Raw genomic sequence first — 72,089 nt, 5'->3', positions numbered from 1 at the left:
AACCCAATTTTCCTCAATCAAGGGGAAGTATTCCTTTTTTCAGGCCTTCTTCCTGGTCTCCTGGGTCAGACATTCCTGAGGCCAGCCTTTATAGTGAAGACTGAAGCAAGAAAGGCATTCTTAGTCTTATCTGCAACCTCTGTTGCAAGGGTGCCTGTTCCATTCAATGGTGGGCCTACATATTCCTCACTATATTCCTTTCGTTATTGATACATTTGAAGAGGCCCTTCCTTTTATTCTTGATGTCCTTAGCCAGATTGAATTCCAAATGGGCTAGTCACAAATGTGATTGCTTTTCACTGAAGTGGTGAAATCATTCACACTTGAGTTTCTTCCATTTTCAAGAGGGCTACTCAAGCAATAGGGTAAGAGAATGGTTAGCCATGGCAGTGCTGACCAGGGTCTGGTAAGTTTAAGAGTCAAACATTATTTATTTTCATGGTTATTACTGTCTTGGTTACCAGTAGAGACCAACACTCATTGGGGAAAAGATAAGGTTGCTGGAAATATTGTTATCACTTACAGGAATACTTCACAAATCCTGTTAGAAATTTCAGCATTTTTTGTGAGAAAAGAAAGTATTAAGCTGTACATCTAGTCTGAAGATTTCTCATTTTGGTATCCTGACAATGAGGTTTTGGTGAAGGTAGATAGAGGGGCACATCACTTGGGAGTCAAGAAAAGATGAATGTTTTATTTTGTCGTATTGGAATATGTGAGGGCTAGTTACGAGTCTGGTCAATTTAAAGGACCAGGTACGGATGAAATGGATCTGCTGTGGTAGTTATTTCCAACCTGAAGACATTGTCAAGATAATTACAAGTCTTGCATTCCCATTTTCTCACTACTTAGATTTTCAGCCCAAAATGTAAGTAGAGATGAGCAGAGGAGGTAAAAAATTTTTATTTGCAGAGTATATTTGCTTAGTTGTTTTTTTTTTTAATAAACAAACTGGACTGAATTTTTGAAAAAATTACCACTTGAAATTTACTGAAAAGCAGTACAAGCACATTTTGCACCTTCTCTCTTAAGAGTTCAACTGTCACAGTGATTTAATTCCTTGTACACAATTTTCTTTCACATACTTTTGATTTTATTATGTAATTAATGATTTCCAATAAATCAATATGCAATCCAAACTATAATAATTCCACAAACTTTCATTGAGCTTAAGAGTAAGGGTACAATAGTCACTTAGCTCTGAAATGAGAGGGAAAAATACAGAGATTTGTTTCTATAAATTTTGTCTACACCATTGATAATGAACATGTATTTCTTCCTCTATACAAATAATTTATGTCAAGAACTAAGTCAAAAGCACTATAATAATAACAAGACTTCATTAAAAAGATTTCTCTCTTTGTCTAATGTATGTACATACTCTATTTCTTTTATGATTATTTTGTGCTAATGCAAGATGCGTGGCATTTTTTGTTTTTAGTTAAGATACATCACAGAGGAGCTCAATTTGTACCAAAAATTATGAGCCATACTCTAATCACAGCCTTCAGTGTGATTCAATGGGGAATTTTGTTAATATCTGCTATACAAATTTGTCAGCTATAAAGAGGGTAAAAAAGAGTAATGATTTCTGTTGCTGCATTCTTTTAGTTTGCTTTCTTATTCCCTAGTGAAAACATCCAAAGTCTCTGTGTTCTCTTACTCACATTCCAAAGAAATTTATATTTCCATACTTTCCATATTTTTTGAAGATACACATGAAAGCTCTGTTAAAGTGGGAAAAGCTCCCTCTGTTCTGCTGCAGTGTATTTCTGAAGGATTTTCAGCACTAAGAATAGTTTTAATTTGCAGAAAGAGGGACAGGATGTGATTGCTTTCTGTTATGTATAATGAGCGTTTGTACACGAAGTAAAGCCATTGTCTCGTCTCACAAATTAAGTAGTACATCTGTGAATACCTTTGCACCGCCTTTGAAGCAATGCTTGCCTGAAGGCCTTGCCTTAATTCTTGGTATTAAACAAGAAAAAAGAGACTAGATCTAACTTTTCTTTCACAGATAAAAGCATTGACAATAGTGTATTCCAGTCTGGTATGAGTGAAATATCTCTTATCTTTATTTCAATCTGATTACCTTTCTTCATTTAATCATTAGTTTCTATTGACAAAGTACAAAACATGCTCAATAGGTGTGGTGAGACATAGTAGAATCAATGTATCTATTAAATTAAAGGGTAGAGCCTCTAAGTATTTAGACTAAAGATAAACTAGAAACCTATTAAATGCAAAGTCTTATTGATAAAGAATGGCAATTCCTCCTAGCAGGCATATCCTTTTAACAGATTTTAATTTAGTGTGGTGTCATTGCTTCATGGAGCAGTGTTTAACTTAGTTTAGCTTAGAATATTGGCTTCTCTTATAGCTGGCAAAGGATAACAAAGGATATTTATTAATAATATATTGACTTTAATATAAACTTTATTTCTTAGTCAAGCTTTGGTCAAATATGCTTCGTTATATGTGTAAGACACAATTGTAAGTGTGCTTGTAGTTAGTTATGATAGGATTTGAGCTAGAATGTTTTTTGGGAGGTGGATAACAAGGGTCTGAAGTAGATGGAAAATTTGAACTTAAGAGCCAAATCGTGATCTAAGGATGTATTTTACATTTGGGGGTCACATTTCCTTGTGAGACTGAAACATTCTGGTGGTTTTAAAGGTATGTAAAAGCACCAAATACTTTGAAATTATAAAAAAATGTAATTTAAAAATGTATGTTACAGTCCTTGAAACATTAAGGCTGTGGTTATATTTGGCATATCTAATTGATGCTGAGCTGAATACTGCTTAATGATATGCTGCTACAATGTCACTGTATCTATGCAACCAGTGTATAGGGAGTATCTTTTTTTCACTTGATTCTCTCACGTTATACCTTCAGTGATGCTTATGTACTACTTCCCCCCACAACTGGACAGAAGCAGATGTAAATATAAAAGCCAGGAGGACATAAGTATCTGTGATCTCTTATCAGTGAGCCTTCATCATTTTCAAGGTCAATGCTGTGATGGTGGTCATTTTAAAACAACTGCAGCTTGTGGAGTCACATTTGACATTTTGCTGACAATCAGTTCCATTTTTACAAGGCAACAACCAACCACTAAGCAGCTTTTGCAAAGGTTTTGGCAAGACCACCAGTAGATAAATGGGTACAGCTGCAATGTGAGGACAATGAGAAGAATGAGAAGGATGCTGACCAGCTGCTTCAATCTGTTTCTTGGATTGGTTTTTCTTGGTGTAGCAGTGTTTATGGGCTCACAAAACAAGAACTGAACAACATTTTGAAATTGATAATGGAATATTTTTTGAGGATTTTGCATTGTTTCCTTCATATTTTCCTGGTGCGCAAGAACACATTAGTGTGAAAACCCTAACCTCTTGTCTTGTGAAATCTCCCACCTTCCATTGCAATGGATTATAGATAAACTGTTGTAGGCAGATAAAAGTTGAACTATTATTTTTAATTTCACAGCTAAATTTCAGTGGGCATATAATTTTCCTTGTGCTGTATGCAATATTTTTGCATACTGCCTCAAAATAAAAAAAAATATTCCATGATCTGGTGTAAAAACTAGTAGTGTGATTTCTCTGTAAACCATAAATTTAATTATCCTTTCCACAAATTTTTTTCTTATTGAAAATGCTGTTTCTAGGGACTGTCATACATATATCACATGGAATATGGATATGCTATTGCTCGATTAATCATGAAAATTGTAAACTATGAGTGCTGTTAATCACAGTAGATTAGAATAATTATTTTCTTTGAAACCCAAACAAGATAACCCAAAAAGTTTTAGTAATTGAAGTAAGAGTAACCCTGATGGATTCACTGTTAATCATAGAGTGGGTTTTCATCACCCATCAGCGATCCAAAACCATCACACAGCCACAGGAGCTGATAGCACAGCTGATCCAGAAGGCCAGGGTTAAGATTGCGTGAGCTGGCTGGTTGTGACTTTCAGTGTATTCACCTCCTGGTCAAACTTTCTAAGGAGGGAAGGAAGTCTCCCAAGAGGTTGACTAAGGAGATGCTCGAGCACCTGCTCCAGAGCAATGCCAGTCTCCATCTGTCTCTGGACAGCTGCAGTGGACAGGTGTCAGTCCATGTCCCATCACACAAGCTGTTTAATGAGGAATTCCACTTCATAGCTCCTGAGGTAAGGAGTCGGACGCCACTCAAGGCGCTTACAGTGTTCACTGATGTGTCCGGGGCAACCCACAAGTCAGTGATGACTTGGAAAAATCCCCAGACTCGGGACTGGGAAGATACCTGAACTGGAATGTGTTTTAAAAATGCTTGTTTTCCTTTGTAGAGAAGAAAATCTATCTCCCACCTAACCTAACGATGAGCCCTGTCTGAGTTGTCATCCTGTTCACGCTGAGCAGTCTGACAGCTGTGTGGATTGTCCCTCAGCAAAACATCTGGGTGACCCTGGCACAGACGCTCCAACAGGAACATATATGCTTGTCTACTGCAGCAGCTAAAGACCCTATGTCTACCTGCCTGGTAGGGATTCCATTGATAGCTGGAGAGTTTACAGACAAGCTCGGTACACCTATGCCTAGCCCAAGTCCCAAATCACATCACACACAGCTACACATGATCTGTCAGCAGCGGGCTGTAATGATTAGGAATCCCATAGAAGAGTGGCTACCAAAGTTGCCCAGAGCTGCTCAGGAACCCCGAGAGTTAGAGCTGTTGGGCTCCTCCCCTGCACCACGCTGTGTACACTTTGTCTTTATCCCACTTTCCAACACCAAACCTTTTAACAACGTAATACAGCATCGAGAGGAATTCACTGCCAGAAGGTGGTGTAAGGTTTTCAGCCATGTTGCAACGGATAATTTGCATCATTCACATCCCAAAAACTTCCCCAAGGGTTTGTTTTTAATTCGTGGGGATCGGGCATGGGGAGGGATCCCTTCTTGGCTTTTAGGAGGGCCATGTACCATATGGCAGTTGTCCCTGTTGAAACCCAGCCAAACCATGATTGGCAAATAGACCCAAAAAAACAATTCAGTCACCAAAATTCAGAAGAAAAGCATTGACAATTTGGACCCAAATTGTGATGCAGAAATTTTCCATTGGGCCAAGTCAAAGCAAATCGCTGTATCCCTGTTCTACCCATGGGTTGCAGCAGCCAAAGCTCTTAGTGAATTGGGCCACCTAGAGTGCCAGGTGGTCAAACAGGCAAACTTGACATCCACGGCCATCAGCTCCCTCCTAGAAGACAAGGAAATTACCAGGCAGGCCACACTCCAAAATCATGCAGCCATAGATTTCCTCCTGCTGCTGCATGGACATGAGTGCCAGGAATTTAAAGGACTTTGCTGCTTGAACCTAACATCTGAAGCACCCAACATCCACGTGGCCCACCAAGAAGTGAAAAGCTTGATCAGACAAGTCAAGCAGGAATCCGAAGACTGGTTCAGCAGACTGGGGGCTCTCGGGGTCGTGGACTTCTATAATTAGGACAATTCTATTGTTTTTTGTTGGTTTTTTTCTAGTCCTGTTAGCGTTTGAAATTCTACATCGCATACTTTTAAAGGCTATCAATGGTTTAGTCTCCACTACCTCAGAAGGTAACCGCACAGAGTTTGTAGGCCTAAAGCAAATTAACAGGCCTGCAAATCATAAGTAGTGGACAAATTCATAATCTGTAGATGCTTTTCCTTTGATTTTTTTAACAGAAAAAGTGGAAGTGTTGTATTGCACTATGTTATAGCATGTGGTTTGTTATTCCCTTCTCCCATCACATGGTGTCTCCCTCATCCACCCCTCTGCCCTGTACCCCCTGGCGGTCTGTCTCTTGGTTACCCCTCCCCTCGCCCCTCCTCAATGGTATCCCATTGGCTGCAGTCCTCTTCCCCCTGCACCCATTCCCTCAGGTGTAAAAGTCCCCCTGCAAGAAGGGAATGTCCTCTTTTCTACCTTGGGGGTCACCAGGTGTCTGAGGTGTCCCCTCTCAAGTCAATAAACAGAGGACCCTCGTCTTCATGTGGAGAAGAGCTTTCCTCGTCTTCTACTTTCGTCCATGTAAGACCATGTGGGCTAGGGCCCATAGCTAGCCAGAGTGGACCTCCAACAGCCCGAGAGACTCGGATTTACAATGAGACAGTTTTTAAAGCAGTAAAAACAGCAATTTGAAAAGGAACTTTCCAAATTATCAGCTTCAACTACCTAATTTTATTATTTTAATATCAAATGTTAATCATACTTGAGAGCAATAGAACCATAGAGAAAACGATATTATCCCATTAAAAGAGGTATTATCCCATTAAAAAAAATTTCAAAATTTTTTTCAAAGCCTTTTTTTCAAAACTTTTTTTTTCTTGCAGGAAAGAGCTGGTTTCAGGTTTTTCATAGAAGGTGCTGCTGGGAGGCTCTGGGAGGTAGATCTCCACGACAAAGCAATTCACTGTCCAGTGATAAATATTAGTTGGTGCATGCTACACGGATGAGAGTTCCACCTTCTGGAATATTTTTCCTTCTAGAAGTCTTTATTAAAACATTTATCCTTGGTAGATAAGATCTTCAAGGCCATTGAAGTCTGTAGTGAGAGGTATTGGATGTTATTTTCCTTCCTGAGTGGGAAAAGAGCATGTCTTGGAGAGATTTTCTGGGTAATTTTAGGAAATCTGATAACCACTCTTTGGATTTTTCTATGATCCTGAACCTCACAGATATATGCACTCCATAGCTGTATCAGAAGCTTTCTTACCTTTAAGACTTATGTTCCTCTCTCAATGTCTTCCCTGAGAAATTTCATTCATTTCTGAGTTTGGCCTTGACTACTCATGTGTCTAAATAAGGGTGTGCAATACTGTGTGTGACTTATACATATAGCTCCTGGAATGTCTGAAACAGACTCAAGATGTTCACCTAGTTTGCATTTTGTGCCTATGAAACAGGGTTGGTTTTGGTACCTGATCTAGCGTCTCTCCATCTGGCTCCAAATGAGGGTGGATATAGCTAAGCATGTTGTGCATTGACACCTTCATCTAACCTTTAATAATTTATCATGCAAAAGCTTTTCTTGCCCCTGCCCTTGCCCTTCCCCTTCCTGCCTTTCCTCTCCCCTTCCTTCCTTTCCCCTCCCCTTTCTTCCTTTCCTGTCCAAGTTGCCTGACACCAATACAAGCAGATAGCATGCATATTTAGAAAGGTTAAAGGGAATCCTGCAAGATGCTTAGCTGCTCATTGATATTACTCAGCTGAATGGTCCCAGCTGGCACTCTACATGCATCACAAGGCATCAACACTGATCTTGGAATGAGCAGCAACCATTTCTTCCTTCCAGTGTCTGAGCTGCAAAAATGAGATATACTCAGAAACTGTGTCAAAGTAGATGGAATTTTCTGAGCTCTCTTTGGCCATCTGGGATAAAAAAATAGAATGCATTTCTTTGGTCTTGAAGATTGACAAGGATTTCTGGATTTCTGCATATTTGTTAAGATGATTTAATTTGAAAAGTTTCCTATAAATTAGTGTGGTTGAAACTACTCTGTCTACCTTTTAGGAGATCTGGAATATATGGAATGTTACATGTTTTGAAATGTACTTTATAAAAAAGTTAAGAGAAGTAAACTATCTGCAAAGATGGAAAAAGACCCCCTAGGTATGTATGAAAATACTGTGATGGCTATACAAACTGATACACTATCTTCTGTTCTTTACATTTAGCTATTAAATATACAAGGATCTGATTTTTCTTTGTCAATTCTAATTACTGTACGAGAGAGTGCTCTGCCTGCTAAGGAATGAAGGCTGTTGGTATGTCAGAATAGGAGAGGTAATGTGAAAAGGGAAATGGGGATGACAAATGGGAGGGTTCCCACTGGGCTAAAACTTATGTGACTGCTAACAGATTCCCACCCATCCACCATTGAAAACAACTCCACTATGACGCGCTCCCTACAAGCCTGTCTCAAAACAATTCCTATTCAGCTGCTGCTGTATAAGTAGGAATGCTCCAGTTCAGGATGCCTTCTGTCACAAAGAGCAGGAAAAAGAGATCTAGAGAAGGTTTGATGACTGGCATCTTCTCCTTGTTGGTGCACTATTGCAGGAGTAGCAAGTGATGAGAAAAAGTATTGTGACAGCTCTCTTTTTCCCATCAAATCCTCTCTGAAAGAACAAGCATGAAAAGTATAAAGCAGAAGTATGAAAATATGTATAAAAAATGGAAAGCAGAGCTGAACTGTTTAGGCAAGGTTGGGGTTCTTTTCTCTTTTTTTTTGTTCCCCTTCCCCCCTTTCTTATAATCATCAACTGCGTGGAAAGAGTGTGTAAAACACAGTATGTTGTCACATCAAATTAAACACACTCCATTAGTATACAGAAATACCTACCTTAACAAAATGTTATCCAGGCCAACTCATCACTGTGTAACAGGATTACAGTGTGGCTCAACACTGGAAACAGCATGGAGGTAATAGTCTATCCTGGTAGTGTGCTAAAGCAGTAGGGGATACTGAGTTAAGGACTGTCAAAAAATATTCACCGTATAGGTACTTGCTTTTCTTGTAAACAGAAGCTAAAAACATTTCAAACAAGAACACCTATTATTCTTCTTATTCACTACCTGGAGCAATTTGTCATGAACACTGAAAATATGAGATTTCGCTCAGAGATGTAGGAAAATCATTCTTGCAGATTGTCAGAACTTGACTGAACATGATTTAACAATATGCTCTGACTGAACTGATTTTGAACTAGAACCAAACAAGATAACTTTTGGAAGTCACTTCTAACTTATGAGGTTCTGTGATTCTACTAAGAAAAGTATCACATGAATGCTGTCTTGCATGAAGGCATAGCATTTGAGTTAGCCAAATCCTAAGGGGTAGGGAAACTCCTAGGGTAGTGTACTAGCTGTGTGATTTTTTTTCCTCCTCGGGCTTGACAGAACTATGCACAGGTATTAAAGGAATTTAAGTCATAGATTGAATTTGGCATGTCAGTGCATAGTTCCCTATTTTTCCCCTTCTATCTGCCTCCCACTTCCCCACCTGTAATCTTTCTGTCTTATCATATGCAATTTTTTTTTTTTTTAATGAAGCATTCCTCAATTTCATGAGAATTCTATAATATTCAAGAAAGAATATGGAAACTTGATTCTAACTACAGGAATTGCTTGGACTGCTGCAGGTAAGGGAATGAAATATTAAGGCTGACAATGTTAACACAAAGACAGCAATAGAACATTATTTTAGGCATTAAATTACATTTCAATTTACTTGTGTCACTTCACGACTGAATGCATTTTGAATTTGCAAGACTAAAATAAAAAGACACAGAAACAGGCAGGAGGCTCCACTCCCATCCTTTCAGTCTTGTTGTGGACACTCATCAGCATTTCATGTGGAGCCTCACAAATCATACAGTGTTCACAAAATTGAATTACCTCTCAAATTACCATTTTGCCTATTTTAATACTTTTCTCTCCCTTCAGAAGCTGTTCTCTAAAGCTATACCACTTGCCTAATCAGGTTTTCTATCGTCACAGCTGTCTTCAAAGTAAAATGCATTAGAGGTGTATCCCTTCATCTATTTACAGAAATTAACATAAAGGGTGCTTCAAGTATATTCTGAATGACAGACTTTTTGCCATGGCCAAGTGACAGACTGTTCCCTGGCCAATCAAAAATTGCTTTGCTGTCCATTACAATTGGTCAGTATGATGTAATTTGGCTTTCTTTAACAAGATGGAATCATCTTCTCATTCCCTTTGAGGATCATGAGTTTATCTCTTTGCAGAATCAAGACCTTCAGATGAAAGCAGCCCTAACAGACTTTCTGGATGTACTTCTTCTCAATGTAAGTCTAACTGTGAAAATTTAAATAAACTTCATAAATTTTATATAGGGCTCCTACTGGCCCAAAACACAAAGTTAGCATGTGCTAATTATGCAAACCCAGCATTCGCAGCAGTTACTGGTGGGACATTCCTAGCTAAGAACAAATCTACATTTGTGCTGTAACTTCTCTGCTGGGCTGAGTGACTGGTTACACAGAAAGATTTTAGGTAGCTGAGTGTAGCCTGTTTAAGTGATTACTTGTTTTCATGCAAATCCATAAATAATTTAGACTTTAGGGTGAGAGTCCTTTTAAAAACATAAATATATTCTAAATCCATTAAAAATGTAATAACTGTGGAGAGATGTGGAAAAACAATTGTTGGTCAGCCTTTTGCTGGTGCTATGATCTACTTATATATTTCTATAATTTTCATGTTTATGAATATAAGACTATTTATGAATAATAATGATGACAGTAACGGAAGTTAATTATGTCATTGCAGGTCGTGTTCATTTGAAGTGCTGCCTACAAGAGTGCAAGCTATGCAGTACTGCTGGCTTTTAGAGAACAAGATACTACTACACTAATAGTGTAGAATGTGCTGTTGGCTTACTATCTTTCTTCCATTTAAATGTAATTTATTAACACTTGTTTAACAGAGTAAGTAAAATTACATTGCTACTGCTGACCTGTAGGAACTCTAATTTCTGCTAAGCACTTCTGTCGCTAGCAATATATGGAGGACAACTTTTTGTCACAGCTGGTGGGTGAGCCCACCAGGGGAGAGACTATGTTGGACCTGTTTGCAAACAGAGATGGGCTGGTGGGAGATGTGGTGGTTGGAGGCTGCTTGGAGCAGGGTGATCAAGAAATTATAGAGTTCTTGACATTTGGTGAAATCAGGAGGACCATCAGTAAGAATTTTTACATTCTGGAGGGTAGACTTTGGCCTATTCAGGAGACATATTCAGAGAGTTCCTTGGGAAGTAGCCCTTAAAAATGAAGGAGTCCAGGAAAGGTGGATGTGCTTCAAAATAGAGATCTTGAGGGCACAAGAAAAGACTGTCCCTGTCTGCTGAAAGATGAGTCAATGAGGAAAATGAGCAGCTTGGATGGGCAATGAGGTTTTGAAGGAACTTAGGAATAAAAAGAGGATGTATTATCTTTGGAAGGAAGGTCAGATCTCTCAGGAAGTATTTAAGGGGGTTGCTAGGGCACACAGGAAAAAAATTAGGGAGGCCAAAGCTCAGTTTGAACTTAATTTGGCAACTTTCGTAAAGGATAATAGAAAATGTTTTTACAAATATTAACGGCAAAAGGAAGGGTAAGACCAACCTTTGTTCTCTACTAATTGTGGGAGAGAAATTAGTAACTGCAGGTGAGGAGAAGGCAGAAGTGCTTAATGCCTTCTTTGCCTCAGTCTTTAGTGGGAAGTCTACTTGTCCTCAGGACAGCTGTCCTCTTGGGTTGGTAGATGGTGTCAGGGAGCAGAATGGGTCTCCTGTTATCCAAGAGCAGGCAGTCAGAGACCTGCTGAGCCTCTTGGATGTTCATAAACCTATGGAAGCAGATAGGATCCATCGCAGGGTAATGAGGGAGCTGGTAGATGAGCTTCTGAAGCTCTCCATCATTTCCCAACAGTCCTAGCTCACTGGAGAGGTTCCAGATGACTAGAAGCTGGCCAATGTGATGCCCATTCATAAAAAAGGGTGGGAAGGAGGATCCTGTTAATTATAAGCCGGTTAGCCTGATCTCAGTCCCCAGTAAGGTCATGGAGCAGTTTATATTAAGTGTCATCACACAGAACTTACAGGATGGCCAGCGTGTCAGACCCAGCCAGCAGGGGTTTAGGAGGGGTAGGTCGTGTTAGACCAACCTGATCTCCTTTTATGACCAAGTGACCCACTGGGTAGATGCAGGAAAGGCTGTGGATGTTATCTGTTTGGACTTCAGCAAGGCCTTTGACACTCCCATACCACACTCTCGGAAAAGCTGGCAGCCCACAGCTTGGACAGGAGCACTCTGTGCTGGGTTCAGAACTGGCTGCATGGCCGGCCCAGAGAGTGGTAGTGAGCAGTGCTGCATCCAGCTGGGGCCAGTCACCAGCGGTGTCCCTCAGGGCTCTGTGCTGGGACCAGGCTCTGTTTAATATTTTTATTGATGACATGGATGAGGGGATTGAGTCTTTCATTAGTAAATTTGCGGATGACACTAAGGTGGGAACATGTGTTGATCTGTTGGAGGGTAGGATGGCTCTGCAGAGAGACCTGGAACGGTTGGATGGATGGGCAGAGTCCAATAGGATGAAGTTTAATAAGTCCAAGTGCCCAGTCCTGCATTTTGGCCACAATAACCCCTGAAATGCTATGGGTTTGGGATGGTGTGGCTGGACAGGGCCCAGGCAGAAAAGGACCTGGGGTTACTGGTTGACAGCTGGCTGAACATGAGCCAGCAGTGTGCCCTGGCGGCCAAGAAGGCCAAAGGCATCCTGGCCTGTATCAGGAATAGTGTGGCCAGCAGGAGCAGGGAGGTCACTCTCCCTCTGTTCTAGGCACTGATGAGGCCACACCTTGAGTGCTGTGTCCAGCTCTGACCCCCTCAGTTTGGGAAGGACGTTGAGACGCTGGAGTGCGTCCAGAGGAGGGCAACGAGGCTGGAGAGGGGCTTGGAACACAAGCCTTGTGAAGGACGACTGAGGGAGCTGGGGTTGTTTAGCCTGGAGAAAAGGAGACTCAGAGGCAACCTTGTCACTCTCTACAACTTCCTGAAAGGTGGTTGTAGTCAGGTGGGGGTTGGTCTCTTTCTCCAGGCAGCAACTGACAGAACCAGAGGACACAGCCTCAAGCTATGCCAAGGGAAATATAGGTTGGATATTAGGAAAAGGTCTTTTACAGAAAGAGTGATAAAATACTGGAATTGTCTGTCCGGGGAGGTGGTAGAGTCACCACCACTGGAAGTGTTTAAAAAAAGATTAGATATGGCACTTGGTGCCATGGTCTAGTTGAGGTGTTAGGGCATGGGTTGGACTTGATGATCTTGAAGGTCTCTTCCAACCTAGTCATTCTGTGATTCTGTGATTCTGTGGGTAGAAAGTTCAGGTTGGAGAGACGAATAAAGGACAACAGAGCACAAGCTCAAAAAAGCACCAAATAAATGATTTGAATAAATGTGGAACTTCACTTTATTTTTTCAGAAATATTGATCTATTGTCTGACAATAGGCTTGTAAGAAGAAACTTTTCGGCAATCTTCTATTGTTTTTGCCATCTCTGGATTTTGCATGGTTATAAGGTAGTCCTCCAATTCATATTCTATAGACTCTAATGTCTCTATTTCATAGCAACCCACCTTCGAAGTAACATCCCAACTATACCAACACACTTATATTCCTTTACCCTTCAAGTGGTCAGGTTAGCTTTGAGCACCTTTTCTTCCTCCTCAGTGCAAAAAATTGTCATACTCCTTATCCTCCCAAAAAGCGCTGAAGAGCTCCAAAATGGCTTGAAAAGAATATGATTTGGGGGTTTTTTGGTGGTCTTCCCCACTTCACAGGGGGATATCCAGCAATGGGAACAGTTAATGTTTGTATATCAAATAGGCTTAGGATGTGAGACCAGGGGTGAGTCTATGTGCACAATTTGTCCTTTAATTCATGCACATCTTATAATGTCCCATTTTGAATATAATGCCCATGTGAATATTTTTCCTAAATAATTTCATAGCATAACCTATCAAATTTTCTGCAGTATTAGTGGCTTTTTCTTGCTGATTTCTTTTGCAGTGTATCTACACTGAAGTGGAGTTTTAGGTAGAGAAGACACAACTGCATATTTTCAAAAACTTGTAAAGTTTCAGGTTTCTTCAAGCTAACTTATTTTTCATCACCATAAAAGATTACACCATGGGTATGGTTCTTCTTTTAAACTCAACATCCTCAGCAGTTATTGATGTGCAACTGTTTTGTATGTGTTGCAAGGACCAAATATCCAGTAATAAACCATATTTCATGTGAGCCAGAGAAGTCAACAAGTGTGTAAAGCATATACCTAATATCTATCCCCATGGGCCAGGAAATGCAGGTACGAAACTTGCCACTGTTGAAGTCAAACTGGGCATATGTTTTGCAAATGGCTATAAAAGAATGGACAGTGCTAAAACAGTTGTATTCATGGGTCATATCTTTTGAGTAAGGCATCCCAAATATTTAAAAAATAATTATGCTATTGGCAGAAAAAAAACCTTCTAGCATGTGCAGAAAAATCCACACACCTCTAGGGAATGTCAAGTATTGTTTAAAAGATAGAGCTACAAAATATCTGCAATCTTTTTTGAAATTACAGCATTTTAGATAAGATTCATATAAACCTTTATAATCCCTCAAAGCTAATTGGAGTAATTATAACTACTTTAGAAACTACCCCAATACATTATTAAAAGTAATTAGATAATGTTAATGATCTTTCAATAATTGGGAAAGTTTCATTTTCAATAGGGAGAAAAAAAGGTATATGCAAAAGAAACTAGTATTTATTGCTTTCTCCTTGGTGTCTTAAGTGACAATGAAAAATTCACAAAAAAGTAGTTTCCTGTCATCTTCAATTAGACTTGGAAAGTTTCATCTCATCCATCTCATCAAGTAGTCATTACTTGTTCATTTATCTGATAGCTGAATTTGTATTCTTTTTCTTAAAGCATCAACTGCATGGAAAAATGGGAACCATTTAAGATTTGAGAATCAATAAAAAGTATTGATAACTTGTGAGGTGCAAGAATGTACAAATAACACCTACTAACAGAGAGGGAACTATTTTAGTAAAGTGACTTTACCAGTGCTCCATACTGTTTTTATTAGTAACTCTAGCCATCTGTTTTTCTATTTATAACTAAACAATGAGAAGAAACAGTGAGATATTTTTGAAATCTTAACAGCCCAGAACACTGGTTTTCTGGTCTGAAGAGAGTGATCTGATGCTCCTAAGCCATGTTTCAGCCCCCAGCCTGTACTGCTGTCACTGGCATACGACTTGCTTCCTAAGGTACTTCCACTTGCCATTGAGATCAGGATTTACAAAGACAGACGTGTTCAACATCCAGTGAAAACTGGATATTTTTTCTTGAAATTTGCTTTATAAAGACTTTTATTGGATTCTTGTTCTCCACTGCTTCAGAATGTGGGTACACTTCTAACAGTCTGAAAATTTGCATGTCATAACACTCATATAACCAGTAGTTTTGTCCCTGGGATGACTGTAAAAGTACTACTTATAATGAGTTGAAAATAAATATAGCAAGGAGACAGTTTGCAAGTGATCTAAATTAGGACTTTGGTACAACAAGAAGAGTGCATTGAGATTCATGAACTCTTTAGAGAACCGTGTTGCTCCATCTGTACTCAGCTGGGAATGAAATCTGTGTAAGGCTGTTTTTATTGCTTTTAGCTCCTTTGGTGGTTTTTGCAACACTCTCATTCTTCATCTATATCAAGTTATATCAGCTGACATTCACTTAAGAATATTTCTGATCTAGAAAACTCTAACTGTCTTGAAGTGTAAGTATTTTTCAGTTTATCACAGTATTCTTCCTATTGTGCGCGTGCACCAATGCAATTTAGTTTCCAGTTTATTGGGTCAAAAGCCAATCTTGTTAATGTATATTACTTGCAGTTTGTGTGTAAACAGTAGTCAGAAATTTTCTTTTCACTTTTATATCAGTCAAAATTAAATGACTAGAGGGATTACACTTTTATACAACTTTTCTTGGTCACAGTAATTTTGCTTACAGATTATGTTTTCTCCTTCTTTCACATCTAATTTAAATCAATAGCTTCAAATTATAAACAAATAAATTCTGTGCAGAAATGGAATTAATGCTTTGAGATACCTGTTGGTATCTTATATGTACAAGATCAGTTACATTTTAAATGATGAAAGGTTTAAATAATATGAAGATTTGGGAAAGTAAATTGATGAAAAAAATAATTTAAAGATAAAAGTTTCCTTTTTCTAATAACATGCACAGTAGGGTGTAAGTTTAGGTCTGTGAATCTGGCATATTGTTACATGCATTCTGAGCTGGAAAAGCTTTTTGTTAAAAGAATGGGGATAACAGCTTTAAAATTTCAGCTTTGCTTCAGAGCTCCAGCCTTAGTAATACTGCAAGAATCCAAAGATCAAAAGAACCAATGTTGTGTGAATTGGACATTCAGCTGACATAAATCAGCTCTGATCTGTTTAAAACAATGAGACTACTGAGCTACATCAGCTGTGGATGTGGCCTGATGTTTTTAATGCCATAGAGCAAGTTACTCTGTGCAACATTCTAAACTGCATCCAGTGTATTTATTGACGGCATGCTTGTCTGCAGGGCCAGAGTTTTCCTGCTGGGCAGGCTGCTTTCTAAGCAGAGAAAGCAGGCTCCAAGCTAGGAACAGGCAGAGTAGTCTCCTGTCCCTGTAATAATCTGGAATCAACATGCTTTCCAGCTGACATGGGCAAACAGCAGCTATATTGCTCTGGTTTTTTTCTTCATCCTGTTCCCTGTTTGTGCCTGAGCAAGATCTGGCAAAACGGACAAGGGAAAGAGCACTGCCAGCTTGATATAAATTCACAGAAATTCACAAAGGCCATCATAATGTCCTAAGATCCATGAAGGAAAAATGTTGATGTCTTTATGGATCAGCTCGTTATCTTCCCTTGACCCATTCCCCCTTCCAATGACTGTACATACACACAGTATAAAATGGAAAGTGGGTCATGACAGTTTTTTGTAAGTAATATAAATGAAAGTAGACTTTTTCTGAGGTGATTTTGGAAATATCTAGGGAGACAAAGATAAACAGGTTTGGATTTCTGCGTATAGCTCTCTGGCCATCTACTGCTCACACTACTAGGGATGATGAAGATACATAAAAATACACTGTCAAGGTTCTCAAGAGCTGCCTCATCTGTCCTTTCCTGAAGCAAGATGAATATTGTCAGCTGGAGAGAGGAGACGTTATCTTTAATGTTTTTTCTAAAGAAATACAAATGTGAAGGCTGCTGTCTTCTAGGTGATATGAGAAAATAATTTGCAGCTCTTGCTGACAGAAGGTTTTTGTTAATGGCCAGCCTAAATTTCATTACGAAAATACCTTCATCACCATAGAGAACAAGCTTTTGCCCTTCCTATTAGTCTGCTCCTTTCCCACTGTCAATATTTTCTTCCTGAGGATGAAAAAATATTAATTCTTAGACTTTCATCACAAGACAAGGAAAACCTGATAAATTCCTTGGTGTTCATTACATTGGTGTATTTCGCTAAAGACATCTTTTCAGATAGGGCACGGAAATATGTATGGGAGATCCCTTCGTAAATTCAACAAGATTGTATGTAGACATTACTCATTTCCCTTTTTGCAAATAAGTCACTCTACTCAGGTATTTTGCTTGTGATTCACTGGCTCTCTAAAATCCTTTAAATAGCTGCCTAAAAGTTTGTTTTACTCATTGCAATTATCCCCACTGACTTAATTAAAAAAAAATCAGTTTTCCAGTTGGATAGGACATAATTGAATTCTGATCTTGTCTTAAAACTTACTTCCAGTCCTTTATATCTATCTACTCCAAATGTAGTAGGAGTAGTGAGAAATTTTTGGTACAGAAGGAAAACTTTAATATATGAAGCTGTAGAAAAGCAATACTAGCTTTCTTAGAAACAAATTGTTTCAGAGGGAAATTACTTGAGACTCTGAGAGTCTTTTGCATTTTTCGTATTTTAGATGAATAAAGCTGTCATCAGCCAAAAACCTATTCTTAGAAGGGGATCTAGAGCCTATTTCAACATAAAAAATATTTTGTTTCTTAAATCTTGCACAAGTAAGTATGGATTCTGAGAAATTACTGCTTTCTGTGTTACACCAACATTTTTACTCAATTATCAAGCTTTCATAGATTGACTCTGTATTGCTATAGGGGCATATACTCTATATTCACAGTACATTTTGTCTGTTTTGGGTTTCTTTTTTAGTTTGGTTTTGTGTTTGTAAATTTGCAACAATGACATGCATGGCTTGGTATACTTCTTGGATAGGTAACCATTAAGGTATAACTGTTGCATTTTTTTTTTTTTTTAATATAAAGCTTGAAAATAGAAATGGAAAAGAACTTTCTCCCAAGTAAGGTGATAGAGTGAAAATTAATCATTCTGCAAGGGAAATTTTAGAATCCTGAATTTAGATTTTTTAAAAACTCTTAATACATTTTTTGTTAATAACTTAAATCTCAGCAATACCTATAACTGAGGCTTTTTACAGGTTTTGCATCTATATGGACCATAGGTATCAGGATAGCACAGCCTGACAACAAGAACAATTTTATGGATTAGGCTTCATGTCTATGCAAAATCTCTTTAATTATGTAGAATTGCATTACATATGAAAAACTAATAAATTAATTTCATTACAAGCTTAAAGGAAGAGCAAAAAAATATGAAGTTTCTTTAGTTATGTAACTATTCATCTTCTTCCCCATTTGTTATATTAGTCATAGCTAAACCCAAACATCTGTCTTTTCTTCATTAAGCTTAAAGCTAAATTTGAAATAAAATGCTTTCACTACAGAAGGTCTATTTTCTTTATTCTGTTTACTAAAATTAAAGGGTGGGAGAATCAGATGCTATTAGTACTGCTAAAATGTTCTAAAAGCTTGCAGGGAATCAGATAGCAGTTCACAAATATGACATTTGTCATACTGCTGAAATAATGGAAGAGGAAGTTAAGAAGCTTTAACTTTATGAGTGCTTGTGGCAGTGCACAAAGAATAATTCCTATAAATAAGACATACAATGTTTCTCAACATGCAGCCTGATCTGCAACTATTATGTTAATAAACATAGCTAATCAGTTTATTGTACTCAGGATGAGACAAGCAGTGAATACTAATACAGAGATAACAAGAAAGGAATCTTATTTTTATCATTTTTATTATGTTAAGGCAAACCTGACAACATTTGTGGTTAATGAATACAGATTCAGAAAAAAAACTTGTAGAGGGACAGTTCTCACATTAAAAAAGTAATACATCATACAATTTTTTGAGAGAAATTTTATATTAAAAAAATAATGTGATGTTTTAATTAAGTAACGGTAAGATGTTAATGTCTCTTTTCACACTACGCCATTTCTACTGAAACTTGGCAATGTTTAATAAACAACAACTAGGGTTTGACTTTGTCAGAGGAAATTTAGAAGAGCTTTTTGCTGGGGTAATTTTACCTTACACTGAGCTCTTATTTCCTTGAACTGTCATGAAAATATGTCCTTAACCTTCTCTTCTACCTCTTCATTTTCTGTTTTTAGTTTATCTTTTCTTGAGAACTGTTATATCACTGGAATTTTGAAATGATCTTCTGTGGGCTGATGACTGGAGAAGTTGACCACGAATGTGTAAGGATATTGTTACTGAAAAAGCTTGTACTACTTTTCAATTTTTTTAAAATTTAAATCTTCAACATTCTTTCTTATGTCATTATCTGGGCTACTCCACATTCAGCTGAGGGGATAAAGTGTGCATAAACATCATCATCAAATTCTGACAAACACTGCCGTGTTCTCTCTCTTGTACACTGAAATGAGGAGAGCGGCAATACATTGAATTTCTGTACTGTTTGAACAGAGTCTTAATTTTTTATACCTTGGTTAGTAAAAACAACATACTTTCAAGAATAGTAAAGACAGAAGTATGCCTTTAATAATGAGATGTGATCTATTGAAAGCCTACAGGACCAATTTTAATCTGTTTATTTCAAATACATTTTATTAGGTTTTGTAGTCTTACAGAGCTATGTTAAAACAGAGAAAAGAGAAATGCAAAAGACCAATTAGGTCACCTAGACTGTCCCTTGAGGGACCAGTAAAGGAATGTTCCTTACAGTGTTAAATAATCATTTTAGCTAATTATTCAACGAGGAAGAATGGCCAATCAATCCACTCTCTCAATTAACAATGAATTCTATGAGTCTTTTTGAATAAAGAGGGAGGTTTTCTTTCTGAAGTAAATGTACTATTACCATTCAATGAAGAAAAAGAATAAACCTAAGGGCTTTAAAATAAAATCTTTAAATGAAGTTCTGACAAAAATGAGGCCTTTACCATTCTTTGAGGACTCCAGGACAGAACTGTATGAAGCACTGCAGTATGGATGAATCAAGTGTATTACAGTAAAGGGCTTTGAATCAATTAGGCAATTGAGAACTGGCATTTTCTTTCCACATATCTGATAGACTTTGTGACCTGCATCTAAGTTGACAAGAATCCTCAGTTCTGAGTAGTCTGATTTTTAGGCTCTCCAAGCTATCAATTGACACAACAAGTTTTTTTATTGCTCAGTTTGTACTTTTAATAAACACTTCCCAGAAGATCCAAGGACAGTGTGATTCAAGCAAGTACATTTTGTGCCAATCACAAAATCATTTTTTGTCCTAACAGAATTTTGTGATCTAAGAACACTGCCTGCTCATATTTCATCCAGCAAATTTGTTTTCCTGCAGTTTTTTCTCCACCTTGAATATTTGCTTCTCAGTTAAATCATCATACAGAAGAAGTTAACATCAGAGAAGCTATGTTATCTTTATTACGTGAAGTTGAAGTGTATAAGACAGCATAGATGTATTCCTGTAACTAACTGAGATTCTGTTTGGACTTTTTTTTAGTTTTAGATGTCATTTTAACAAATTCTCTTGCTTTACCAACTTTTTGTGCTGTGACTTGATGAAGGTTTCTCTTCTAATCAGATGTATTCTTCCTGATTGCTTTCCCTTTTCATGTGAGCTGTGTGATAATCTTTATCCTCAGTCCTTTAATACACCTGTATGTTCTTTCCCACTAATGTAATTAGGAATTTTGTCTAAGTAAAGATGAAAAAGATGTTGTTTCAATATTTACATTATTTCCCCTGTGAATTCTCTTTGTGTATATATGTAGCCTACTAATGTTTATAATGTAACTTTACAAGCAATACCACAAGTCCAAGTAATACTTAACATATGGAATCTAAGGAGATCCTTCAGTCTTGGCAACTGATATTATATGTGTGTCTGAGAGCTTTATGTGTTTTACCCTTCATCTGTTTCCTTACCTATGAAAAAATTCACTTCTATGATCATCACTGTATCTTGTATGTAGGTGGCTGAAGAATTCCTGTCAGTAAACAAGGACTCGGCATATCAAATGGTCGTGAATTAAATAGACTTCAGACTTGTCTGTCATTTTGAAGGTCATGATGATGCCTTAGGTTTTTGCTTTTATATTTTTCAGAGTCTGTACTGCTAGACAAAACAATTCCTTTCCTAGTCTGGGACCAAGAACAACCACCCAAATTTCAGGGCCAAGAGCATAAACAACGTGGACTGAAAAGAGGAAAACAAGCATGATGGGATTTCATGGGCTAAAGCTATAATTGGACAATTGGCTTCACTATGCAAATAGACCAGAACTTATAAAAGTGAGAGCCATCATGGCCGGTCATCCATTCTTGTGACCCTTTTGGGTTCACCTTGGGTGTAGCCTTGGCTGGGCTCTTGTTCTGCCCACAGTATATTCATTGAGGCATTTTAATAAATGCCTACTTTATTCTTTAACTCTGCCTAGCCTCTGTTCTAGGTCTGTGGCAGTGGGTTTTGAAGATTATATGTTTCGTCTCTCCCTAAAGTTGTTTACCATCTGCCTTCCCACCTTTTCTCCATGGCAGTTATGATAATTCCAGATTCTTCCCTGTCTATCCTCTAAAATCCTGCCCCTGCAACCTGTCATAATTTGCTACAGCCATTTATCTAGAAGCTTCGTTGTCAGTTATGATATTTCCCTTCATTCATGGCATACCCCTTTCCCTTCCCCTTTTCTATTGGTTTTATGTTTACATTTATCCCCCCATACCCCTCCTATCTAGCCCTTGATTTTTAGATGGTCTTCTCCCGGGAGACTGCCCCCCTTCCCCCTTAAAAGCTGCCAATTTCCTTGTTTCACACTTTTTTGCCGCTGCTCCCATTCGAGCTGCACCGCTGCAGCCCCAGCACTGCTCCTGTCACAGGAAAGAATAAAGACAGCTCACAGATGCAAGCAAAGAGTCCTTCCTTCTTCCTTTACCCTGATCCTTTGACATGGATCCACATTTATCAGCTGCATCTGTCGGTCTGGGACCTCAGTCAGTGGCTGAATCATGATCCTGCCTGCCGGTGGCTGAGGTGGGACGCCGCCACTCCTGACACACGTTGAGAGTGAAAGGGGATTGGAGCGCACGGGCGACCGGCACCACTGCTCCTCCCGTGATCAGGGCTCAACGTCATAGGTCAGCTAGAGAAAGCATCAATGATAGCATGGAAATTTAGAAAATGAAAAATCTAGGTACATTTTCCTACTTAGTAGTACTGAAGATTTTGAGGGGTTTTTTGGGGGTTTGTTTTGGTTTGTTGTTGTTGTTGGGTTTTTTGGTGATTTTTTTTTTGATTGTTGGGGTTTTTGGGGGTTTTTTGTGTTTGTTTTTTTTTGTTTCTTTTGGTTTTTTTTTGTTTTTGTTTTTGTTTTTGTTTTTTATGTGGAGTTGAAGTGCTTCAAAAATTTCTTGGGCTTGTCAATGAGTAAGCTGTTGCAACTAGTTGCCACTGATGTAAACAACCTTTAGCACTAGTTTTAACAATTAAAATTGTGCATTTATTGATAGATTCTAGTTGATTATAAAACTATTTTTCTCTTTTTTTTTTTCTTTGCAAAGAAGGTTCCCATTGGTTAAATTAAAGTAAGATTCTAACTAGGAGTACTCAATTATGAATTAATATTTGAGACACTGATCTGGCTGATGCAATTTATCCTTATCTTTCAGGCTTATTTATGTTGCAAATCTCAAAGAGACAGACAAGTAGGTATGCTGGAGTTGACTAAAACTCCATTAATCCTTGCAGAGTTACACCATATGGAGACTAGAAGGCTTTGATTCTCCGGCTTACAACATTCACATAATTTTCTTCTTTGCCTGTTCAATAAAGCCAAGAAAGTTCCAGAGCACTTTTGTTCCAGACATATCAATTTTACAGATTTTTGTTATTAACAGTTGCTTTTGATTGAAAATATTTGAGCCTTGTATGCTATCTTTTTTCTTCTAGTTGCTTTAATTTGGAGAAAATTATAAGAAGTGAGTCTGTTACTGTCACGACTTTGGCTATACCTGTATTGTTAAATTAAACAGTTGTCATAGCATGTTCCTGTGCACAGGGTTGCTTTTAGCAGTCATTGATATAGTTTACAAAAAACCCCACTTTTTCAAACAACTTTCAGGCATGATTCAGGAAAGAGCATAAGGCAGGGACAGAAAAATTTTTCCAACATAAAAATTAAATGAAGTCACAAGGTTTGGAAAGCTACTACAGTGAGGTGGCATGATAAATGTGCAGAAATATGGTGGAATTAGGTGATTTTTACCTACTGAAGAATGTGAGAATGTTCTTTGTGAAGATGAGAGCATTTATTTTTAATGATAACCATTTTCATCTATGACCATCATATCTTCCTTTGATTTCCTATTGGTTAAAATCCTGATGTCTCACAACAAATCCATTATATTCTCTTTTCTAAGAGGGTTATGTTTTTTTAACTACAGTAGTTCCAATTTGTTAATATATTTTTTAAGTCAGCCTATGATCTGTAGGATTAAGATGTAAAGAACATTCACAAATGTCCTTTTTTTCTGGCTGACACATTTATTGTGAGCAAAATTATTGTTTGCTTCTGTCTTCCAGAATGGATGGTAAGGGTCAATTTGAAGAGTTGGGTTTGAACTGCATTGGTGATAAAACAATTACATTCTCAAAGACTCATTATATTTTCATCATAAAATTAATTTTTCATAAATTATGTAAATTTTATATTGGGCAAGTGTTATATGTCAGTCACACTTCTATTATTTTAATACACAGAGTTACATTATTATGTACTATAATATACAATTATTTTACAGCTGGCAATATTTGTAATGCAGAATCCCTTTATCTATGGCGCTTATGAGTGACCTGAAAGTCCTCGAAATTAATGGGAAAATGCAGTAATCATGCTGATCAGAACTCTTTCCAAACAAGAGGAAATGTCTCCAGTACACAAATAATAAACTTTACCTACCACCTGTAGTGCAAATGCTGTAACAAGGAGTCTTTTGTTCACTTGGACCGTCTGTTATGATAAGTGATCATTATTTGCACAGATCATTTAAGATCTATGCTAAAATTTAAATTTCTTGCTCCCAAAGCGCATACAAATCAAATTTGAAAGAAAAGTGCAGAAATGAAGAATCTGTGCAGAAATCCCTATGCAAAGAAGACTATTTGACTATTTGGATTCTGCAGTTGTTCTCCAGTTTAAACCACTCAGGTTGATTAGCTGGTAAAATATTAGTTATGCTTAATTATAGGAACTGAATACTGTTTTGCTAATTAAGAGATTCAGTTAGGAAGATCTGTTCAGCTGTAGCTTGCAGATACGTCTTATTTTCAGGGAGAGACTTGTTAAATGTCAAACAATTCTGAATTAAATTTTGTTGAATCTCCAGTATACATATTCAACCTCTTCGTTAAGCGATAGAATTTCCTATAGGTGTCTCTACTGAAATATGGCGCCATAAAAAATAAGAAAATTATCTTTCTTCCTTTAAGGTTAAGATGCTTTGTTAGTTTTTTGTTATATAGGTAAAATAACTATTTATGAATTAAAGCAAATCAGACCATCAAAACCAGTCTCCTCTCCCCCTACAAAACGTATTCTGAATGGAAGAAATATATGGGTTTTTTGGGGCAGGGTTTCAGTTTTTGTATCTTAGTTGAATTTTGTTTCAAGAGAGGAGAGTCAGCAGTGGATAAGTGTGGACAAAATTGAACTCTCTGAAGGCCAGAAGTGAGTTTTTGACAGACCAAAATGAAATATAGGAGGGAAGGACACAAAGTATGATGTCAAGTACATCTTGGTATATGCAGGCCACATCTTCCCTCCCTTGAAATAATCTCTTTCTCAAACTCATTTTCTTACAAGAATTAGAAAAATAGCTGAATTGTGCCTTTTGATGTTTTCAAGTAGAAAGCTAGTGGAAAAGTAGAAAAAATAATAGATTAGAATTCTGGTTGGGAAACTCCTACCCATGATGTTGACTACTCCAGATGTAATTCTTTCAAGTCTCTGAGGCACATTGACTTTTTAGTCAACTAATAAAGTGTATTTGATTTTAGTGTTATTGTTTATAAAATTTGAAATCTCCAGAGCACCTGAAATAGAACTGTTTTGTTGAACAAATAGAAATATTTTTAGGGTGACTTACAGAGGAAAAATCCCTTATTAAACAGATATATAAAATATGTTCTCATAAAGCTGGAACCAATATTTACTTCCTCTTAAATTCTGTCTGTAATTTAAAAGGTCCAAAGAATTTTTTTCATTTTTGTCTTTTTTTTTCTAAACTATTTGCACACTATCTCAGTTCAGCAGCTGGTGCAGGTATGGAGAAACGTAGTCTTTTACAACTCTGAGTCCAAACATAAACAGGGAGTAAATAACTGTCTTGGTTTGAAAGACAGGTGTGTGCCAAGGAAGGTGGGAACCGCTCTTGGAATGGAGAATAGGACACCCCCTTGCCCTGAATTAATATAACTTTGAAAGTAACAGTTCTTTACTAGTACAGTTGTGTATAACAAGGCAAGCAAACAACAACAATGGCAGCAACAACAAACAAAATAAAGAATAAACCAGAAAACACAATAAAGTCTCTTCCTGATCTCTAAGCTCTTTCCCTTTGGTGCAGTTCCGGTCACCGCCGCCGGGGGCGCTGCTGGCTGCCGGCGGGCAGGGCGGGTGCGGTGATTCCCCCGCGGCTGCAGGGGGCGCTGTGGCGCGAGCTCGGGGGCACGCTGTAATGGCGGCTGGGCCCAGATGGGGAGGGATGGAGGAGAGGCTTTGCTGAACAAACCCCCTGGGCTGGTTGGTCTCGGTGCCCCTCTGGATAGCAGAGGGAGCTGTAGGAGAGACCTTGGAAGCAGCAAGCTGTAACAGCAGGGAGGAGCAAAGTCTGGAATCGGTAGATGAGATGTATCAGAAACTCTGCAGCTGTAGCTGGAACCGGGACAGGCCGGCAGGGGTGAAGGGTTACAGTATAGCAAAAAAAGCCCCGGAGCAGTGGCAGAGGTGCGGGGCAGACTAGCCGCAGCAGCCCAGCTCCTACACACGGCAGGGAGGCTCCCTGGAAGGGGGAAAGGGCTGGGCGATCCCGAGGTTTCCCCTGAGGCACCTGAGCAGAATGTGAAGGGTCCCTTGTTTGGAGAGGTAGGGTGTTAATAAGGTCCCAGTGCAAAGGCCACTCTTTAGAGCAGAGCTCCACTCATGGTAGAAGAAAGGCAGCAGGAGATGGAATCCTGCAGTGGTGATGACTTCTCTCCACAGCGACTGCAGCTTCCTTCCCCTCCAAATGCTAAGAGCACAAGACAACAAGGATCTGCCCCAGAACCTTTTTTCCCAGCCCAGTTCTCTCAGCATCTCTGCCCCTCAGAGAGAAACCCTCAGATAATAGGAGTGCAGCCAAGTACCCTCCTCCCCTGAGCGTGGCAACTTTTATCTCTCTTAGGTACTTGGTCATTATTTTCTCCTAGTGACACATAGGAGAAAATTCCCTAAGAGAAAGAAACAAAAGGACAATAAATATTGTCAACAATAAATATTAATGATACCCTGGAAATAATATTTCTACTCCAGAAGTTCAAGAAGAATAATCAGAAAAGCATTTCTTGATACTAATTTGTTACCAACTCTCAGAATATTACAGCGAAACTTTATTATCTTGGCTGGACAACTGGCAGTTTCTACAAGATCCATGATTTGGAGTCAGTTGTAAAAGGGGAAAAAGGAAAGTGAAAAAAAAATGGAAAAAAAAGTTCAGGATTTTACAAGCCAAACCAGGAGCGTAAATCAGGAGTTTACAACGGAAAAATAATTTCAAATACTGTTTAGTTCCAGGTCACTTAAGAACAGCTGGCTAATAATTAAAAATATTTCTGGGAAATGTTTTTAAAGTACAGAGATTTATTATTTTAATGCTAACAAGTTTTCAATGAATCAGTAAATTTTTCTACAATGAAAATGTATAGATTATACAGTGCAAAGGAAGCTGATTGGGATGTAGCTCTATTCCATAAGTGCGACTGTTTAGACTTTTTACATTTGAAACTTAAGCTAACTCTCATGAGGTTGCTGCTTTTCAAACCAGGTTTTACAGGTTCGAGAAAGACCACTTTTGCCATACAAAAATGTTCTGTTAATTAGACTTGATATTTAGGTCAAGCATTTTCACAATCCAATGAAGTGTATTCCCATACTATACCAAAATGTGTAGAAATGCTGAAATAATACTCCCAAAATAAAATAAACTCAATGTTGTATACAGTGCTAGTATTAGCATAATATTTCCCATACATTCTCCTCCTTATGTAATTTAGTTATGATTTATTTTGCCTATGCTATTCTTTTCCAGAGAACACTCTTTTGATCAGTACATCTTGATTTGATATAGTCTGTGGCCTTCAAATTACAGAAAAATCCTCCAGGAGAATTGGTGCACTAAGGATTCATGTCAAAGAAGTCACAAATATCCCTCAGTGCAGTGATTTCAGTACTAATAAACTAATTTCTTTAGGTTTTACAGTTGAGATTCCACCAAGTGTAACTTGGAAGACAAGAAAAAAAGGAGAAAAGAAAGAGAAAAGATAGAAGATTTGCAAATAAAAGTATTGTCTTGGCACAGAATTTAATGTATTTAAACATATCAAGTGAAGAAGTCTGTGAATTAATATTCTAATATTATTCTTAGTGTTATTTAAGTCAGAAAGAAGAAAATACATAAAGAAATATACACTGTAAATAAATAAACACTGGAGTAGTCCAAGCAGATAAATAGTGCTTGAAAATGCATAGATAATAGTAAATTTGTAAAATTCTCTGTGAAAGTTGCACAACAAACTTATTTGACTGGTGAATAACAAAATTTTCATGTAGTGATGGCTATCAAACATTTTTAGCAAGAAATAGAAATTATACTGATGGAAAATGAATCAGTTGTTCTAATACAGAAAAGCATAATTTGGATTTTGTTATGGTGAACTGAAATTGTATTTAGAGACGTATTCTTGGAAATGTAAGAAAATAATCTAAATGTAAAATTTTCCAAATATAGTAGCATTAAGCTTCTGTAGCCCATTGCTTAATTAAGCAAAGAGCAGATTTATTGGCACAGAAAAAAACCCCATCTTTGCTTTTTGCATAGACTTTCATACGTTTGATAAGTATATTTTTATGATTTTAGAGGCAGAGACTCATTTTCATTAAATTTGTTTACCATAATTATGGAAGGACTGTCACAATAACCATTAAGTTTGATATATCTGTGTGTATTCCTACTTCTCCCTGCCTCCCAGAATTTTCATTCCAGCCATGAGTGCTGGTGTTCCTTAGTCGTACATCTGGTATAGTGTTTCTGACAGCAACATCACTCCACAGGGACTGAATGTACCATCTGTATGACACACTCAGTATCTAATGGTTTAAGAGCTAGAGACACATAAACGCCTGAAAAAGTACATTTTCCTGGTTGCTATGTTTTTGGTCTCTAATGTACATTTTACCAACAAAGTATTTATTGCACAATGTTCCAGCTCTGTGCTTCCGTATTTGTAAGTATGGGAAAGGGGAGTGGACTTTAGCATCCAGTACGTCCTTGTTATATCTAGCTGAAGGCAAAAGTAAAGAAGAAAAAGGTTAAAAACTCCTCACAAAACAGGACCACAAGAGGTAATAATCTCCTGAGCAGAAGAGCTGATTCTAATAGAAATGTAATGTGAAATTATTTTGTGAAAGGAAGAGTATACAAACAGATGTTTAGCACTGTCTATAAAACATGTGTTGCCCTAAGCGAAAGTAGTTAAAGGGATGAGCCAACACTTCCCAAATAAAAACCATGAGATTCCTAATGAAAATCACGACAAAATATGATTTTGTAGACATTTCTTATGCCTAAAATCAAGACTTCTGCAAGATTTTTGTACTTGCTTGAATTTCACTGTGATTATGAAGTACTGAAGATGTAGAGAAACTTAAGTCAAACTGAACCTAGTGAAACTGTGTGGGAAAGCTTTTCTGCATAAATCTAACTCCTTATTTTTTATTTTTTTTTTTTTTGTAACACAAGGAGAAAACATAATTTATGAGGTTCTAGCCTTGTAAAGGGGATAACACTTGAATTCTAAGCAAAGAAAGAAAAGTGTTGCTGGAAGGTAGAAAGCTTTCAGATGGCTTTTCTGGGTTTTTCCTTATTTTTCCTCCCTTAAATTACCACTGCTCATGAAGGACCAGTTCTTAGTCATTGTTTGCATTAAGGTGTATAGATCCATAATGGCTCCAGAAAAAGGCATATGCTCAAAGTGCCCATCATTTTTCTTAATATTCAAGCTGAATACTTCTAGTTAGAAATGCAGTTTGTATAGCGGTAGATGCAGCAGCAGTCCTGGGCTATTTCATTTTTCTAATGACCCTGCCTGTGGCTTTTTTCTCCTTCATCCTTTATAGGCAATAAACCAAGAAACAATTCTTTTAAAAATGTATGCCTCATATGCTCTTGACATTGTTCCATGGAGAGCAAAAAATAACAGAACTGAAAAATTTCTCTAAAACAAGCTAGTGGAAAAATTGTTTATGTGATAATTTGGTAGTCAATATTATTATTATTATTGCCCAGGTATTCTGCCCAGGTATTCATAATGTATGAAAAAAAAGTAAAAGAAAAATATAATTGAGATACTCAATGCCAAAATTGCCAGTCCAGGTTTTAAATATTGTAACTCATTGTAACATTTAAGAGTTTTAGTGCTTATCCTAGATTTTGCCCACACAGAGATAGATCTGTTTAGGGAATTACATACTGCAGCACTAGTGTAGGCAAACTAATTTGAATATGACTACTGATAAAAAATTTGTATTAAAATTTGGCATTAGCAAAACAACTGCAATTTCTCTTTTTCTAGTTAATTTGTTTTGTTTTTCAACTTTTATGTCAGATTGCTTTTGTTCCTTGGTATATTTATTCTGTGGTGTAATGATGAGATGGATTTTGAAAATCGATGAGTGATTCTGATCTAAAGTGATGCTCTTTTTGGCAACACAACTTAAATGCCATAAAGGCAGAAGAAATTTGGTGTTTGATGGTCAGTCTGCAATAAAAGGCTTATTTAAAGTTTCTTAAACACCTGAAAATAAAAGCAAACAAATCAAATTCGAGAAACTTTTTTTTTCTTGGTTTTGCAGGTACTTAGAAAACATTGAGCTCACTACAACATCTACTAGAAACAAAATTATAACTAATAATTAGAACAGTATCTTTTTTCATCTTTAGCATAGACCTTATAAAAGTGAGTGCTTGACAGGGACATGTGTATGTGATAAACTGTTTGATTAGTTTCTTCAGTGGCAAACATTCATGTTGATGCTGCGATCCTAACTTCTGATCCTAACTTCTTTCTTCCTGCCCCTCTTCTTTTCTCCAAAGTGAAGGACAAATGTGTATTGCATCAGTGTGCAGGGTAAATCATTCTTATTTGAAGTAAGCTAATGTTTTCTTTAGAAGTTTACTGTTGCTCTCCTATGTCATTTGCACTTGTGCTGTCACCAAAGGAGCTGGAGACATAGAAGTGTAACTGTTACCAAAGAAATGAAATTACTGTGTTGGCTGAGCAAAGACTGAACTGTTCATACACCCTTTTAATGTGAAGGACAAACTAGAAATCATGGTCTAGCTGTCTTTCTGTCACATATACAAAGTGTCAGTATGTCATAGAGCTTTTTGCAAATGCAGAAAGGCTGGCTTTTGTAATGTCAGGAGTAGAAGGAAAATTGCTTACCTTGTAATTTGATGAGGTTAATATTAGCATGAATGCATTTTGATTGGTCTAGAATAGAATAAAACATGAGGTTATCCAACTAGATTATTTTTTGTGTAAACCTTCCAATGCAGGACAGCCAATGCAAGATAGCAAAGAAATGACAGAAACATGTCAAAGTCACAGAATAAATTGCTTCTGATCTCCTGCATCATCTCAGAATCTAAAAAGAGCCTTATCTTCAAAAACAACCAGCATGAATTTTGATGCAGAAGTATTACTCAATATTTATCACAGCTAATGATCGCTGTATAGCATTCTTCAGTATAACAAGTGGCCTGGTACTGACTGAGTTGATTACACACCAGAAGCCACACAGAGCTGACACCGCATGCCAGAATTGGGAGTGCAATGCTGTGCCATTGAAGCTAAACTATCCCCAGGGCTTGATCTAGCACTGGTCACTGGCAGTGTATTTTTCTAGATATAATAGTTCTTGTAGTTCTGGATAGTAGTTCTTGTATTTAGCTGTGTCAGCTCTAACTTGATACTGTGCACTGTGCCATAGGCACACCCATGGAAATACTGAAGCTGAAAAACATCAGAAAAAAATCAAGGTCTTTGGAAGTTGATTTCAGCCATACTGACTCATCTGGTAACTGTGTCTTGACTTGCCCAGGAAAACAAGCTTAGAATGTTTTCTGTCAGTGACCTGTGTGCAACAGAGGCAAGGAAGTAAGTATCTGTTGTATTTCTATGTCCTTAGTTTATGTTGAAGAGAAGATCATAACAAATTCCAAATTCTGTTTCTATAATCGTATTTTAAGTGTGGCTTCTAGAGGTTGGAAGTTGAAGAGAAAGGAAAATTTCACTTCAAAGTAGAAGCCTTTGCAGCCAACCCACAGAGTGGATTCCTGACCTACAAGGAGGAGTAATGGATCCCAGGTATCTGTTACCTAAAATATAACTTCTCATTGCTTACAGGACATGTGGGACATGACAGAGAAGCAGACTCCACCTGACTATGTAACACAAACAAGAAGCAACTATTTATTTTGTTGCACTAGATATATTCCAATCCAGATTAATCCTACTCTTTCAGTGATGCATCTTTTTATGTTGCTTTACCAATCTGTCACAAAACTGGAAAGCTTCTTTGTGAAATCATTCCATCACTTCTTCATATCCCCTCTGTTTTCTGGGATCTGTTGAAATAATTAGTAGATTGCAGAAAGCTTTTCCTTCATGTTGCTTGGAAGTAGCACTCCAGGTCTTTGTGTTTGGGTAATGAAAAACTCTTCTAAAAATATTTGATGTTTAGGACTCAAGTATCATGACAAATCCTTCTGAAAGTAGTATTCCTGTTATTGTGTTTAAAATAGTATTCCTTCATCATTGTGTTTAAAAATCACTAACTTACTAGTTACTCAACATCAACTTTTATATTTTATGTATCGCATGCATAAAGCAACTCTAAAGAGAGAATAAAAAAAGAATAATCAAGGTGGAGGGGTGGGTAAGAAAAAAATCTGTACATTTATTCTTTGATGTCAGTATTTAATTAGGCTTATCTTGCTGTATCTGAATGTTGGTAATTTTGTTTGTCTTTTTGAGTTAAAACATCAGAATATTTAATTCATTGGGTTTTTAGCAAATTGCTAATGAATATCTCCAAATTTGACTCCTATGTCCAATGAAATTAATCCCAAAACTCTTGTGTGGGATTGTTGTCATATACATGACAACAGAAACAGCAGAAACTTTTCAAAATTAAGCCTTTGTGTGATTCTACTGTTCAGCCTGCTCTTTATCTCAAAACAGCAGATCTTGTGGGACAAAATTTCGATAATCAGTGGTTTGAGAATCAATCTATTAAAATAGAAAAATAAAAAAAGGAGACTTAATGTGAATGGCAAAATAGTTTGATCTTAAAGTTCAGCCTAGAACCATATGGTTTTGTATTTGCAAATTCTTATTTAGGGATGGCATGTTCTTGGATTGTTTTTTCTTTCTGTGTGATCAGAATGAGACTATGGAAAAACACTGACTGTGCAAATTTCTGGCACTATATTAAGAATTAATTTGGTTCTCCTCAATCTGTGCTTATGAAATTTTCTTCTTGTCTTCTCAATATGTAAGGGGAACAGATAAGATTTCAATCAAACACCATTTCTTATACAAACCAGTGTCTACATTTGAGTATAATGTTTACACTAAAATACTCTACCAATATTGACACCAAGAAATTGAATGAAACCTGTTTTTCTAGAATTAATGCTAATCAGTATGCTTCTGTATATATATATATATCAGCAGTCGATAGTGATTCTGAATAGATATCAGTGAAAATGATTGCATTATTATTTATGTTACCTTGTTTTGAAAATTGCCTTAGATTATTTTACCAGGAGAAAATGGCTCACAATCAGCATGCCCTATATCAGTTGCTGAAGGCCTTGTGATATGCCTGCTTAATCTTACATCCTGTAAAGCTGGCAGGAGAAAATTTAACCCCAAACTGAACCACTATGGGTGGTTCCTTCTATAGAGGGGTGTTGGGGACTGGGTTTTCTTTCCTTCTCTTTCCTTGTTTTTTGTGGAATTTTTTCACATTGAGTTGCTAAGAAGCACTGATAGTGGGGTGCTTGAGAGGGGGAGGGGGAACTCCTCTGGTTTTTGAGAGTTTCTCTTGGGTAACAGAGATACCTCAAAAATAGAAGCAGATAAAAGGACAGGGGCTGGGGCAATAGCAGAGCTCTTGCTCTCACTCTCTCTGGGCTTTGGAGGAGGACAGTCAGACTAGCAGCCTGGGGAAAGAAATTCTCTGCCACCTCCATAACCCAGTTAGGAGCTGCCTTTCTTCTGCTGCTGGGCCCTGTATCCCCTGCCCTGCTGGGATGTGCTGCAGTTTCCAGCTACCACAGTGGAGCTTCTGATACATCTCATCCACCAGCCTGGGATTTTTGTCCATTCCTGCCGTTCCAGCTTGGCGCTCCTGAGTCCTGTTGTGGCACTGGGGCTGACTGCCCCAGGGGGTTTGTGAAGGGAAGCCCCTCCTCCATCCCTTCCCGTCTCAGCCCAGCCGCCATTACAGCGTGCCCCCGAGCTCGTGCCACAGCGCCCCCTGCAGCCGCGGGGGAATCACCGCACCCGCCCTGCCTGCTGGCAGCCAGCAGCGCCCCTGGCGGCGGTGACCGGAACTGCACCAAAGGGAAAGAGCCTGTGGCCAAGAAGGTTGTTACTGGGTTTTCTGGTTCTGTTGGTTGTTAATGCTGTAGTCATTGTTATTTATTTGCTTTATTATACACACTAGTATAGTAAAGAACTGTTATTCCTATTCTTATATATTTTTCTTTGTCCGAGAGCCCCTTATTTCAAAATTAAAATAAATTGGAGGGAGGGGGTTCACATTCTCCATTCCAAGTGAGGCTCTTGCCTTCCTGAGCGGAGGGGGTTCACATTCTCCATTCCAAGTGAGGCTCTTGCCTTCCTGAGCAGACACCTGTCTTTCAAAACAAGACAAGAGGGAATAAAAGTTGGGAGCAAGAGTGGCCAATATATCTCTTAGAAAGAAATAAATCAGCTGAGAGGAATCTGTATGACTGATATAGAGACAAAATATCTGTCCCTTGCTGGTAACTTCATCTGCTTCATTTTGTAGGGTTGTAGGTGTTTAACATCCAACATCCCAGACAGCCCAGGACAGAGTACAGTGTGCTTCTGAGAACAACTCAGTTATTCCTGAGAAAACACTTCTTCCAAGCTCCAAAAAGTGGTCACTTTAAAAGGCCTTCTAGTGCTTTGGTAAAAGAAAGTGTATTAGATAGCGTGCTTGTCAGTGCATTTCAACTAATTTTCCACTTGGCGGGGATAATGGGGATAATTGAAGCACTGCAATTCATTTCTTCATGAGGAAAAGTCTAGGGCACATGAAAAGCTGCAGTCATGTTCTAATAAAGGCAATTATCATTAGAATTGCATATATATGCAATAACTATTCAGATTTTTAAAAATCCGCTACTTGCATATTACACTCTGAAAAGTCAGTTATTTTCTTCTGTTTAAGTTCAATATTTTGGTGCAGAATACAGTCAAAATGCTACCTATTTTCAAAAATTCATTGAGTTTCTGAGCTTGTATGTACACTTGCTTCTTTCAGGTTTCTATTAATAGAGATACTAGAATTAAAGGAGCTTTATTCAGGTCAGTGTTCACCCTCAGATGCTATGTCCACTCTGGAGTCGTCTCTGAGTTGAGAAATTACTCTGTTTTTCAAAGGTAATCAGAGGTAAAGATTAAAGTAGTAACAAGAGAAGGTGGACTTACATACTCCTCAGTAAAAAAAAAAAAAAAAAAAAGAAAAAAGAAAAAAAGAAAAAAAAAACTATCAAAAGAAAACCTTCAAATTTCCAAAACATTGGCAGTACAAAAAAAGAAAGAGACTTTGCTAACTGCCCTTTCCATTTCCTCCCTTCTGAACTGATTATTTTTCTCATACTGACTTAGCATGAGACAAACTGGATTGAAAAAGTGGAACTGCTTGGAAAAACTGGGCTACAAACAAGGTAAAGTAACATTTTATCTTCCTGTTATTAAAACTGGAATTATAGGCATTAGTAACTACCATTCAATGAAATATCAGATACTGTCACTGAATCGATTTGTCAGGACAAGATCTAAAACACTTTTGTGTTTGCCTGTCATCTGTGCAGGTGTGAATTCTATGTGCCACTACAAATTGCAGCTGATTTTTTTAGGAAAGTGGAATCTGAGGTTTTCACAAATTTAATGCTGAGAAACTAACAAGACTGCCACAGTTATTTCTCTACCAGATTTCCCCCTTCAAGAATGGCTTCTTTTTTAATAAATAGGAAAGAAGGAAGATATCAAGATGATCTATCGTCTTGTGGGTCAGTCCTGATACATGCAGCAACATGGCCTGAACGGATATTATAATCACAAGGTAAAGCATGTCAGAAAGGTAGCCTGAAGAACACTGCTTCCCTTGTGATTGAAACATTAGATAACTAATTAATTTGCTGCCTATTATGCATTAAATTTTGGACAATTACCCATAGTGTGTTCTCTATCTGATAGTGTAATTACAATGGCAAACAATCAGGAAATACCTTCTATCTTTACAGTTCAATGTACAGAGAACTGCTCTATGAAACGAAGTCCCTACCAACGCAGTCCATTATATATCTGGCTTTAATTCCTAAGGCATTTTTTACTCAAGCTTTCCACATTTACCTCTAAATGTCCACCAGAGCATAAAAAGAAGTTCAACAATACTACACCTGTGTATAATGCTGATAATTTAGGTTAATGAATCTCATTTTCTCAGTATTTTGTTTGTTTTGGATAGCTTGATAAAATTTTGCAAATTGATAAAAAAGGGAAACAATTAAGAATATTTCTTTCTGACGTCCAACATGGCTTCATACAACATATGTCAGTATCTGAAAAAAATTGCTAGAAAACACTAATAATTTTTCATCTGTAGAGCAGTGAATTAATCTTCCCTATTGTTTTGTGGTTCTAAGGATATCTGGAATGGTACTCTACAGTACAAAGAGATCTGTCAGACCAATATTTAAACACAAATTTTTACAATGGTATATGGAAAAAGAAGACAATAAACAAAGACTCCTTTCATTAAACAAGAACTCTCAGTACTGGAATAACAAGTCTTTTTTTGCAAGGATTTTTATTTTTTTTTACTTCAGAAGAATAGAAAAATAAATCCTCCTTATTGTATTTCATTGAGAAAAGCAATTAAGAGTTTACTGTTCCTATTTGTGAGTTCAGTTTGCAAGACCTACTTGCAAAGAGTTTCTGAATGAAAGTACATCTGCAGTACTAAGTAAACAAAGAACAAGAGGCAAGCCAATACAAAGAACAAGAGGCAAGCCAATACATAGGTTCAGCACGTGAAAATCATGGCATAATTAATTTCCCAGAGAACAGCATGTTACAAAAAACATAACCACAGACTACTGCATGTAACACATAATGAACAAAATGATTGATGCAATTTCATACCAGGTCCTTTGCTGGTCATAGATTCATATCGTAGTTTTCATGCAGTTTTGCAGAAAAAAATATAAAGCTGAGTTTTATCTAGTATCTTCATGTATTTTCATCCTCTTTCATGCTGTGAAAGACCTGTCAGTTCAATGCTGTTTGGTGTGGACTCAAGTTGGTAGCAAGGAGTGACTGTACTTTGAAGGAGTATGGTGCAGCTATGATAAACCAGAAACAGAACAAGTGATCCAGTAAAGAATGTTAGAGACTGAATGTTGGAGAATACTTTCACAGAGGGATCAAGCTTAGCACCTTTAGGGTGGAGACCACACCCCAGGGCTATCAGCAGCCAGGGTGAACTGACCCTTACACCAGAAGGTGGGGTAAGGAGAGGTTTTTGGGTGTGTGGTGAAAAAGCCTCTGGTCCCAGGCATTTAACACCCATCCTCTGCTCTGCAGACCAGCTCAGCTGTGGGGCCCAGGAAAAGCCGCATCCACGTGAAGGACAACGCGGGGGTGCCATGGCCCATCAAAGGCCATCACCCCCCCCCCCCCCCCCCATAGATGGATAATGAGATGATTTGCTCTTGCAATTAAGGAATGACTATTGTGTGAATATTATTTATGTAATTACTAGTTATGTAATTGTAGTTTAGATGTCCTCTGCTCTCCCCATAGTTCCCTTTTCCCCTGCTCTGAATTTTTGCCATCAGACAGCCGGGGTTGTCTGGGACAGGTAGAAAGAAGGTGTGCACATGTGTCCCTTGCATGGGGCAGCTGGGAATGGAAAAGCTTGTTGCTTAGCGGGTGCAGCATGGCAACACCTGATCTCTAATCAAGTTACAAGAAAGCAGTTTCCACTGATAAGTGGCAAAGTAGAGCTGACTGACAGACTTTGGGAGGGGCCAGGGCTGCCTGATGCAACCCCCAGGGGTATAAAAGACTGAGCAGCCATCTTGAAGATGAACTGGCCATGTGGTATCCACGAGGACAGTTCCCAGTGCTGTGAATTTTTCCTTATGTAGTCCTTTTGTTGTATTCTTGTCAAGGTTTTATAAACCTTTTTAAATTCTCAAAGTGAGCAGTTGTTTCTCACACCCCCAAAGAGGTCTCCAGACCCTGCACCGGAGCAATGCAAATGATGCAACAGATCCACAGTGCTGCAAGGGACAATGTCAAACTTGACCTCCCCAAAGGAAGCACCTGGGCATTGCCACCTGGCCCAAACGTATATTAATCTACAGAATTTTCATTGCAGTAGGCCGCAGGGGACTCTCATCACCAAGAAAACCAGATGGAGGACAGCAACGAGATGTCTTTGGAACCCCTATCAGGGTGATATTTTTTCCATCTAACCCATGTCACTGTCTCCCTGTTCCCCAACTGCTCATGGGGAACATTTTTTATTTTTCTTTTTTTTTTCCACTTTTTGTCCTTTTTCTTTCTCACATTTTCTTTTTCTTTTCCCCTTCCTTCCTTTTTCTTTCTCCTCTCCTTTTCCTTTTTCCTCTTCCTTCTTCCTTCTTCCTTCTTCCTTCTTCCTTCTTCCTTCTTCCTTCTTCCTTCTTCCTTCTTCCTTCTTCCTTCTTCCTTCTTCTTTTCCTTCTTCCTTCTTCTTTTTCTTTTCCTTCTTCCTTCTTATTTTTCTTTTCCTTCTTCCTTCTTCCTCTTCCTTCTTCCTCTTCCTTCTTCCTCTTCCTTCTTCCTCTTCCTTCTTCCTCTTCCTTCTTCCTCTTCCTTCTTCCTCTTCCTTCTTCCCCTTCCTTCTTCCTCTTCCTTCTTCTTCTTTCTTTTCCCCTTTCTTTTTCTTTTCCTTTTTTCCACTCTGTCCTTATCTTTCTTTCTCTTTTCCTCTTTTACTATTAAATAAAATATATCAATTTTTTTGCACCAATGTTTTGTTTTAATTGTGTTTGTTGGGTATATTTCAAACTTTTCTGGGTCCAGTCCATTTTATTCATGGAAGCTCTTTTCCTTTGGTCTTCTGTGTTAAACCAGTTCATAACGAAGAGGAAGCGCAGGATGCATTGTCTATCATCCTGTGTCTGTGCCAATGGAGATTCTTTATTTGTCAATGCAGGATAGAGGTGCTTAGACAGAATAGTTTGTCCTTTTTGGTGTCCAGTCAGGTCTTCACAAAGCCTCTGCTAGAAGTCTATAAATCTGGAAGCGAAGACATTTCAAGCTTTGCACTGTTCCTCTATTCAGAATCAGTGGTAAGGCCATAGGAAAGAGGCAGAGAAACAGAAAGTGGAAAACTGGCTATGGTCTCGAGAACACTAGTGTGTTTTAAAGCAAGATTTCAGTTTAAGTAAGTATTCTAACTTAAATGGACAGGATGCTTACATAAACATATGCAGACTTATAGGATGATGGTCATTCTTGGAGATCAAAGTGATGGTGCTTATCTTTATTTGAAAAAGCCTGTGCTATTTAAATAAAAAAAATAAACACTTCCACTCATTTACCCGTAGTCCTGGTATTCCAGGGAGGTCCCAACTGGAAGTCTACAAATGCTACACCCATCTGTAAGAATGACTTGGAGGGATGATCTGGGGAGCTTCAAGCCTGTCTGCCTGACCTTGGTGCAGAGGAACATCATGGAGCAGATCATCTCAAGTGCCGTTATGCAACATGTACAGACAACCAGGCGGATCAGACCTGGCCAACCTGAGATTAGGAAAGGGAGGTCTTGCTTGGCCTACCAAGCAATGACACAATGACCTGCTTAGTGGACGAGAGAAAGGGTGTAGGTGTTGTTTTGACTATGAACTTTTGTGAAGTCTTTGACATCATTTCCCACATCATTCTACTGGAGAAACTGGTTGTTCATGATGTCGATGGATGTACATTTTGCAGGTAAAGAACTGGCTGGATGGCCAGGCCCAGAGAGTGGTGGTGACTGGGGTTACACTCAACTGTTGACTGGCTTCCATTAGTGTTTCCCAGAGCTCAGTGTTCTTCAATGGCTGAGTGGCCCACCCTGTTTAATATCTGTCATCTGGACAAGGGAACTGAGTGTATATTTAGTGAGTTTGCAAATGACACCAAGCTGGAGGACAGGAAGGTACTACAGAGGAATGTGGACAACTTGGACATGTAGTCCAAGGCCAAAAGAGTAAGGTTCAACAAGGCCAAATGCTGGGTCCTGCCCTTGGGTCACAACAACCCCTGCAGTGCTAAAGGCTGGGGCAGAGTGTCTGGAAAGCTGCCTGGAGGAAAAGGACCTGGGAGTTCTGGCAGACAGTAGACACATGCCAGCTGTGCCCAAGTGGCGAAGAAGGCTAAGGCACCTGGCCTGTGTCAGCAACAGTGGGGCAGCAGGAGGAGGGCAGTGACCGGACCCCTGTGCTGGGCACTGGTAAGACCACAGCTGAAGTGCTGTGTCCAGTCTGGACTCATTCAGAAGGGACATTGAGGGGCTGGAGCATGTCCAGAGAAGGGAACAGAGCTGGATAAAGGTCTGGAGCACAGGTCTGATGAGGAGCAGCTGAGGGAGCTGGGGGTGTTCAGACTGGAGGAAAGGAGGCCTTACTGCTTTTTTACATCTACCTGGAAGGAGGGTGTAGTGAGGCAGAGGTTGGGTTCTTCTCCCAGGCAATTAGCAAAAGGACAAGAGAAAATAGTGTTAAGTTATGCCAGAGGTCTAGGAAAGATATTAGAAAATATTTCTTCAACCTTAACAATTCTCTATCACTCTGAAGTCCAACAAAAATCAAATGTATAGAAAGTTGTATACTAAAAGGAAGTGAAAATTGTCTTGGTCTTTCCACAGGTGAAATTATTAATCTATTAATTGCAGATGCTGCCAGTAGCAGTATAGTTACAATAAATAAAACAGGAAATCGGAAAACATGTGTAAGTAAACAAGAAAAACAGAGGAAAAAGCTTTAGAAAGAACTGAGTTTTTGTTTTTGAGGCAAGGGCAGATGTAAACAAAAGTAATATCTGGTACTGACAGATTTATAGCAACCTTAAGTAAAGTGAGGAATTTTTTTTTGCCCTAGATCTAGAAGGTCATGATGGTCATCTGCAAAATAGGGAGGACAAGGAAGGAGGCAGATTAACTCCAGGTGCCTCTTTGAGATAATGTCAGGTACAAAAGCAGGGTTCATCAATGATCACAACGTAGTTTCCCTTTTTTCCAGTGGAGACCCTGTTACCCTTCTATGTTAGAGGTCCGGATGTGGAAAGCATATGAAGTTCTGGAACTGTCCTCTACTGCTGATGTTATCATTAGTCATCCATGGTCCCTAACAAATATGTTACATAGAAAATTCTTGTTTATTCTATTCTTTTTTCATCACTTCATGCTGACAGCTTCCTGTACTGTGTCTGGTTATATATTCTGACTGTGGATGTGGAGATATGGATAGATATATCCAGTTTTTCTTATGTGCCTCTAATTTATATACTGATATTTCTGTCTTCAATAAAACATCAACCAGCAGCTACAAATGTGTCGAGAGGTATAAGAGATATGTATTCACTTATCCCTTGAATAAATAGATAAGTCACAGTAATGCAAAATATGATCCAGCACAGCTACCTATCTAAACTTTCAGGTCAGAAACAGACTACTGTGAAATTGCAATGATAGCAATGAAATGCTGTTTTTTGAAAAATATCTATTGATGATGATACACAGTGGATATAAAACTTTGCTAGTATTCTGCTGTGGAAGACAACTTTATTTTGAAATTAAAATTAAAAATTGCAATGAATAATTCAGGATAAAAAATATGTTCTTGTTATCACACTAGCTTTAACAAGGTTGAATCATATCAAATTTAGAATGTATCTTTAATAAGAATATTTTTTTGCTTGAATCACCTTTCAGAAAAAAGCCCTTCTGGACAGCATGGCCTACTAACAGTGAATTACAGGTCTAGGGTTTCAGTTTCAGAATTGAACCTTCAACTAGCTGCAATGCCAAATAAAAAGCAAACATTGTTTGTGTATGACTTTTTTAAACCATGCTGAAGGTACAGATTCCTCTGTAGATTTGCACACTGAAAACAAAAGCAACACAGGAACAGGAGACATTTACCCTGGAGGCACTGTTACCCTGAGAGATTTGAGAGTAATAGAAAAAACAGCTCTTCAGAACATCTAAGTCGTGTTCAAAAGGAAAGTAAAATGTTAATGATTGGTTGTATACCCCATGAGGAAGTGTTTGGGGATAAAGCAGCTACACAAGCTAATAGTGAACAGATGTATGAATTTCTCTTTTGATAGCTGACTGCCTAAAGAAGAAACAAAAAACTACTTTTTGTGCAAAAACTTCAGAATGCACGAAGCTATATTTTGGTGTTGTTGGTCGCATCACTTAAATCTATCAGTATCCACTTTGGAAACATGAAAGAAATCAATGTTAGTTCCTTCAGAGTTAGCATTTTATTTGGAGCCATGGTGCATTTTGAAGTGAATCTCTCAATCATTGCCAGTTACTGAGAGTTGTTTCAATTCACAGAACTTTGGTGTGCCTGAAGTAATTTCTTAAAGAAACCCCTGAAACTGCAAACTTTGTTCCAGGTGTGCACCAGATGTGTTCCGGTGTTTCACTGTCATTTGAGGATTTGACTGGTTTTTTGGACAATATTGCTACACTTATATGGTATGCTGTACCAGGAGACCAGACTAAATGTGTCTGAAGAAAAGGCCCTGAACTTTAAATAATGTAGTTGTTGGGGCAGGCACCAGCTGCTTCAACATACGGATCTCCTTCAATTTCACTGAAGTAATGTAAACATAACACAGCACCCCAGGATTACTCAAGACAGTTCTAGGTAACCAAACAAATCAGGAAGTAAACATAGATTGAGGTACAGTTAAAATTTCTGCCATTAATAACATCCCAAGTTATTAATCAGGTTATTATGTCTGGGGTAGCCAGATTCAATCCTTGTAATCACAAAATGAGCTTGAAGATCACAAATCAGAAATAAATTAATGGAGTCTAGTCTAAGTGAGTGTCTGAAGAATATATTGAATATGTTAGCATAATTACTTTATAGATGGCATAAATATTATTACTCTATGATAAATTCGCTGCCGCATTTTAGGTAATATTTCAGTTTTAGAGTAGTGGCCACAGAGATCAGAAGACTTTATACCAGCAAAACCTTAGTATAGTTCGTGATTCTACATCTGGCAATGAATAACACATGCCTAAATTTGGTATTTTTAGGAGTGAGAACATACTTGGGCTGTTTAAATAGTTAGGATTGACTCTTTCATCATCCAGTGTCAAATGCAGTTACATTTTGTGAAGTGGATCAGGGCCTCCTGAAATGGGAACCGAGACCACCAATACCATTATATTCAAATAGGAAGCATTTGTCAGATGGTAACAATTTTGACAACTGCCAATGAATAGGAAAAGACTTACATGTGCTAAACTGTCTGACATTATTAATCTTTTGAGCCATCATGTCTCAGATGTGGCTTCATTGTAGCCTTAACAATATTAGTTCTGCACCAAGCTAAAGAACTTTATTTTTGTTAGTTGAAATCATATATATTTTCAGAATTTAATTTTCAGTATGAATAATCTTTTTTAGTTTGCCTTGTTATTCTATTTTCAAAAAACAGGTCTAAGTACAGCTGTGAAAGGAACAGTGTCATGAAATAAAAATATTTTCCTAAAATCAAGAATTAGAATCCTTCCAATAGGTGTGAAGAAGGATAATACAGTTGTCTTAGTGTTTTCTGTATAATTTTTTTCTGTTTTTTCAAGAAGGTGGTTTAAGTTAGAGGGGGAGACTGGAAGGACTGAGTTCTCTACCTTATGAACTTGCTATCAACAGAAATAAGAGTTAAGTCTTTCTGAAATAAAAAATGCAATTTGTTCCACACTAATGGAGAGAAATGTAAGATATAATTATGACACAACCTTCACAGATTGAATTAGTGACAGATTAATGAAGAGAAAAGGAAATGCATTGTGGGAATCATGGACCCGTGACAGCTATGTCATCCTTTTTGCGAAACTCACAAAATATGTCTTCACAGGACACTAGAACAAGAATGTGATTAGCTCAGCATTGATTTTCTTTCCCCCACTATTGTCTTTAAAATAATTAAAGAATAATGCTGAATCCCACTGAATGTCCTTTAAGGTTTAACTACCTGAAGCTATTCACTAAGCTGCTCCTTTAAAGGAGCTGAACAGATCTGCACGACTAGTTGTGGAGTAGTACACTGATACTCCTCTCCCACATCAATGCCAATTAGGTCTGCTTAGCATACACACCATATTATTTTATTAGGGACAGAGTTTTTAATCTGGTCAGATCTTTCTGTGTATGCAGGAGTGCATTTTTGCCAGTAAGACTTCAAATCTTACTCATGATTCTCAATGACAAAAATTTACACAGTTATTGTTTAGTTATGAGAGTTGTAAATATTCTGTTCTTTGCTAGAGTGATTTTGTTTCATTAGCATATATAAAAAATAAAGCATAATAAGGCAATGCTGCGTGGTATGTATTTACCTTACTGTTACAAGGATCTGAGAATATGTGGGAGCTAGTGAGAAGAAATCAGTGAATGAATGAGGAAACAGCATCAGATTCCTTTTTGAGATGGGAGCTTCAGTGGAGCCAACTTTTCCCAGTTGTCTTAGTAGCTTGCATACTAGATCGAAGAGGACTTTTTTTAGGCACTAGTCATTCTTTGAAGACCAGTGCCGGAACAAGTATCATTTATTAGTCAGAATTTTATCTAGATGCTAGCAAACAAAACAAGCTGTGAATACAAAGATGAAAGAAAATGCCTCATTTAGGAAGTTTGGAAACAAGTAAGTAAGCTAAGAGACCGAAATATTTCTATGTTTGCACATTATAGCAAAGTAATCCCCCAGTATTCTTAGTAGATTTCAGTTGACTCCATAAATAATACAAGCTTACTGTTCTATTTTAATATTTGCCACTCCTACCACATAGAGTCACTAACACAACTGAGAGAAAGACCTTATCTCTTCATCAAGGCCATTTTTTATATCCCATTATGATGTAGCCAATAAGGTGGACAAACAGAGGAGATTTTAGTCTTTTATTTGAAGTCATTTCTTGGCTTAGTAAGACCTGAGTAGAACACAGTTCAAGTTTCACAGGGTTCCTTACACAACTGATGCAGAGGACAGTGAAAACACATTGAATATCCAGAAGACATACGCAGACAGAAGTATTAATTATAACAATTTTTGTATCTGTAGAACCTGAAAATAAGGTAAGCCTACATTATTACATTTTTTTGCATGGAAGTTCATTACTTTGATGGCAGCAGAGACAGACTGGTATGTAATAGCATGTCATGCTGACTCAGATTACTGGACATGAATGATTTCCAAAGCACACATTTTTTACAATAAAAATAATCTATAATTTTGTGTCTAAAATTAAATATTTCCATTCAAACCAGAGGTGGGCATATTTTAGAAGATGTATGTATTACAGACTTTATAATTTTAATGTATACAAAAAATAGCTAGGAGGTTTTGTCTGCTGATTTTTATAACCAATGCTGGAAATTTTATTATTATCAATTAAAAGAGTTCACTACCAACTAGGTTCCTGATTTCAGAAATCTTGCTGTGTTTAAAAAATAGGGCCTGTGTTGTATTTTTAGAAAACAGTGCTGATCAGCAGTGGTAATGTGCTAGTGTTGGATTGAACTAAATCTGCAATAACAATAATGTAGAAGCTTTTTTTATAATTTCTGTGAAGCTTTGTCTAGTTATAAGGTAAAGTTTCCCTCTAGAAAAGTCTAAGTAATTTACAAATCATGCTCAAACAGTATTCTGACAAGGGATTTAGTATTCACATCATCCTAGATGATGTAGTGTGAACTTACACACCATCTTAAACACTCAAGATAGTCTAGGCACTTAAACTGCTTTATGATAGCATAAGTGCTTAAATTGCGTAAAACCCTCAGAGTAGTGTATGGTTTTAAGGCACATTAAGTCCTCTGGTGCCATAATTGCCTAAATCACCTCAGATTTTTCAAATGACATAAACTTACAAATCATCTTAAATAATATTTGGGGTGGCATAAGGTCCTCAACTACTCTATGGAGGTAAATGCTGAAGTTGCTAGTAGGCTACTTTGAAAAATGTTTGCTTTTGAATTTATGTAACATCGTAGAAACTGCTTGGTCATGAAGAGAATACTAAGGATCTAATCCTGATGATGCATTATATGCCATGCCATAGCTAGAAATTCTTTAGTCATATTGCAGGATACTTCAGACAGTTGCTGAAGTGCATCTTTAAAAAACATCTCCAGAATTGCGCATTATAAATCCTGTGTCTGCCTCTTACTGCAGCAGCCAGTCTTTGCTGAACAGCCCAAATCACATAAGACCATGATACTCGGCCACATCAGTTTCAGCTGCAGCAAAACCACTTTGCACTTCCATGTGCAGGGAAGGAAACTTACCTGTGCACCCAGAACCTACAGGTCATCCCAGAGGTGAGCAGAGGTTTATGGCAAATGAAGAAAGAAGGATGAAAGATCTTGTGCCCCCTTTACACAAGGTGCCAGGTAGGCTACCCATTTTTCTCTTATTTGGTATGAGTTAGGAGTGGTTCCATGGCTCCTCAAAATGCAGCTGCTATAGTTGTAACTGCCAATCCTCCCTTGGCAGTGCTCCAAGACTGCTCTTGTGTTCTGTCATCACAAGGACTTGTACACAAAGGGAAATGAACCCCTGATGCCCTTTTACTACTCTCAGTGTTTCTTCTTGTAACAAAGGACAACTTGTCAGACCAAGTCTCTAAGTCTGGATGAAATCACTCTAATAAAAATATGTATGTTCTTAGCAAGAGGGTGAGGTGAAAGAAATAAAAAGTCAATAGAACATAGGGTTTCTTCCATTTCATGATTTTGGGCTCAATGGTGAGCTTGTGAATGAGGAATCAGACCTTTTATCCTTGAACAAAGAAAATAAATGTCTTTGTTGAAGGATTTGCAGCTTCATTATTTGTCCTTGTTTTGTTACCAAATGCAAATGATTCTGTACTAAGTGAGATGTCTTTGGTTATGATTGCTACAGCACCTCTCTACATATTAAAGTTCTCTTCCTGCACATATACGACATGGATGACTTGTCCCCACAAGGATTAGCTTGATTCAGTAAAGTAACAATTCCTGCCATTTTGAATCAGCATGTGTAATCTGAAGGTGAATTTTAACTTATGTGAAAGAAGCCTGAAAATGTATTTGGATTGTAATCTCCTATCTGAGGATGGACCCTCCTGGGCTTTAATTTTATTGACAGTAAAGCAGGACCAAAATATCTTGATCATAAAGAGGCACTATTTTTGAGCTCTATTTTGATCATTTAATAAAATATATACTAATTGAAAGGAGTATAAAGCTGTGCAAAGACAAGTAAAATTCTGTTCTCTAGAAAAGTGAGTTATTCTACTTGAACTTAGGCACTGACTTGAGAAAGTAGTGACCCTTAATTGCTGCTCCTCAGGAGCAGCTCAGAGAAGTGTTGCAATTCAGAAACAACTAGACTGTACTGGTATCAAATGATCACCTTCCCCTGCCAACTCATTATGAGACAGTTCTGGTTTCTGGGAATTTTAAGGTGAAGTCATGAGATCACATGTAGTTGGCAAAAGAGCCACGTTCCACATCCCTCCCTGTTACAGGTCTGCTGTCTGTGGATTTGCAAGGGGTGTGGTGAGTAGTGTATGTGTATGTACATTTTTTCTCTATATTCTGCCATTGGTTTTGGATAGTCCTTCCTTTTAAGTCTAAATTTGCCAGTTGTCTTCTTGACAGACCATCTTAACAGCACTGACTTAGTAACAGACAATATAATTCCTTTAATACATTATTGTGTATTAATTTGAAGTCTGCTCTAAAATGTTATCTCTACCAGATACTTTCAGATATAACAGTTAATACACCAGTTAGATAACAGTGAATACGCCACATGGTTCTGCTCAGATTTTCCTCACATAACGTTTTATTTTATTAGACATATTAGAAAAAAATGTGACAAAATATATAGGATAAAATTTAACACTGGGGAATCAAAGAAGCTGTCTTTTAAAATGACTGCTGGTACAGTAGCAAAAGTAAGAGTACTAAAGAGATATAATTTATACTTTTGGTAAGTGGGTGCTATTCAGCCCCTTTCAGCTAAATTAAAGATACTCTGCTTGATTCATTGATTTTCCAGTTGACTGAAGAAACAAAATAGCTTTGGATTAGCAAGTTTAATTTGTTGAGAATTTTTTTACTAAAGGAAATAATCAGTTTTGGTTGAAATAAACATTTATTTTTGTCTTGGAGAATTTCTAAAAATAAGAAAATGAAGTGCCACTCTTAAAATCAATCACTCCGTAATCAGTTCAGGGAGACTACTCTAAATTAAATCCAAGTGAACGTAATGAAAGGAATGTGAAATTTTCAAGGGATGCTCACTTATATTGAGCATGCAATCACCCTTCTCCTACAAAAATAATGTTGCAAGTGGTGATATATATAAATGGTTTAAGTGAGTGAGTGAATTAAAATAACACTGGCTTTAACTCTTGCTAATAACTCTAAAAATGTCAAGTTAAGCAAGAGCATTTGTTTTTGAGAGGAAAAGTCTTGTAAACAATGTTTCTTTCCACATCTCAGTAACTTGGATCCAATGCAAACTAACAAGTTTGTAAAACTGATATAACTCATTTGTTTAAGTATCTGGAAAAGAATTTCTGAACTGATAATTACCTAAAACTGAAGTACTGATTTGCCTTAGCAGAAGTGCACTGAAGGTACAATTTTCAGCTCACAAAAGTAAACAACAGCTGCTTAGCAACTGAGATACTAGTTAGAAGCTAAACTGAGCACCTATGAGAGAGGCAGCAGCATGCAAGCACTGAAATGAACTCCAGCCTGCAGTATCGGGGGAAGTTCTGTGTGCAGCAAGAAGGAAATCCTTCTTGTTTCAAGACCTGTGAACAAGTCTTGTTGTGAAGGAGATGTTGCAGGCAAGGCCTGCCTGCAAACACAAGAATAAAATGTTCCACTCTAGTTAGCTCTTTAGATTACCTGGTGTTTAGGGTGTTTGGGTGTTGCTCCAAATAGTTTACTCATAGTGTTCAGAAAAATAGTGGGGGGAAACCAGAGCATAGCTGGTACACAAACTGACTATGGCTAAATTTATCGTGTGGTTTTGTTACCCTGCTGACCTTCATTATAAGACTAAGGAAACAGTGCACATTCTAACAGCTACATAACTGAACTCTAGTAAATTGTTATTTGCCACAGCTGTAATACTTATGAAACTCACTGCTTCTTTTAATTCAAAAGAAGTTTGAGTGTGGGAGTTTTCATTTTTGTGGAACTTACAAGGAACACTCTATACAGCCATGAAAGTTAAGTACACTTTTATGAAACTGTTCACACAATTTAGGGAAGACAGTTTGCCCACAGCAACAGAAATTGCATGAGAACAGGCAAAAAATATTTGAAGACATTTCAGTTCAGACTTCAGTGTGCAAATTATCTGAGCATCCCCTAGATTAGAATGAGGCTTGCTGCCACTGTGAGAAAAGGCCATTCAAAATTACAAATGAAGTTGTAGATTTCCTAGATGAGCATCTGTCAGGATGTTTGTGTTAGTTTTGTATGGGTTGGTTTTTTTTTTCGTTTATTTGTTTTGGTTTTTTGGGGTTTTGTTTGGTTGGGTTTTTTTTTGGGTAGCTATTTAAATTTTCAAATGAATGTGAGCTGTAACATTATGTATGTTATGAATCAGATGCTATGATTTTTGCTATAGTACAAAGTGTTTTTTCCATTCACCATTAAAAGCGAGCAGCAGTATCTGCCAACCAAGAACTAAAATCTCTAAAAACAAACATATTAATCTTATTGTTTTCACAATAAGTTGTTGCAGAGGAGCTCACTATTACAGGAATAGTTTTCTTGTTTTAGGGCACATGTCCCCAAGGAGTCATCTCAACAGGAAAAAGAGCTTCTCCCACGGTAGCAAAGCACAAAGAGAAAGAAACAGCAGGGAAAGCAGGAATTTTCCACTGAATTTAAACTGCAGTGTCACCAAAATCAGGACCTTTAAGTGCACTGCAGGAACACATTGCTTATTATTTATGTCCCCAAGATTCATAAGAATCTCTTAAACATAATTAGTATCCCTTTTCTGAAGTCCAGTATGATCTCCCCAGGAGTTTGAAGTGCGTTAATTTTAGATCTGCATGTCTTGCTGTTTTATAAACTTGTTCTCCATATGTTATAACATTCACATTCACAGTACATTGCTAGTGTCATTTTCCCATTTTCTTTTGAGCTTTATGGTATAGTGGGGTTTGCATTTAATAACTAGTTATGTGCTGAGGGGGATTGATGTGGTTTATGTTTTATGAGTTTCAGTGGATTATTAAGGATGAATTCTTGTGGGTGTGGATAAGTTCTTCCATCTATATATATATTTAATTCTTCTTGCTGTAGGGTTCTTTACAGAATGCATTTTTAAAACCTGAAAAGAATTCATCACAGTTTCACTGGTGGTGATTTTGCCTCACAGCTCCTGTCTGAATTTTCTACCTCTGCTAGGATGTGCAGATCTTAAAATACAGTGCATTTATTTTCTGAACATAGGTTCTTTTTTGTCTTGTCTTTTCTCAGTTACCTTTTTTGTTTTAACTCTTGGTTTTGCTCATTTTAGCAATATTTCTCTTTCCTTTATATCGTACTGAAGCTCTGCAGAAAATACTGTTGGCACATTAGGAGATCTGCAAGCAATCTCACCAGTACTTCCTGTAGAATTAGGGTAATTTTGAAGTCCATAATAACTGTAGTGACACTAAACAAAGACTTGTAACATTTTCAGGGACCATGTTACTTGTGTTGATGACATTGAAAGAGTGAGACCCTTCTCTCTATTGTAAGAGAAAACTAACACTGAGCAAATAACAGGATTCAGGATTCATTGGCATTTAAAATCTTAATGCATTTTAAGTTACGCATAATTGATTTTCTAAGGCAAAAAATTAAGGCATTACTACTTCTGAGGCTTCAGAGAAAACTGGAAGTAGGATTAAGTAAATCTTTATGCAAATCCAAGCCCCTTTAGGGTCCTAGGACAAATTTTCAAAGGAACTTCCTTGCTAGCAATAGAAAGGTGCAAGCAGGACACTTGTGTCAACTTTCTCTAGCTAGCAGGAACACCAACTAAATTGAAGAAGAATCAGCAAGGTGTCACTATGCACCTGCAAGTTGAATATGGAGCCAGGTATCCTGGAGGAATTAGTTTCCTGAATACCAGTACTCACAGAATTTCACCACAGTATTTCACTGTGCTAAGACAGCAGTGCTGTGCTACACTGACACATTCATTTTGCTGTACAGACTTTATATGACATGTCAAGAGATGAAGGATTGATACTGCCAACAGCAGACACATTCTTTTACTGCTCACCAGCCCTGAAGTGGAAATTTCTTGCTCCAGCCCTTTTTGTAGTCTGTTACCTTAATACAGCTAGACAGGCTGGGCTGTAGCTTTACCCTTCAAAGACTAATTTCAGCAGATGGATCCCCATGTGGCCAGTGAACCTAGATGAAAATTGTTACTAATAAAGCAAACCCTGTAAAATTCACCCTTTTCCTGTTTCAATACATTGCTGTAAGTTCACTTGCCACAACATACACTTAGAGAAATATTGCCACAAGCCAACACATTACAGCTTATTTTATTATTGAACGCTCATTGAAAAAAGCTGTTAGACACAGTCCAAGCCATTACGAAATGCTACTGAATTATTCTCTTATAAACTGGAGCAGGCTCACAGTACATTTCGTTGCAGAGGATACAGTAAGTCATAAGAGAATCTATCAAGTACACTTTCCTTTTACATGAGCATTACTTTCTTAAAAATATTTTTAATGATTAGAGAATTGAAGCTTCAAAAAATTAAAGACAAAAACTGTATTTGAACACATATTATAATTAACATACTTGAAGCTTCATAAATAGGAGTCTTCTTCAAGCTATAGGACATATTTAATGGCATGTTTCTTTTTTCTCTACAATGTGAAATAAAAATGTAGCCCAAAATATTTGGCTCAACAAAAGTCAATCGATTGAAAATAACTTTGAATGAGAATATCACTAAGAAGAAGTTACAGTTATTGCTTTAGTATATCTAATGTGAAGTGGTTCACAGTTATAAATCTGTTTGTCTTCATAGTAATGAATGTTTTCAGCTTCTACAGTCCATTTGCTATCTGCTTAAATTTTCATGAATCTCAGATCATTTTACCTTCAAATGGACAATCTGATTTCTTAAACAAAGAAAACAATATCCCCTTTAAGCACTATCTGCCATTATGAGCTTTTCATAGGCTTCTTCTCTAATTCTTAGTTACTGAATAAAAAGCAAAAAAGAATAAATGAAGAAGATAAAGAAAGCACATAAAGAAAAATCTTGGAAAACAGCAATGATAGTGACTACCATATGGCTAAAAAGTTTAAAAATTTTTATTTCTGTAAGAAATTATGAGCTGATCTGCGAGAGAAAACACATTCACAATAATGTATTTTACATGTTCCCTCCAGAGAATTTGCTTTTGTATTTACAATAATGATTGTATGGCTTACCAGGAACAGTTTGTATTTACCAACAACAATCATAGAACAACAACTGGATTATTTCAGTTTTATCTTACGATTAAACACAAGATATCTGTGGCACCTTTTTGTTAATGACTGTGTCACATGATACCTCTGTTATTACAAGGAAAAAATGTAAAGTATCATCCTTTGCTGTACTTCTGCAGAAAATTTTCATTCATAACTATGCAGTATTGCTGAAATAAAGAGAAAATCTGGGCATGTATTTCAACACAAATTTCTTTGTTTATGGTCATGCTGTTCACACATAATAAATAACTAGACTTGGTGTACTTTCTCCATGATTGCTGTGGCTTTAGGCGCTATTGCTGTGAGTTTGCTCAAATTCCTTCCTGTTACACTTCCTTTAAATTCTTTCCCCATTGCTTTTCTGGTGGACATTAACATAGTACTTTTTGAACTCTTGAATTTCCTTAGTCAGTTACTCTTTCTCTCTCTCAGAACCAGACCAGAAAGGCATTTTTTCAATTTAATTTATTTGCAAGCTAATTTCCATGGAACTTCATGTGCATTCCCAGCATTTCCCAGAGGTCTGCACTCTTTTGCAGAAAATGGGAGGTTTCTTGAGCTCTAACCACTATTTACGTTGTTTGCAAGAACATCTATTATCCCACATGTCAGTAGTATGGGGCATACACAAAAACATGAGGGTGTCTAAATCAGCTGGCATAGCCTATACAGAAACACGAATGAAACACTGGATTGATGATATGTCTATGAAGCCAATTAGTGGGATGAAAAGGTTTGACAGATAGATTAAATGTGCTTTGATTTTAAAACAGTTTCTGTTATATCAAATATAAAAAGAACTTTTCAAAACACTAAAGATTTCAATGATCTATTATGTCCCCACTGATTATCAAGTAAAGGATTTCTGTGCATATTTACATCTTGTTGCCCAAAATATTAATTAAATGTATTTACCTATGGTTCTTTCATGACCTTGACAGCAACTTGAAGTATTATAGAAGGAATGTGCAATCCAATTGCTAACTCTCAAGTACCAGTGACTTTGCAGCAGTAATGTGGGAAGAAAAATTTGTCCTACTAGCCTGATGATTGATATTAAACACATTTCTGAAACTTCTTCTCTTTTGCTGTTTACACATCAGTTTTCCTAAGTTATGAAAAATCATAAATTATGAAAAGTCCTCATAAATTTTTCATTATGTTTGGTTTTTGCATCCCTTGGCTGAGTTTCCAAACCTGTTGAACTAATGCATATATACAAATGAAAAATAACATTCAACTTCAGAAACCAAATGTAAGACAATTAAGTCTTACTCAAATAAAAAGCTTTTGACAAGAAGACTTAACTCTAAGTAATGTTTTTTTTAAACATTTCTAATCTTTTCAGTCTCCCTGGATGTATCCATTGAGAGTCTTGACAACTACTTGATCAAGGAAATATATTAATCTTCAAATTCAGATATCAGTTGTCCTAATTTAAAATTCTGCTTCACTTACAGGAAAGTTGCACATTTTTTATACTACTTTTACATTTAAAGTATGCCAGGCCTTAAATAAAAATTTGCAATGATGAATGCAGCAAATTTTTTCACTTTCTTAGACAATTAGCTAAATTAGTCAAATTACACAAATCTGAGATTAGGACCCAAAAGAAAAAAAATAATCACTCTTCTATTTTTTCTGCCTTGACTCTTGGAAACATGCTTTTGTGGGCAAACCACAGATTTTCAGAAGATTGTGAAGATTAAGGGATAAGTTGCTAAGAAATCTAGTGAAACCTCTTTCTCACAGAAAAAAATATTAAAGCAAGATTTTAAACCTTGAATTATTTATGTTTTCTCAATATCTCTAACTCTTGGATCTCATATTCCTTGCTATTTGATCTCCTTATAATTATATTTTTATGTATCCCCTAAAAATGATGACTTTTTCATACCATTGAAAGGGTTTTTCATAACTAATAATTTAGGGCTGTTAAACCATGCCCTACCACAATTACAGACAGTAAGATTTTTTAGAGCTCAAAAGTTGAGCTTTTTAATTGCATTGGTTTAGCAAGATGCCAGCTTTAGAAAATGTTTAGTCTCAAAGCAGACAAGTAATTTTAACTTTCAGAGCTGGGATTCAGTTTTCATTCATATGATTAGGAAACTTAAGAGGTTTATAGAACAATATTTAATTCTTCCAGTGTAGTTTTATGCAACTATTATTTCTTTGGATTTGAAGCACTTAGGAATCTTAACAGCAAGGGAGGAATGAGTCCATCATTCCTACAGGTCTGCTGACCTGTCAAGCAAATATACCCTTGCATGCACGCATGCATACATGTATATATCAAAAAGCATAGCGAACTACTATAATTTTGAGTTTGCAGATCTGCATACAAATTCCACTGTGGGGTTCATTACAGCAGACTAAAAAATCCTACTTATATCAAAGCATAGTTTGTATTGATTGCTTCATTTCCAGAGTGACTGGGCAGTTTATTCCACATGAACCTCAAGTCTCAGCGTGAACTGCTGTTAAACATTTTCAACTGCCAGTTTAAATTTTACTAACAAGGAAAATACATACTTGGCTTATACACATATACTTATATACGTATCATGATTCCTTATTTCATTGCAATGGCAAAAAAACGTTATTCTAGGGTATGTGGTTATCATAAAATAGTCAAAACCTGAATATCATGGATTCAAATTATTCCAATTCAGGACAACCAGCCCCTTATTCTAAATCTTTTATTGCCTAGATAATGAAAACCATACTAAGTTGGATATGATTGACAAAGAAATTAACCTCTAGTTTAAACAGTTAAATGGCTTTCCTTTTGTTTTGTCTTTGCCTCCTGTTTCTAATTTTTATTGATAAATTTCTGTCTGCACAATGAAGACATTCTTCATAGAAAAAAATCCACTTGAAACCATTGCCTGCCTTAGTGGCACAGGTTTTCTGTTTTCTCTCATGAGATAGACCATGACAGTGACATTATCATGTACTTAAATTTTGGAAAATTTGAGTCCTAGGTTACCCAGGAGGAGATATTTTGGTAAATGCTTCATTGTTAAATCATTACACCTGGATTACAATTCTCTGAATAAAAAAAAAAAAAAAAAAAGTCTTGTTTTCCCTCCTAACATCACTATGTTTTTAATGAATTTAAGGGCTTAATCAGGAGGTTTTATTATTAAGTGTGGAAGATTGAGGCTCATTTCCATAACAGATATAGTGTACTCAGACCTCTAAGCTGAGACAGAAAATAGATAAGGCTTGTTTGATGACTGCAGCTCTCCGATTCTGGACAGATTTGCTTAGAGGGCTGTGAAAGAAAAGAAGTAAAAGGAATAAGGGGCATAAATCTTGGAGAGTTTGTCCTCAGAATCCCCAGAAGAGATCTTGGCTAAATTAAATTCCTGATGTTGAATCAAATCAGTTGCAGCACCAAAATTTTGTCTATTTTTTTTTTGTCTTAGTGAATAATAAGAATATTTTTCATAGGCTTATTTCAGGTCTAAACCTGGACAGTAAAGTGCAAACTGTGTCTGAAAAAAGAAACCAGAATACTGCTTCATTTTTTCAGTATTCATATGATGTTATTATAAAGGATATCTGAAAAAATGTTGGCTTTGTCCTTTAATGATTGAACTAAATCAATATATTTTTTTCTGTACTGGGATGAAGGATAAGCTACTCAGTGACTGTGGCTACTTATGGTGTGCATGATTAGAGTTCTTGTCTCAAAAACAACAAAAGGTGGTAATTTATTTAATGATCGACTTTCATTAATGAATCCCAATAAAATTATTTCTAATCACTATTAGACAGTTATTCTTCTAATTAACAATAAAATACATGCTTTTAGATTTGTCAGCACGGATAATTCTGGCAGACATAGGTGTGACTTACATACTGAAAAAAATCCTAAATTCAGCTTTTATTGATATGAATCTAGTCTAATCCACAGTCTTAGAGTTATGACTTATTTGTACAGCGTAACTGGGAAAACACTCTTGGTAACTGTAAGGCAGGGACAGTAGTTATGTAGGAATGGAAGTTGAAAGGGGAATGGTGAAACAGTGCTGGTAAGACTGAAGTCAAAAACCAGAATGACGATTTAGGCCTGAACATGTGCAGAAGCATGCAAAATCAGAGCTGTGCCAAGACGATTGCACAGAAGAAAGGACCTCCACACTCTTGAATGGGTAACACTGCCTGAAACCAGGGAGGAGGAGACCAGTCACCTAAGCATATGCTGGCAATCCCCTTTGGTGCAGTGGGACATTCTAGTGACTCCAATCCTGCTCCAGATGTGTGCACCACTGTCATGTCTGTCCATCCTGTGCAGGTGTCTTGGGAACTTACACTGTCTCAAATACTAGTAAATTCCTGTTTTTACGCAAAGACAAATCCTTTCCCTCCGGCCTTGCTTCTGGAAGGCAGAGAAGAAGGAGGCAAAGAAGAAGTACTTGACTCTTTGTTCAATCAGTGAACATGTTGTCTTTGATCACTGGTAACATGTTGCTGACTGCCATGGAATCAGTTTAATGGTATGCTCTAATGTTTTACAAAATTAACTAATTAATTACGATGTTATAGCATATTATCCAGTGGGGTAAATACCTTCTGAAGAATCTGAATGCCAAATGCCTAAACTCCTTTTCATAACTAAACTTACTCAGATAACTCTTGAATCTCTAAACTACAAAGCCTTGCACAGATAGACATGCCCTAAAACTTTGTAGAGGTTGAGTAAATTTAAATGAGGACAACTGCAGCTGAAGGTTAATTAATCACCTTCTTCAAAACAGAATAGTTTTTTTTCTCACCTTCCCAATAAGGTTCTATTAAGATTCAACAGTGCCCCAAAAGAAAGAAAAAGATACAAAATTTCCATTATTTGCCTAGAAAATTGTAAGACTATAAATCAAAATACGTGCAAAGAAGGACTAAGCTGGAGAGGATTTTTTTTACAAGGTTGACATTATTGAAGAAACCAATCTGCTGAGTTAGAAAGTTTTGTGGTTATTTCATAGTACAATTAGTAAATTGGATCTTCTGTTGTACTTGCTGGAACAAAATTAGGTTAATTATTCTATTTTCATCTCAGAAAAATGCCTCAGATGTTTTCTTTTTATTTCCCTTTTTGTTGTTTTAATATCACCCTTACTATAGGAAGTTCAAGGCTTGCCTCCTGGATCTGAAAATCTAATTAGCAGCTCAGACTGTAAAATTTTAGTTTAGAATATGAATAATAGAAATGTAATGAGCATTGTAAATGAGCATTGTATGACAGCCAAAAAACAGACAAGAAAGAAAACTCATGTAAACAAGACTGCAGAAGAAAAATATTGGGAAGTTTTAGGCAACTAGGTGAACTGTGGGAGCTGTGAAAATTCCCAGAGATTTAGATAAGCATTCCTTTGCAGGAGAAAAAAAAAAAAAAAAAAAGATAACCAACCATCTAAAGTTTGATTAAATAGTTTAGATATATTATTCATATGACTTCTAAGAAGTATATATGCTAGCTATTTAGCACTTATTATATTAAATAACTTTCTTTCATTTTACTTGTTCATGTAGTTGACAGACTGGAAAACTGCAGTTTTTAAAGTGTCCTATACATTAATTCCTCATAAAGTTCTCTGGAAAGAGAAAGGATATTTCATTTGTATAGTTTGAAGTTTTTAACCAATGAGACTGTCCCTGGGAGACCACTGACCATTTGCAATCACTTGATTGATTTCTTTCCATGTTAAAGTATGGACAATAATTTTCAACACAGTTCATTGCAAGCAATATTGTACCTCAAAAACACATTCACTAAAGAGTCTTTGAAGGCTGTACTAAAGGGATGAAAATTTGGGCAGCAAGGGAGTGGTAGTGTTTAATAGTAAAGAAGCAGAATACCTTGAATACTCAGAATAAAAAAAATCCAAGTGTGGTGAAAGGGTGGTTGCAGTGAGATGGTGTCCAAAGCTGACAGTGCCAATACCAGACAGCCCCAAGACAGACCCATCACTGGAAAAGGACTAGTCCATCTATGCTGGTAGTGCCTTAGGGATAACTGATTTAATGAGGGGGGAAAAGTTGAGTCAGGAAAGGACTGAAAACAACAGCCCTGCAGACCCCAAGGTCAGTGGAGAAGGAGAGGCAGGAGGTGCTCTGGGCCCTGGACCTGAGATTTCTGTGCAGCCTGTGGTGCAGACAATGGTGAGGGAGCTGTGCCCCTGTGACATCCTGTCAAAGGGATTCCACACTGCAGCAGAGGAAGAGTGTGAGGACAAAGGAATGCATAATGAACTGGTGGCAACTCCCATTCTCCATTCTCTTCTGCCTCTTGGAAGAAAGGGGTGGAAGAACTGACAGTGAGGTTGATCCCAGGAAGGAGAGGAGAGGTGGGATGAGAAGTTGTTTCAAGATTTGCGTTTTTTTTCTCATTACCATGCTATGGCTGTTGATTGGCAATAAATTAACTTCCAAGTGGAGTCTGTTTTGCTTGTGATTGTAATTGGTGAGCAATCTCTTTTTATATTGAATGATGAGCCCTTCATCACATTTTCTTCGCTCTTCCCAGACAAAATGGGGACTGATAGAGCAGGTTGTGGACACCTGACAGCCAAGGCAAAACCACCACATATCTAGACGGCCTCATGTCTGTAATATCTGTCTTTGTTGGGATGGCAGTGGGTATAGCACCTGGGCCATCATGCTGAACACAGCTTTGAGACTTACCAAGACAGTTCCTTATTACTGTGCAGACTTAGTGTGCCACAGGACATTTCAGAGTAGGTACTTGCTCCTATCCTGTCCCTATAGAGAGCCACACAACAGTTTTATTATCAAGTGGAATAAGTTAGGTATTATCACTCATCTTATGGAACAGTTTTGACTGAGGGTCTAAATAAAAATCATATTTATTCCATGTAACTTAGACTTGAAGAAGACTTACACATACTGGTGTGTAATAGAACAGGATTTGAAATATTGATGTGTGCACCAGAAGAAGGAAACAGGAAATAAGGAAAAAATAAGCATGGTCTTTACAACAAGGAAACTATTTATTCTACTCTAAAAAACAATACTCAAGTTGTAAATATATAAATATTCTGCAAAAATAATAATGCAGAAAACCCTTTCCTTTGTTTTACTACTATATACTGTGGCAAGCAAGAAAGAGGAAGTGCTCTGTAAGTTGTCATTTTACCAGCTTCCTTTGAAAAACACCACATAAAACATAGCTTTGCTTCAGTATCATTTGCATTAAATTTTAATGTAGGTAATTCACTTCATGTTGCATTCTGCTTTGTGGTAATAGCTTCTCCCCCCCCCCCCCTCCCCAGCCCTGTTTTTTCACAGGTCTAAAAAGTATTTGTTTACCAGTATCATATTTTCTGAACTGCTTCCAACTTCAAGTTCTTTTTGCCTCAACCACAGGAGAATCTTCCTAAAAGCTTGACACAAAATATCCAGAGATTTTTAATTATATTCATACCAGCACTTAATGTAAGCCTGCTATAGGATTACCATGTGGAATTTCCCATACTTACATTATGATGAAATATCCAATTAGTGTATTGTAGGCAGGCATGAATTTCATTGCAGTTAAACATTTGCTGACAAGCTGGACTTTCAATTAAGCTTTCTGCATTGAGAGAAGTAATCTGATCCTATCTGCCTTTCATTTCAGCAAATTCTCAAAATACTTTACCATTAGACCCACCCCCCTCTAAGTAGCTTTTATGTGAGAACAAGAAGAATCTTTTATACTCACCAATCTTATTGTTTGCACATACCATATTTGTAAAGAATGTGTATTACTGATATTTACCATTCAGAATGAAAACTCTTGAAAGGAAAATGGAAGATGTCATTCAAATTGAATACATACATATTTCTAAATAGAGGGTATATGGTTTATGCTGAACTTGGGGCTATAATACTACAAAGCACTTTCCTATTTTTGATCATGTATTAGTCATTTTATTACCTGATCTATTAAATATTTTACAATCTATACAATTTATGCTTGTGTGTTTTTTCTGTGGAAGATTTGCCATGTTAAATGAAAATACAGCTGCAGCATTTTTCTCTGGAAATATCCTCAGGTCTTTCAGTTGTTTTTTTTTTTTTTTTTTCAGTGTGGCTAGTCATCAGGAAAGTAATTATAGCCTTGCTTTGGAATTTGAGTTACCAAATATTGACTAGAGAGAAAGAGGTATTTCACAGCTGATATTTTTGCTTTCTTATATCTCTGGAAGCTGCCATCTCAGACACATTTATACAGTGAAGAGTCTCACCCTGACTTTGGTACATTTTTTTTTCACTTTGATAATTGTAGTGAGTTTTTTGTTGTCTAAAGGTGGACTTTACACTAGAAGAATTCAGCACAATAGCTTTTCTGGGTAACACTGACTGGGGATGAGTCTTTCCAGTGGCTGTAAGCAGGTTAATAGAGAGAAATCTTTTCTGAAATCTAGGGTTTGAGAAAAAAACAAATAACAATGGTTCAGATATGTCTATGATCTCCATTTTCACTTTTAATTTTGAAGATCCCTGAAATATTTTTGATTGATACAATTATTGTCTCATGTCATATTTAGGCTGGAAACTACAGAAATCAATAGATTTTACTTGTTTTAATAATTACTTTATGATTAAAATATATGTTTTAAAGGATGCTAGAAATTTAACCATCTACATGATTCAACAGACTATCCTTGACAGAAAATATTATGCTTATGAATATAAGTAGGTTTAATTGGTAGACATAATGTTCACAAATTCTAACATAATGCAAGAATATATTAATTTTTGTTCTTTCTGCAAGAGAACTAGATGTTGCAGATTTTTAATTTTATATTATTCTTCTTTTGTGATGTTCGTCTAGCTTTCTTCTTGGGTCTCTGGGATATTGTAAAAGAACTTTACTTCTTGCCTTTCCTACTGCTGAAAACACTTCAGACACAGTAGGTTTTTTTCCATTTTTTAGTGAATGACAATATTGAATTAGTCTACTCCCCACACTGATAAAAAATTTCCTTTGTTCTGTTATCTGTAATCAGATTTAGATCAGGTTTGGGGTTAAATACACAAAACTACATGGTAACAGATTTCAATATCAGCTCCTGCTAACTCCAACATATGTCAGTGACAGCAGAATATAATGGGTACTGATGTTCTTGCAAGTCACTCACTCCCTACAGAATTACTGTGCAGGTATGGTCACTGCTAGGAGAAGTCTTATGCGTAATCCTTTGCATTAAGTTATGAGCTTATTTTATCCCTAAATGTTTGTTGTTAAAAATTGGACAACCTTGACAACAACACTGAGGGTTTATTTTACATAAAGTTAACATCAAATTGCCTATGTTTTTTATACTTTTATATGTCAATGTAGGAAAAGAGAAGTGCGTATTTTTAAAGATGTTCTGGATTCTCAAAAACATTATTGCTGGCCCTCCTGAACTTAATTAACTAGGACAGTTGGGCATAGTGTTCTCATTTAATATTTCACTATCTGAGGATACTGGCCTTTTATTTTTGAGGAAATTTCCTTGGTTTATGTTTTATCCCTTGCTTAGCACAATTGTTAAAATGCTGCAGCAGCAATCATTTTTTTACACCTATTGTCTGCTCTCAGCTCTTCCATGCTGCTTTTTGATATTTTTAATACAGGCTCATGTCCCTGTGATGTCAAAGTCCAGTCCAGTCAGTGTCTGCAAATAGGTATAATTATAAATCCTCATGTCTATGAAACTTTTCTCTCTGAGCACTTAGAATTTTATAAAGCCCAAGTACAGTTTCTTGTTTATTCAAAATAAAGTAGATATGAACTGAAAGATGGGAAATTAGCCACTGCTGGGTTTTTTCTTAGATCAAAAATGCAGGTCAAACTTGTCATGGTTTGGCACTGGCGCAATGCCAGTGCCCCCATGAAAACATATTTTCCTTGGTATCTGCTGTGAGATGCGATCAGAGACAGAGCAAAGCAGGCCTCTACTTGTGAATAAAGAGGAAAAAAAAAACTTTATTACCTTACAATTATAATAAAATGAACACACAGAGCAAAATGGAAACCTTTCAAACATTTCTCCTCCCCCCACTCAATTTCCGACAACATAAAACAAAACCTTAGATTTTTACCAGTCCTTTACCCTTCAAATAATCAACTCAGTCCATCTCCACCCTTCCGACAATCACCCCTCATTTCATCAAGGAGAGAGGAGTCCCTCTTTCACCACAGGCTTCCCCTGGAAACACAGCCGAGTCCAGTTGTGTTTCCATGTCACTCAGCATCACCTTCGTGACCTCTTCCTTCCATGTCCAGTGCTCTCACCACTGCACATGGACCAGAGCTGCTTTTAGGGTTTCCCTTTTCAAGGATGCTTCGCCCAGTTCCAGGAGAAAACGACAGTCTCTCACCTTTTCGGGACACTAGTCCCCCCCAAAATTTCACCCCCTGGGGCCGAGGGGTCTCGAGAGCACCATCACCTCATCACCCGTCGTCTCCGCTCACATCACTCCTTTGGCACCAAGCCATCGCCTCCCCCTAAAAGGCAGTCTCTGCATTACAGGAAAGGTTCTGTCCATGGCCATACAAGAAAAGTCCAGCCAAAAGCCACTCCATCATCTCCTCCCACCTAAAATTCTTCTCAACTTCTCTCGGTCCTTCTTCACCTTCACAGCTTGCACCACACTTGTGCATTTCCTCTTACTTTATCCCTGTCTCTCTTCTCCTTCAACTCCCAGAGGATCAGCATATGCAAGGTTTCCATCATCCCACAGAAGGGTTAAAATCACAGTCTCTACTCATCCCAAACTCCCACGCTGGCCCTGCCGGGCACTCTTCTCACTGCCCCCCCTTCTCCTTCTCGGCCAGGCCAGTGCTATCAAATTCCAAGGTAGCACTGGCACCTCTCTCTCTCTCTCTCCCTCCTGGGAAAGGGGGGCTGCCCGATGCCTCTCCGAGTTCTTCCACCCTTCCATAATCTGTGGGGGACTCACTCTTGTCCTGCCGGGGCCAGGGGCCTTCACCTCCCTTCTCTGCCCAAGGCTCCGGCCTACCTCCCTCCGGCCTCGTGGCTTCTCCTCCCCCGCCCAGCCCGCAGCTGGGCAGGGCAGGTCTGACCTCTCCATCCACCGGAACCAAGAGAGAGTTCCCCTGGGAGTTCCTTGCTTTTAACCCCTGTGTTCTCAGAGGCGTATCCATATCCTCAGTGGCCAAACCAGGTGCCAATATTCACATCTGAGCACCTATTGGTTTGACCACCACCACCTCCCAAAAACTCACTTCCTCTCAAACCACGCAAAACTAAACAACATTTCTGGCTTCTGTAGATGGATAACAAGAAGCTTTAGTTCCTGAGATCTTCATCATTCATAATTCATTTTTTTGTTTTCAGAGAAAGCTTTTGTGTAGGGAAGAACTATTATATACATATAATAGAACATTATATAGGCAGATAGATGAGATTCAGAGAGCCAAATCTCTGGATAATCTGGAAGGGAGGCACTTAGACCCCGTTGAAGAACCAGCGAAGATATCCCAAGCTTTAATTTAAGCTGAATGCTTGTTCCAGTGCCAGAAAAAAAAAATAAAATTCTGCTGCTGACATGTACAAGGTCAATCCACTGCTGAGCAATAGAAATTACAGCTGACTTGGAACCTCATGTCCTTTCAGAACCTCCAGTAAAATACAGTAACAAAAAAGATGCATCACCTGTGTTACCTAGGTGTGCAACTGGATTTGCTCTAAGTGACAAAATATCATCTGCTTTGATTTGAAACAGAATATGACTATTTGTCTGGTAGGTGAGAAAGCTAGTTCCATCTCTTTGTCAAAGTCTAAAGGATGCCTTTTAAAGCCCAGGCTGCATAATGCAACCACCACAAAATATTTAGGTTTGTAAATCACATACAGGAGTGGTTGTGCACCTAAGCAGACCAGCTGCAGCTCTCGTTGCTAATCAGAGCCCTGAAATTTAAGTGATACATGATTTATACATCCCCCAGGGAGACAAGACTGCAGAGCATTAGGATTTAAGAGGAGACTGTCAATTATCCCCTTTGGAAAATGAAATTATATGAAATCTCACATACAGCAGGACTGCATGCATCTGTGGATTCAGATATCACCTGAACATTGCTGAAAGAATCTCTGTGTTTGTCTTCAGTGCCTAGATAAAACTGTGAATTTGGTTGTAAGACTCTTGCTTGAAGAAATTCAGTTCTCTGTGCTTTGCTCTACCGGGTTTTCTGGACCTCTGATTTTTAGAGCTATTGCATCTTAGGAAGTTTTAAGCCTCCTGGTTACTGTAGAAAATAAGCCTCATTCTCCTATACATTCGTACTTGCAAAAGGCATGATTATCTAACCAATACTTTCGCATCATACCTTTAAATGTAATTTCTCATTTATTTTTGTGCTCTATTAATTCAGAGATATGCATACAAATCTCACTCTAACAATTTTCAGAGCTATGAACCCAGACAGTTCTCATTTTACTCCTCTTAATATTCTAACCATCTTACCACTTTTTATTGACAAAGTGCCTACTACCTAGAAAAGCATTATACCGAACCAGGGATTGAAATACTGAGCTAACAGTTTAAGAGATTTTAAAATGATTAAAAGTACTTGATTTAATGTTTATATATTCTGTGCCAAGTTATTTTCTATATTCCTTAGGAAAAAAAACAACTGATTCTCCTCTCTGCCATTTGTCATTGGGCATCCCTGATGAGTGGTCCCTCTGGTGATAGGGTAATATAAGCATTTGATTGCTACCAGCTGCGCACAGAATCTTTTGTTTCAGTTTTTTTTCTGTAGGTGCTCTCGGTCTGCTTTTTCAGGGACACAGTGTTTAAAAATCTATGCTGACTGGAAACTTGCTTTTGGTAAAGACAATTTTTATGAAAACCTGGAAAATAAATCACATTTTTCTTCTGCACTCTAAAGAAAATAAATATGGCATTATATCTAAGTTATTTGTATTACTGATATCCCCTGAGACCAAAGGGACTAATATCATGCTTTATACTGTGAAAAATGATGTTAAGGTTGGGATTCTGCTGTAGCAAGAGAGATGCCTGCAAGACTATTCAGGGAAAGCTTGATGAAGAGCAGTCCTGCAATCTGTACAACATATATGTGTGTGTGGAAAAAAAAATCTAATTTTAGGTAGAGGAGAATTTTTTTATCTACATATATGTGCCTAGTGCAAAATGCAGTATTGTGTTTGTTAATTTGATACTTTCTATCTTTGTGAACTTGTCAGGTTCATTTATACTTCACTGTCAAGGGTCCTTACTGTGAAAAAAGTTTGATCTCTAGCAATTCTCCTGAGACAACTGAAATTTTGGCATGCTTATATATCAAGCAAAAATGGCAGAATATTAGTTGATCAGCTCTAGAACGCTCATTAGAAGAATTCTGATGATCTCAAGAATATAAAAAAGTCCTTCAAAACATTAGAGAATATTCCTTGTGTTTGAATCAGAAACCCTACCCTAAGAGTATTCATTAAAAAAAATATTTGATTGCTTAATTTCTTTTAAATGAATTATTTAGGATTGGCAAAAATTGATTGTGTCTTTGCTATTCCTACCAATTGATCTCATGATGAGGGATTTGACAGTACCTCAGTCAGGATTTGGGCTCACTGTGACTCACTGTATAAGAACTAGTATTAAAAAAATAAGTAAAAAATATCAGTCAGTATTTCTGAGAGTCTCCGCTACCAGGGCAACCCCCAGATATATTAGAAAGTCTTTTTTCCAGCCCTGCTGTCGAAGAAGGAGTCAGAAGTCTTCGGTTGTCGTTCTCAAGGTTGTTTATTAATTGTTATATAAAACATTTTCTGTCTGGCCTGCCACGATCTGTTCAGCAGGTCAGCCAAAGGCACACTCCCCTCCCACGAGGCTGGTGCTATCTTTTATACTAAAAACTACATGTACTATATTTACAGTTCTGCTCCAATACCTATCACCTATGTTAGACAGACCGTCAGCTTCTATTCTGAACCAATCTAAAAGTGCCAACATCACCCAAATCATGGAGGCTAGGAAGAAGGAAGACAAGGCACGCCCTGATTACTCAGTCTTGGAGCCTCAGACCTCCGTGTACAAAGCTCCAAACCCCCATGTACAAAATCCGAAAATTTTTCCCTTCTCCCTGTGATCACTACTATTGTGCTATCTAAACTTTTGTGACTTGTAATTATTCATACAAAGCTAGTAATTTCCTCCATGGGCTAAGATTGAAACCCCACATGTCTTTGGCAGCATGCCAGGGTCTCAGAGCCCCCTGCCAGGAGCTCGGGCCATCCAGGGCACCCAGAGGGATGTCCTGGGTTCCAACAAGTATTCAGAAGATATTGCAAACTATATAGGGTAGTTTCCTACGAGCAGTGACTTAGAATTTTGATCAGCACAAAGAGCAAGATAAACCAATGGAAATTAGGAAGGTATTTACAAAAATTCTTCCTTGCAAGACTTTTGTACCATTTATTCTGCTGAGTGCCCTTCATTTTTAGTGCAAGTTACTTATTCTTATTATTGATTCTTCTAAGAAAATTTATTTTCTGTAATACACATTTTGTTAGACACAAAAGTGGTGCTGTTTCAGGAAAACAGAGTGTAACTTCCTCCAGATGTGGTGAAATCAATGGCTCATAAGAAAAAAAAAACACATGGTTTTGAGGAAAACTTGAATGGGAAAAACTCATTGCATATTTTTGCCACTGTCAAATTAATTGGAACAACATGACAACATGTTTGTTATACATACATGTTTTATACATGACAAAAAGACTATTAAACACAGTGTGCATTTGTGTTCTTTTGTGAGGCTCTTTGATTTTAGAAGTGGGAAGATTGGAAGTACAAACCAGAGAATGAATGACACTGCATCTACTGTGATAATAATAACAAGATAATAGATAATTGTGTTTATTTTGAGAAATTTATTTAATCTGTTGAACAAAGCCATTGTCCCTTCCATCTTTTATACACTGTTCTTAGAGAGACTAGAGACCTGCGAATTATTTATAGCTGGGTAATTTTTTTTTTAAAGTTTCAACAATCAGAGTTTCTAATAACCATAACATAAATTACCAAGTCAAGAGATGATAGAATCATAAAACAGTTTGGGCTGAAATGGAACCTTAGTAATCACTGAACTTCAATCCACTTGCCATGGTCAAGGACACCTTCCACTAGACAGGTTGATCAGAGCCCCACACACTCCAACCTTGAACATTTCTGGGGATAGGGAAGCCAGAGTTTCTCTGGGAAACCTGTTCCAGTGGCCCACAGTAAAGAATGTCTTCCTAAAATCTAATCTAAATCTACTTTCTGTCAGTTTGAAGCCATTCCTCCTTGTCCTGTCACCACATGCTCCTGTAAAAAGTCCCTCTCCAGCTCGCTCCAGCTCCTGCTCTTGTTCCTAAGAGCGCCCCAAAACCTTTTCTTCTCAGGCTGAACAATCCCAACTTGGTCAGCCTTTCCCCACAGTAGAGGTGCTCCATCCCTCTGATCATCTGGACTTGCTCCAACAGCAGCAATCTTTCCTGTGCTGGGATCCCAGAGGTGGATGCAGCACTGCAGATGGGGTTTCAGTGATGATGAATAGTATTTTCCTGACATATTCTCATAGGTTACTCTTTCTATTCCCTCAAAAATCATCATATTTGAAAATATTTTATAATGCACATTGTTGTTTTAAAAGGTTATCCCTCAAAGACACCAAACAGTCTAAAGGTTATGCTTTGGCTCTCTTGCTATTGACCAGTCTGCTTAGCCAAAAGGGTTTTTTTCCTTAATTTTAATATAAAAAAGCTAATTTTACTATAAATATGGATGTTTATATCCTTTGTTAACTATTTATTTATTCTTCATTTAATAGAACTTTCTTTTGTAAATTTATTAGATTGTCTTTTCTGAAGAGGAAATATTTTGCATTTCACTGTAAACTTTCCTCACTAGACTGAACCATCTGATAATTTTGATGCTATACATGGCAGAAATCCTATAACTGTAAAGAAATGTGACTGCGAAGAGCAACATTCATGAGGTCATTTAACAGGGAAGCAGATTTTTTTCCTGATGAAGAGAAAGAATAGTAGGTTTTAAAACACATTTTGTTTTCACTTATAAAACAAAATATGTAATGTAACTTGTTTAAGCTATGACTCTTCTGTTGTCACAACATGTAAAAATAGAATATGGTGTTAAAAGAGTTACTGAAGACCAACAAAGTACGTCTTTCTTCTGCCATGGTGTCACGTTCGAGATCAGAAATGAACACAGTGCTCCATGGAGTGATACTAGAGAACTAGGGGAAAGGTAAAACCTGTTTTTCTGAGAAAGGGTAAAAGTAGAAGAATGAGGATACTCTCACTATGAGCAGAAAGACCCTGAAATTTATCTTACCTTCCCACTACTTTCAAAATACACACAAGTAATAAATTTCAAAAAAACCACTCTTTAAAACAAATGCAGAAGATTGAAAATTTGGCTTTGAATTTGGCAATGCCCCTACTCATGTCAAACAACACTGATCATACTTAAAGGAAAATATTGCATCTGTACAGAGCATGCCAGGTTCCTTCACTTGTAGGGCAAAAGGAGTCTTGCATCAGACTTTTGCCTCTGCATCAAATAAATGCTCTCTTAATTATTTTTTTCTTGATAATTTTGCAAGGTCTCCATCAAAGTGAATATGGTTTTCTTTGCTTTAGACAGGAAAAGAAGGGGAATTAGATTTGCCTTCCTGAAAACATAAATATTACACTTGATATAAAGTATTTAAATAATTAGCGGTAAAAAATACCTTCTGGCAAGAGAAGGTGCTGCATATTCTGTGAGAATGCTATAGCAATTACCCAACTATATAACACAGAGTAGTTACCAAAGATTTGACCTCCACTGTGTTTTGAATTCACTGCAGTTTCCTGAATATTCTCTGTGAAAGTTCTGCTGTTGATGAAGATGCGGGTGGAGGAATACTTAGTACGTATAATGTAGTATGTTTGGTCATGGGCTGCACACCAGGTTATTCAACACTGAATTGATTCCAACACTCTGGGCATAGAAGCAATCAGCTGTAGGGAACCTTTTTGTGGAATTTTATATTCCTAGACTTCAGGTAGCAAGTCACTGGAGGATCCACGGATCAAAACTGGCACTGAGAATGTGCCTAAATTGAACAACCAAAGGCAGGCAGGAGATAATGGTGATATTAAGAAAACTATCAATCAGCATGCACCTTAACAGATAACTTCATATGCCTGCACCTTGGTTTGTGTTTTTGGAACTTCAGGATACAACCTCTAATTATCATTATGTCAAAAATACTATTACTTTCCATATCAGTACCCACAAAGAAGATTATACTGTAATACTCTGTTCCAAACCAAAATTTCTCTGCAGCTATTCATTCTTCATTCCTACCCCTACCTTCATCAAAAATTTCCCATTCCCTTCCATTCCCTAGCCTATTTAATAATTCATAATAGGATGCACAGAATGCAATTTAAATGTAATTTATAGTGACTCCATGGCAGTGTTTCCACTCACAGAATTTCTATGAAATACTTTCTAAAGTCTGTCCAGCCCTTGCAAAAGTAGTAGAGGAGCATTACTGTCTTTTTTGAGTTGTTGATCCTTATTAGACATTATTAAGTATCTCACATCTATCAACCAAGCAGTTGAATGGGAAATCCTGATATTCCTAGCAAAGATAATGATAAACCCACTCTTTTAAACCATTGCAGTCAGTTAGGGAATTCCTTCCACACAGAAGATTGTCAGAGAGCATATGGGTTCCTCCTCTAAATCCCATTTAGTGTGAAAACAGCAGGAATTTTTACTTTTTGGCTCTTAGACATGTTCATGTGCCTGGACTATAATAACCAAAAATGCTATACTTGGTATCTCTCCATTGTCTGTTCTTTTTTTTTTTTTTTTTTTTGGTTTGGTCTATGTTTGAAAGGCTACATTTGCGCATGATAACATTTTTATTTTCCATCATCTTCATATGAATTAGGACATTGTACTTATAAATTAAATTCCTACTTAGAAAGATACTTGATATGTGTGTTGATTATTAGCAATTAAGCATTTATTTATTACTCAGCAGTATGGGATTTGGTTGGTTCAAACTCTTATTGTGTAATTGTTCCAAAATTCAGTAAAATGTTAGTGTAAAAAGGTAGCAATTCTAAAGAAATCTGACAGATATTCAACTTCGTATAACTGTCATCTGAGAAACAATGCAGCAATGCTGATTAACTGATTTATAATGAAAGATGTCTTGTGGAGTTAATCTAGGTCTATGAAACAAGACATTAGGAAAACAGCTCAATTGTTTTAACTGTTGATTATGTATTTCATTTTGACAAAAATGTCCTGTACTAAGGGAGTCATGATTAACCTCTGACATTTTACCTGAAAGGAGAAAAGCATCTTGCAAAACAATCAAGCAATTTTACTCCTTTGTAGAGGAGAAACAAGTAATTCAGCATGAAATGAACACAGTCTTTTTTTTTTTTTTTCAGAAAAAGCATCACATGAAAAGTGACAGATTACCTTTAAGGGGTAAATGCGATTTGCATAGAAGTCAAAGTAGCTAATGTCTCTTTATACCAGAAAAAAGATGGTGTTTTTTTGCTCACATAAGTATTCCTGTAATGACTACTGCCCATTTTCAGTGTGTAATTCTAAGAGCACTACATGTGTTGTCTTTGTAAGCACAAATTAAGCCTCTCCTTTGGTCACCATGGCAAGCTTCTTTGTAGTAGTACAAAGGAAATCTACTGTGTGAGATCAGGGAATCAAAGTAGGATGGAATATAAGCAAGCAGTTTATGCATGGATCTTGCTCCCTCTGCTATTCCACATGCCATGTGATCTATGTACATTCTTCCTCCTACTGACCCATATGCCATATGTATATTGATGCATTTGAAATTCCAACAATATGCAGGAAAACTTGCCTAAGAAGTGAAAATATTTCCCTGCTTGGGGAGATATTCTAGTACACAAGATGGTCAATTCTTCCTTGCATGGGGATGGTGATAGGAGATATATTAGCCTCTGATGAATTCTAGCAAATAAGTGTGTAGAAGGTTGAACTCAAACTGCTGTGAAACTATGAAAACGGATTAAAATGGAGCGGAATCTAATTTGAAACCTTTCATGCCACTAGACCTCAAGTATTTTTCACAGAGGGCTGGGTCCTGCAATATTTTCCTCTGAGTCTCATACAAAGTCCATCTTCATATTGTAACAATACACTTTACTCTTGAAGGGGTTTCTTTTCAGAAATAGAAAGAGCACATGAGGCCGTCATGATATCTGAAATAATATGTAGGTATAAAATGCACAATAATTAAGACATCTGTCAGCACACCATTTTAATATTTCAAAAGTTCTAACTTACTTCCCGTCAAAGGACATCAGAAACCTGCCTATCCTCACAATATTAAAATACTATACACTTTTCCTCTGTGTAGAGGAAAAACTTGCATTGATTATTAAAGTTAATTGATATCTCTTCTAATAGAAATGCACTTTTATATTGCACTCTTATTTATTTACTTGGGGAAAATTACAAATGTTGTGGTAGTATCACTTTCACAAGCAGTTAAAGCGTGTCAGCACTTATTTTTTAAAGATCAGCTTTAAAAGAAAA

Source organism: Motacilla alba, chromosome Z, assembly GCF_015832195.1.
Source record: "Motacilla alba alba isolate MOTALB_02 chromosome Z, Motacilla_alba_V1.0_pri, whole genome shotgun sequence".
Classification (NCBI taxonomy): Eukaryota; Metazoa; Chordata; class Aves; order Passeriformes; family Motacillidae; genus Motacilla; species Motacilla alba.
Note: the sequence above shows the minus strand (reverse complement) of the source record.